This window comes from Cupressus sempervirens, chromosome 7 (genome assembly GCF_028749045.1).
Source record: "Cupressus sempervirens isolate cs-2001-9-10 chromosome 7, ASM2874904v1, whole genome shotgun sequence".
NCBI lineage: Eukaryota > Viridiplantae > Streptophyta > Pinopsida > Cupressales > Cupressaceae > Cupressus > Cupressus sempervirens.
The window spans coordinates 1,592,992-1,665,080 of record NC_143124.1 but is presented as its reverse complement, the minus strand read 5'-3'; the positions used below and the strand labels follow the sequence as shown (position 1 = coordinate 1,665,080).

The following is a 72,089-nucleotide window of genomic DNA, read 5'->3' as shown; positions in this document are numbered from 1 at the left end:
GCTGTTTGTTAGGAGGCTGAGAACTAGTATTCCCCTCTGTTTCTATTTGCTGGTTCTGCCCATTAGTTGGGTATGAACACTTTTCCTATTTTTGGGATGGGGGTTTGGGGTTTTGCCCCATTATACTAGTCATTTTTGCATACGATTTCTGAACCCAAATATTATTGGATTTCCAAGGGTTTTGTACCCAAAGGTCAAATGAGTTTCAATTTCAAAGTTTTTTCAAATTTTGGAGTTTTTAACTCATTTTGCGTGTCACCTTGTTTTCTTAGGTTTTCTTGGCATGAGTTTGATTGTGGACCTGGACAATCCGTTTGGATGTCAGTTGGATCTTTATTGTTTCTTTTATGTTGCATTGGGATGCGTGTCACATTCGTCATCCCAATTCTATTTTTGGTTGAGTGACTTCTTGCTTTGTGTTCTCATCTAGTCCTTGTTTTATGATCTTCGTGATGGTGGTGTGTCACACACAAGTATGTGCGCATACATTTGTCGGTGACTTGCGAGTCATGATCTTCTATGGTACTTCTGGAAGTTATGATCATTGGGGTTGGCTTGAGAATTTGCATGCCTACGGGCACTCATCGTTGGATGAGCATGGGTAGGGTAGGGTAGCATATGGAGGGGGCTTCTATCTCGCAGCTTGACGATCATGGCACCATGGGTTGGCAGAGGGAGCTTTATATAAGTGATAACTAAATAAAACACTGGGTGGTAATAAAACTTAAGATAATGAAAAATGTTCTACGCTTGAGCCTTCCATTAAGGGAGTTGTATTAGCACAATCCAAGCTTGGGCTTGTCAATGCCAAGCGACTCTCCATGATGTCAGCCCCTACTTAGCAGCCCATTGAGTGTTTGACTAGGACTTGTAGTTCATGCATTGTCCTTGTCTTAGTTTCAGTCATCATACTATCTAACAAGTATGTTAAGCCATGGACATTTGTGTTGTGTATTTGTGGTTGGATCATTATCTCCATTAGCATGGTGGGTGTGGACCTTCAGGTGCCACATGGTTGGGAGGCATAACTACCTACACCACTATTAGGGACCAGTGTACAGAGACGATCTATTGTCCTAGTGCGACCGTTGCTGGATGTTTTCACTTGATGCTTCGAGTTCCGGTGTATGCTTTCTTGTGATTTATGCTTTCATTGGGATGCTTGTATATCATTTTCAGATGATGTTAGTTACTGTCGCATTTCCTTATTATGATGATTAACATATGATAGGTGTTGTTATCTACTTTGTAGGATTATCTTATGCTTTACTTCTAGCATGTTAGATTTCCTTCTGCTATGTTGTAGCATGTTTTAGTAGTGACGTCCCTATTATGATAGTATCGATGATCTAATTGGTGGCTTGGGATGTTACACACAGGGGATGGCTAGGGCCCACGATGGTCTTATGATGCTATTGATGGTTGGTAGGAACCGCGTATTTAGTTTGTTTGTACTGCTTATTGTGATGTTAGTTCTGTTCATTGCGATGTTATTTCAATTTACTATGATGTTTCTTTCAGTACTCTGCGATGTTCCCTTCTGTTCTTTTCCTTCGTTGTATGATTAGATGGTTAGATGTTGTTTCCAATTTTTTGTCTTTCAGTATTGTATTCAAGTGTTATGCCTTGAAATGTGGATTCGGTACTCCCTGGTGTGGAGGAATTCATTTTCTAGTTTTCTTCCTTTATTATTTTCTGGCTAGCTGTTTTGGATTCTCACGTGAACTTGCAGTTTCTTGCACAAGAATGCAAGTCCTCATGTGGTGTGTTGGGTTTTTTTGCGCAACTTTGCCCTTCCTTGTGCGAAACCCAACACCAATTTGTGTTGTTGGTTAGGTACTTCCTTTACACTCAAAAGTGTCTCTCTCCAAACCCTTCTATCCTAGGGATTCCATCAAATTTAGAATGCTTGGATGCTGGCTTGGAGCTCCCTATCCATAGAGTGCAAGAGAGTGTGTTTCAATTAAAATAGCTCTTAGTTGAGCTTTATGAATATACTTCTTGCTAGTAAACCATGCAATGGGAGGTTCCAAAGATAAGATGCAAGGGTGAAAATTTTCACAAGGAATTCCACAATGATGCAATGCAAGATGAAGCTAAGCTAAAATGAAAATGCAAGATGCAACTACTCTAAACAATATGCAAGTGTTACAAGTCCAACTAATTACTATGTGAGCTAAGCTATTGTAAATAAACTACATTGACATGCAACTAGACTAGAATGCTATATGCTAAAAATGCCATGGATGAGACAATGTAGACAAGAAATAGAAGTTCTCCACAAAGAGCTCTCAAGAATTCGAATAGTAAACTTACAATATAACAATACTCAAGAGTGTGGATCCTTTGAGGGGGAAAGCTCTCTCCCTTTTAAAGTCATATGGATGGTAGAGATCAAGATGAAGATGGTGGATAATCAATGATGGAATTTGAAAAGAGGAGTGATCCATGTGCACACACAAGTCAACAAATAGAATATAAGTTGACTTGTCATATAAAACAAAAGTCACAAAGTCTTTTTTCTTTTAATTTAAAAATTAGAAAAGGGATTTGTGTGTGCACTTTAAGTGTGTTAGAAGAATGTAGTCCTTTATTTAATTAAAAGGGGACATGTTCTTTTAATTAAATAATGAACTTAGGATAGCATAGTCAAACTATAGGTTATAATCAAATTAATTGATTATTAGCAATTTGGTCTATGTAAATGATTAATTAAATTTAGCCATAATGCTAAGAAGGGGGCTAATAGTCTAAATGACCATTTTTAGGTGATTACATTTGCCCCTCTTTGGCTAATGTGTGATCGATCTAAGAACTCATTATGTAAAAAAAAATAGAAGCCAAGTAGGCAGCGATAGATATAGCTATCTGATTTCAAAGGACGAAACGCAAAAAGAGATAGCACATCCTAAATGTACAACCTAATAGCGGTAGTACTAAACATTAGGAGAAAGACAATGCCAGAATTTAAGAAGAATGCTAACACCTAGTAAAGCAGATATATCAAGATCAAATGCAAAAGATCAAACAAATGCTCCTAAGAAATAGATAATTATAGTGAGTGATAATAAAGTATCTCTGCCCCCTCGAGATCGAAATCGAAATGAGGTAAGGAGATGTAGAAACAAGTGTGATATGAGAAAATTGAGATATAACAGTGACTATTAAGGAATGACAGAATGCCCCTGTTTGACTAGATTTGACCACGAAGGATACAACATAAAAATGCGGTCAAATTGAGTAGAAAAATGATTTGACATGAGGGTGAATTTGAGAAGATACGAAGCATGGTAATGATGAATACATGAAGAAATGAAGATGCCTCAGTGATGATTCAGAGATTAGACCTCAAAAGGTTAGCTGACTGCTAAAAAAAATACAATTTTGACTATCAAGATGAACTCGAATTTTGATTTCGATCTCGAAAATGGATCCAAAATGTCGAAATTAACTAGGGGTGCAAATTTTGCAAAATTTTGAGAAATTCAAAAATTAGGTCAGAATGATGTTAGAGGCTATAAAAGGGGCCCAAGTGTCATTTTCAAAATCATTCATCTTTTGTGATTTTTGAGAGCTTTATGAGTGTTCGAGAGAACATTATGGCTTTGGCAAACATTCTGACTCACCAACACTGTTTCAAGCACAACCAATTGCACAACCTACCAGATCACTAAAGGGCATCAGTAACTAACTACTTTTTTCATTATTTTTGAGCTTTTTTGGGTCTTTTAAAACATGTTTTAAGGGTTTAAACGTAAAATATCATACAATATTTTAAAAGTATCGCATGAGTATTTTATAAAATATTGCACGATACATCGTGTTACCTAAATGTATCGCCCAACTGTGTTAAAGTGCGTCATGTGGGGCATACCCATTTGTCACTCGAATTGGTGTGAAATATCGCATGATAGAATTGTGTCGCATCGCTTCACAAAAAAGTATCGCACAATACTATGCTAGCATTTTGTATCCCCTGCATATAGGAAAAAGTATCGCATAACCTTTTTTTGAGTATTTTTTGTTGATTTTTTGTGTTGTGATCATGTACTAATGTTTACATGTTTTATGTTTCTAGGAGGTATTTCCAGTGCTTCTTATTAGAGCCCCCAAAGTGGTAGGGTTGCATGTTGTGGAGCACTTGATCAATGATGAGCTGGCAGTGATATCGACCATAAGATTGAGATGGGTTATTTAGATGCCCCATATACAGGTGAACCATGGGCTGCTCACTACGTTGGCTGAGCAGTGGCGCAGTGAGCATAACACCTTCCATCTACTGATCGGAGAGGCCTCAATTACATTCGGGGATGTATATCAAATTCTTTGAGTACCATGCTATGGTGACCCGATAAGTTGTGTTCTCGATTGCTCTTGTTACATTTTGCAAGTTTTGATATTGATGCGAGGTATGCTGATGCCAAGGTTGGTTGAATGTCATAGGTATACTATGATCAGACCCCGATAGAGTGGCGAGCAATCATGCAATAGATGTTCTAGGATGTTACCATCTTGGACCGTCATCTGAGTTGGAAGTGACTTATTGATGAGTATGGAGCAAATTACCCTCTTCCCAACTTGCTATGTTCTCTGGTAGCTCAGGTCTTGGTGACAGATAGCGGCCAGAAGGGCTTCCCACTAGGATGGGGTTGATTGGTGTGTTACATGATTGTAATTGATTCTCATCGAATGGTTGATTGATATGGTGATTTGTAAGCTCAGAATGACTTGTTAAGTGATTGTAGCTGATTCTCATCGAATGGTTGACCAATTCAATAATTTGTAAGCTCAAAATGACTTGTTACATAATTGTAGCTGATTCTCATCCAACAGTTGACCGATTCAATGATTTGTAAACTTAGAATGGCTTGCTATGTGATTGTAGATGATTCTCATTGAAAAGTTAACCGATTCGGTGATTTGTAAGGTCACAATGACTTGTTACGTGATTTTAACCTATTCTCATCGAACGGTTTATTAATTTGGTGATTTGTAAGCTCATAATGACTTGTTATGTGATTGTAATCAATTCTCATCAAACAGGTGATCGATTCGATGATTTGTAAGATCAGAATAGCTTCTTACATAATTGTAACTGATTTTCATCAAATGGTAAACTTATTACATGATTGTAATTGATTCTCATCGAACGATTTCTTGTTTCGGTGATTTGTAAGCTCATAATGACTTGTTTACAATGTAATTGTAGATATTTTTCATTGAACGGTTGACTGATCAATAATTTATAATCTAAGAATGGCTTGTTACATGATTATAATTGATTCTCATCGAACAGTTGACTGATTCGATAATTTTTAAGATCAGAATAGCTTGTTACGTGATTGTAATTGATTCTTATCGAACAATTGATCAATTTAGTAAATTTTAAGCTCAAAATAGCTTGTTACGTGATTGTAATTGATTTTCATCAAAGTGTTGACTGATTTAGTGATTTGTAATCTTAGAATGACTTGTTACATGATTATAATTGATTCTAATTGAATGGTTGGCCGATTCAGTGATTTGTAAGCTCATAATGGCTTCTTACGTGGTTGTAACTGATTCTCACCAAATGATTAACTGAGTCAGTGATTTGTAAGCTCAGAATGGCTTGTTACGTGATTGTAGCTGATTCTCATCAAATAGTTGATCGATTCAGTGATTTGTAAGCTCAGAATGACTTCTTACGTGATTGTAGCTAATTTTCATCGAACTGTTGATTGATTCGATAATTTGTAAACTCAAAATGACTTATTACACGATTGCAATTGATTCTCATCAAACGGTAAACTTATTACATGATTGTAATTGATTTTTATTGAATGGTTTACTATTTTGGTGATTTGTAAGCTCAAAATGACTTATTACGTGATTGTAGTTGATTCTCATCTAACGATTGAATGATTTAATAATTTGTAAGCTAAGAATGACTTGTTATATGATTGTAATTAATTCTCCTCAAATGGTTGATTGATTTAATGATTTGTAAGATTAGAATGGCTTGTTATGTGATTGTATTTGATTTTCATCGAATGGTTGACTGATTAAGTGATTTATAAGCTCATAATGGCTTGTTACGAGATTGTAGTTGATTCTCATAGAATGATTGACCGATTCGATGATTTGCAGGCTTAGAATGACTTGTTACATGAATGCAATTGATTCTCATCGAACGGTTGACTGATTCAATGATTTGTAAGCTCAGAATGGGTTGTCATGTGATTGTAGCTAATTCTCTTCGAACAGTTGACCGATTCGGTGATTTGTAAGTTCAAAATGGTTTCTTCGTGATTGTAACTAATTTTCATCAAATGATTGACTGATTCAGTGACTTGTAAGCTTAGAATGGCTTGTTAAATGATTGTAATTGATTCTCATTGAACGGTTGACCAATTCAATAATTTGTAAGCTCAGAATGGCTTGTTATATTATTTTAAATTGATTCTCAGTGAACAGTTATAAGCTTAGAATGATTTGTTATGTGATTGCAATTGATTCTCATCGAACGGTTGACTGTTTTTGTGATTTGTAAGCTCAGAATGACTTGTTATGTGATTGTATCTTATTCTCATCGAGAGGTTGATAAATTCAGTGATTCGTAAACTTAGAATGAGTTGTTACATGACTGTAGCTGATTCTCATTGAACAGTTGACTGATTCAGTAATTTGTAAGCTCAGAATGACTTGTTAATGATTGAAGTTGATTCTCATCAAATGGTTGATCGATTTAATGATTTGTAAGCTCAGAATGGCCATTTACATAATTGTAATTGATTCTCATCGAACGGTTGACCGATTAAGTAATTTGTAAGCTCAAAATAGCTTTTTACATGATTGTAATTGATTTTAATTGAATGATTGACCGATTCAGTGATTTGTAAGTTTGGAATGGCTTGTCATGTGATTGTAGCTGAGTCTCATTGAATGGTTGACCAATTGAGTTATTTGTAAGCTAAGAATGACTTGTTACGTGATTGTAATAATTTTCATCGAATGGTTGACTGATTCAGAGACTTGTAAGCTCAGAATGGCTTGTTATATGATTGTATGTTATTCTCATCGAATGGTTGACTAATTTGGTGATTTGTAAGCTTAGAATGACTTGTTACGTGATTATAGCTAATTTTTATCGAATAGTTTACCAATTCATTGATTTGTATGCTCTGAATCACACGTTACATGATTGTAGCTGATTCTTAGCGAACGGTCGACCGATTCGATGATTTGTAAGCTAAGAATGACTTGTTACAAGATTGTAATTGATTCTCATCAAGCGGTTGATAGATTCGGTAGTTTTAAAGCTCAGAATGAATTGTTACATGATTGTAGCTGATTCTCATTTAATGGTTGATTGATTAAGTGATTTGTAAGTTAAGAATGACTTGTTATATGATTGTAATTGATTCTCATCGAATGGTTAATTGATTTAGTGATTTGTAAGCTCAGAATGACTTGTTATATGATTGTAGCCGATTCTCCTCAAATAGTTGATCGATTCTGTAATTTGTAGGCTCAGAATGGTTTGTTACATGAATGTAGCTCATTCTCATCAAACGATTGATCGATGAAGTGATTTCTAAGCTTAGAATGACCTTTTATATGATTATAGATTATTCTCATCGAATAGTTGATCGATTTGATGATTTGTAAGCTTGAAATAACTTATTACATGATTGGAGATGTTTTTCATCAAACGATTGACTGATTCAGTAATTTGTAAGCTCAGAAAGTTTTGTTACATGATTGTAATTGATTCTCATCAAACGGTTGACTGATTTGATGATTTGTAAGCTCATAATAGCTTATTACATGATTGTAATTGATTTGTATTGAACAGTTGACCAATTTGGTTATTTGTAAGCTTAGAATGACTTGTTACGTGATTGTAGCTGATTCTCATTGAACAATTGACTAATTTTGTTATTTGTAAGCTTAGAATGACTTGTTAAGTGATTGTAGTTGATTTTCATCGAACTGTTGATTGATTCGGTGATTTGTAAGCTTAGAATGACTTATTACATGATTGTAGTCAATTTTCATCAAACAATTGACTAATTTGATGATTTTTAAGCTCAAAATAATTTGTTACATGATTGTAGTTAATTCTCATTGAACGGTTGATCGATTCTATTATTTGTAAGCTCATAATGGCTTGGTATATGATTGTAGTTTTTTTCAACAAATGGTTGATTGATTCAGTGATTTTTAAACTAAGAATAACTTATTATATGATTGTAATTGATTCTCATTGAACAGTTGATCAATTTGGTGATTTTTAAGCTAATAATAGCTTGTTACATGATTGTAATTTATTTTCATCGAATGTTTGATCGATTTGGTAATTTGTAAGTTCAAAATGACTTGTTATGTGATTGTAGCTGATTCTTCGAAAGGTTGACCGATTCAGTGATTTGTAAGCTTAGAAAGACTTAATACATGATTGTAGCCGATTCTTATCAAACGATTGACCGATTTGGTAATTTGTAAGCTTAGAATGACTTTTTATATAATTGTAAATGATTCTCATAAAATGGTGTGATGAACCGCCTTATAGAAATATCGTGAGAATGCTCGAAATAACAGAATACAAAGTGATAGCAGAACTCAGAATGAATCTATTGATCGCAGGCCACTTCGAGGGGGTAACCTCCTTTGAGCAAGCTCAATACAATAAATTCGTCCATGCCCATCAAGGGCCTCAACCTATTCTTATATACTGAGTACGATCTAGAAAAGTAATACTACCTATGCATGTGGGATAATAAAATATACTCACGGGACGACTTACAAAATACTCACGGGACGACTTACAAAGCATATGCGTCCAACAACACTACTCTAACAAAATAAACAGAAGGAACACACAGGTTCCTAACATCCCCTCTCCCTTAGAAAAAAGCTTTGTCCTCAAAGCTTAAGGTGTGGAAATTGTTGTTGAATCTGAAGAAGGGGTTCCCAGGTAGCATCCTCTGGTTGCATGCCATGCCACTGAATCAAGACCTCAGAGATGGAGCGAGAGCGAAGCTGGCGAGTGCGCTGGTCAATGATTGCCACCGGCTCCAGGATAATGGATCCTTCTGTATCCATTTCAGGGAGAGTAGTTTGTGCTCTGACAGTGGTACCCAGAACTTTCTTTAGACAAGAAACATGAAAGACTGGATGAATGCGGGAAGGAGGAAGTTCCAGTTTATAAGCAACTGAACCAATCTTCTGCAGAACCTTATAAGGCCCATAAAATTTTGGGGCCAGCTTATGACGCCCTTTCAGCTTTAGGGAGGATTGTTTGTATGGCTGTAGACGAAGAAAAACCATATCCCCTACTTGAAATGAGCGCTCAGAACGGTGTTGATCTGCTTGCTGTTTCATCCGATTACGGGCCATGTGAAGATTATCCTGTAAGGTACGAAGAATCTGATCCCTGCTGCGGAGAACTATGTCAACTGCTTGGACTGGTGAGCTGTTGGGAGTGTAGGGAAGGAGCACTGGAGGTGCCTGACCATAGACTGCTTCATATGGAGTCATTTTAGAGGCAGTGTGGTAAGAGGTATTGTACCACCATTCAGCTAAAGGGAGCCACTTGGCCCACTGATGTTGCTGTTCGGAAGTGAAGCAACGAAGATAAGTTTCCAAGCATTTATTGACAATTTCAGTTTGACCATCAGTTTGTGGGTGATAGCTCGAACTCATCTTCAGTTTGGTGCCAGTTTTCTGAAACAGTTCAGTCCAAAAATGACTGGTAAAAGTTGCATCACGATCAGAGACAATGGAAGAAGGGAGTCCATGAAGACGAAATATCTGGTCCATGAAGATTTGTGCAACAGAGGAGGCAGTATAGGGGTGGCTGAGGGCACAAAAATGACTATATTTCGAGAGACGATCAACCACAACCAAGATCACTGTCTTGCCACCGGATTTAGGAAGCCCTTCAATGAAATCCATAGAAATATCAGTCCAAATCCGTGTAGGGATGGGCAATGGTTCGAGCAAGCCAGGAAGGAGGGTCGTTTCACCCTTGTGGCGTTGGCAAGTATCACATTCAGCCACCATCTGTTGAATCGTCTGTTTCATCCCTTTCCAAAAGAAGTTTCTCCTTGCTCGCTCATAAGTTTTGAGGAAGCCTGAGTGCCCTGCTGAAGGAGAAGCATGGAGTTCATAAAAAATAGCCTGATGTAGAGCTGGGTTCTGAGGAAGCACTAGCCGACCCTTGTATCGAAGAGAAGCACCATCCCAAGAGTAATGTGGTATAGCAGAAGGATTATTGGCTAGCTGGTGAATGATTTGAGATAAAGAAGAGTCACTGTCATAGCCTTGCTGAACAGACGCTAACCAATTGGGAATGGGCATAGAAATAGCGGAAAGGGAAGCTTGATTATCAAATGTGCGAGAAAGAGCATCTGCCACAATATTCTCCTTACCCTTCTTGTAGGTGATCTCATAATCATACCCCATGAGTTTGCTGACCCATTTCTGTTGTGTAGGAGAGGATACCCGTTGTTCCAGGAAGTATTTCAGACTTTGGTGATCGGTTCTGATGCAAAAATGACTCCCTAAGAGGTATGGCCGCCACTTCTGTACAGCATGCAAAATAGCCATCATTTCTTTTTCATAAGTAGAGAGGGCTAGATTCTTACCAGAGAGGGCTTTGCTAGTGAACGCAATAGGATGGTCATCTTGCAGGAGAACAGCACCCAATCCATTGCCGCAAGCATCACTCTCAATAGTGAAGGGTTTGGAAAAATCTGGCATCGCGAGAACAGGTGTACTGCACATAGCCTGTTTCAGTTGTTCAAATGCAGTCTCAGCAACAGGGGTCCAGGAGAAGGCATCCTTTTTTAACAGAGCTGTCAATGGTGCTGCAATTTTCCCGTAATCTTTGACAAACTTGCAGTAGTAGCCAGTCAACCCCAAAAAACCCCGAAGGCTCTTGAGAGTTTTAGGATGCGGCCAAGTTTTCATGGCATCTATTTTGGTAGGATCCACCCGCACTCCATGGTGTGCAACAATATGCCCGAGATACTCCACTTCCTCCTGGCCAAACACACATTTAGATAGTTTTGCACAGAGTTGATGATCAGAGAGAAGTTGCAAGACAAGCTCCAGATGATGGAGATGCTCAGCCCAAGTTTTGCTATATATGAGGATATCATCAAAGAAGACCAGAATGAATTTCCGGAGGTATGGTCGAAATATGTTATTCATCACTGCCTGAAATGTTGAAGGAGCATTCGTGAGGCCAAAGGGCATGACTAAAAATTTATAGTGACCATCATGTGTGCGGAAGGCAGTTTTAGGTATATCCTCCTCATTAACCCGAATTTGATGATACCCAGAACGAAGATCTAACTTGGAGAAAAAATGAGCCCCATGAAGTTCATCAAGAAGTTCATCAACAACTGGAATGGGAAACTTGTCCTTTATAGTGAGATGATTAAGTGCTCGGAAATCAATGCAGAGTCGCCATGACCCATCTTTTTTGCGAACAAGCAGAACTGGAGAAGAAAAGGAACTGGTACTAGGGCGAATAATACCTTGCTTCAGTAAGTCACGGACAAGTATCTCGATGTCGGTCTTCTGATGAAATGGGTAGCGGTAGGGCCTGATGTTGGGCGGAACACTGCCAGGAAGGAGCTGAATACGGTGGTCCTCTGGACGAGAAGGAGGTAATCCCACAGGTTCAGCAAATACACCAGAATACTTGTCCAAAATGTGTTGGAGATCGACAGGAGTGCTAGAGACTGCTGATGGCTGCATCTGAATGGAATGGAGCTGAGCGATGACACCATGTGAATTCTTCTTAAGAAGTTTTTCCATACGGTGTGAACTGATGATGCTGAGAGACCCTGGTTGTAAGCCTTTCAAAGTGTGTTGGTGCCCCTCGGCTGAAAACTGCATCCAAAGTTCAGCAAAATCCCAGAGAATGGGGCCAAGAGTGCGTAACCATTGGGCACCCAAAACCACATCACAGCCACCTAAGGGTAAGGCAAACATGTCAGAGCGCATGTTATAATCTCCAATAGAGAGACGCACATTGCGACATTTCCCTTTACAAGGTAAAGTGCCCCCATTGGCAATCATGACTTCAAAGCTAGAGCAGGGATGGATAAAGCAATCAGCCTGTTTGGCTATTCGTGGATCAATGAAGTTATGAGTGCTACCAGAATCAATGAGTATAGTAAGAGGGATCTTCTTGAAGAAACCCTGGACCCGCATGGTTTGTGGAGTAGTGACTCCTGCCAAAGCATGGACAGATATCTCTGGTGGAGCTTCTGGTGAAGGAGGTTTAGGCTGGTGAGGCTCAACCTCATCATCCACTGTTTCCTGAGCATCTACATATTCTTCCAGTTCCGGTGGAGAATCCACATCCAAGAGATAGAGCTTTTGCTGAACACATCTATGGCCCCGAGACCATTTCTCATCACAATTATAACAAAGCCCTTTGTCTCGCCTGACTCGCATCTCTGTTTCAGACAAGGGCTTGATCGGAGTAGTTCTGGGAGCTGGTATGACTGGAGGGTTGTGAGAACCTGTATTTCTGAATGGAACAAAATTAGATCTGGAGCGTTGTAGAGCACTAATCTTGTCTTCCGCTAACTTAGCCAACCCAAGGGCTTCCATCATTGTAGTAGGTCGAAACATTTTGACTTCTAAGCGAAGTGCATCCTTCAGACCACTGACAAAACAACTACGGAAGAATTCATCAGACAAGCCCTCTGTGTAATTAGCTAATTTTTCAAACTCTATCTGGTATTCTCTTACAGTGCCTGTTTGACGCAGTTTAGTGAGTGCTCCTGTGAAATCATCAAAGGAACTAGGGCCAAAGCGCTCCAAAATGAGGGTGCACAATTCTCTCCACGTTGGGCCTACATTAGCCTTGATGTACCAACGGAACCATTGAAGAGCTTCATGTTCCAAATGAAAAGATGCAAGGGGGACTTTGTGGTTATCCAAAGTATTATGCAAGCTGAAATACTGCTCTGCCCTATAGATCCATCCAGTCGGATCAGAACCATCGAAGCGTGGAAAATCAAGCTTTGGTCCACGGAAATTGCCAGAAGAGGACCCAGTATCTCCTGAATGGTTTCGGCTCATGGCTGACTGCTGAAAGTTAAGACCCAGAATTTTGTCATCCAGATCTTGAAGTTTGGTTTTGAGGGATGCCATTTCCTCTTCCATGATTTTTGCTCCTTTACGCGTAACAACCATAAAGCAAGGTTTTTTTTTTTTTTTTTTTTTGATATGGGTAGAAGATGAGAAACAAAAACTTTTTTAGTTACGGCAAACTTGGATTTGGGTAAAACTTAGATAAGAAATGGGTGTTCGACGGGTGGTGGGAGACTATCTGGGGACAAGGGAAACAGAAAAATGAGGGTTTCAAGGGTAGGGAGGCGAAATGAGGCGAACAGTCCAAGAGGGATAAGGGAGCAAAATGAGGAATTGAATCTTGTGGCTCAGTTTGGTGGCGATTGGATGAGAGGTGAAAAAGATAGGGCAAACCCTAAAATTAGATAAATGAGGGATTTAGGGCTTTGATATGTAAAATTTAGGGTTGGGTCGCCAAGGAAGGAAGTATGCGAAATGATATTGCAGACGTTCTGCGGAAGTATGAGCAGAAACAGAAAGCAAACAAGGAAGCTACGACTAAAAAACAGAAAAATTTTTACTCTTTTTTTTTTTTTTTTTTTTTTTTTTTTTATGAACAGTCGACTTAGAAAAATTCACTCACAGACAGAACAACTGAAAAGAGTTATTGCAATAACAAGAGATATTAGAAGTGAGAGGAACCTGAAGGCCACGACAGAAAAAAAAATTTGATGTAATTTCCACCCAGCGAGCCCAAGAGAGTGCTCTGATACCAGATGTGATGAACCGCCTTATAACAATATCGTGAGAATGCTCGAAATAACAGAATACAAAGTGATAGCAGAACTCAGAATGAATCTATTGATCGCAGGCCACTTCGAGGGGGTAACCTCCTTTGAGCAAGCTCAATACAATAAATTCGTCCGTGCCCATCAAGGGCCTCAACCTATTCTTATATACTGAGTACAATCTAGAAAAGTAATACTACCTATGCATGTGGGATAATAAAATATACTCACGGGACGACTTACAAAATACTCACGGGACGACTTACAAAGCATATGCATCCAACAACACTACTCTAACAAAATAAACAGAAGGAACACACAGGTTCCTAACAAATGGTTGTCTGATTCGATGATTTGTAAGCTTAGAAAGACTTGTTATGTGAATGCAATAGATTCTCATTGAATGGTTGACATTTTTGATGACTTCTAAGCTTAAAATAGGTTGTTACATGATTGCAACTTATTATCATTGAACGATTGATAGATTCGATAATTTGTAAGCTCAAAATGACTTGTTACATGATTACTGTTGATTCTCATCAAACGGTTGACCAATTCGATGATTTACAAGCTGAGAATATCTTGTTACATGATTGTAATTAATTCACATCAAACAGTTGATCGATTTGGTAATTTGTAAGCTCAGAATGACTTGCTACATGATTGTACTTTATTCTCATCGAACGGTTGACCAACTTGGTGTTTTGTAAGCTCAAAATGACTTGTAAATGATTGTAGTTGATTCTTATCAAACAGTTAACCGATTCAGTGATTTATAAGCTTAGAATGACTTGTTACATGATTACAATTGATTCTTAACAAATGGTTGACCGATTTGGTGATTTGTTAGCTTAGAATTACTTGTTACGTGATTGTAATTGATTCTTATCGAATGGTTGATAGATTTGGTGATTTGTAAGCACATAATGACTTGCTACATGATTGAAGATGATTCTCGTTGAATGGTTGACCAATTCAATATTTTGTAACCTAAGAATGACTTGTTACGTGATTGTAATTGATTCTCATCAAATGGTTAATCGATTCGGTGGTTTGTTAGCTCACAATAGCTTGTTACATGATAGTAATTAATTCTCATCAAATAGTTGACCGATTCACTATTTTTTAGCTCAGAATGTCTTGTTACACGATTGTAGTTGATTCTCATCGAACGGTTGATGGATTTAGTGATTTGTAAACTCAGAATGACTTGTTACATGAGTGTAGCTAATTCTCATCGAACGATTGACCAATTTGGTGATTTGTAAGCTAAGAGTGACTTGTTACATGATTGTAATTGATTCTCATCAAATAGTTGACTGATTTGGTGATTTGTAAGCTCAAAATGACTTGTTACGTGATTGTAATTGATTCTCTTCAAACGATTGACCGATTCAGTGACTTGTAAGCTCAGATGACTTGTTACGTGATTGTAGCTGATTCTCATTGAATGGTTGCACGATTCAGTGATTTGTAAGCTCAAAATGGGTTGTTACGTGATTTTAATTAATTCTCATTGAACAGTTGATCGATTTGATGATTTGTAAGCTCAGAATATGTTGTTACGTGATTGTAATTAATTTTCATCAAATAGTTGACCAATTTGGTGATTTGTAAGCCTAGAATGACTTGTTATGTGATTGTAATTCATTCTCATTGAATGGTTGATCGAATCGATGATTTGTAAGCTCAGAATAGAATGTTACATGATTGTAGTTGATTCTCATCAAATAATTGACCGATTCAGTGAATTGTAAGTTGGCTTGTTTTATGATTACAATTGATTCTCATCAAACAGTTGATCAATTTAGTGATTTGTTAGCTCACAATGGCTTGTTACATGATTGTAATTGATTCTCATCGAATGGTTGATTGATTCAGTGATTTGTAAGCTCAGATTGGCCTATTACGTAACTGGAGATGATTCTCATCGAACAATTGTCCAATTCAATAATTTGTAAGCTCAGAATAATTTGTTACATGATTGTAATTGATACTCATCGAACGATTGATCGATTCGATGATTTGTAAGCTCAAAATAGCTTTTTACATGATTCTAAATTTATTTTCATCGAATGGTTGACCGATTTGATAATTTTTGAGCTCTAAATATTTTGTTACATGATCATAATTGATTATCATCGAATGGTTGATCGATTCGGTGATTCGTAAGCTCAAAATGATTTAATACGTGATTGTAATTGATTCTTATCGAACGGTTGACTAATTCGATGATTTGTAAGCTTAGAATGACTTGTTACGTGATTGTAGTTGATTCTCATCGAACAGTTGATCGATTTTATGATTTGTAAGCTTATAATGACTTGTTACGTGATTGTAGCAAATTCTCATTGAACGGTTGATTGATTCGGTGAGTTGTTAGCTCAGAATGGCTGGTTACGTAATTGTAGTTTATTCTCATCAAATGGTTGACCGATTTAATGATTTGTAAGCTTAGAATGACTTGTTACATGATTGTAGCTAATTCTCACCTAATAGTTGATCAGTTCAACAATTTGTAAGCTCAGAATAACTTTTTATGTGATTGTAAATGATTTTCATTAGACGGTTGATTGATTTGATGATTTGTAAGTTCAAAATGACTTGTTACGTGATTACAATAGATTCTTATCGAACGATTGACCTTTTCAGTAATTTTTAAACTTAGAATAGCTTGTTACGTGATTACAATAGATTTTCATTCAATGGTTGACCTTTTTGATAATTTGTAAACTTAGAATGGTTCTTTACGTGTTGTAGCTTATTCTCATCAAATAGTTGACCGATTCGGTGATTTGTAAGCTCAAAATATATTATTAAGTGATTGTAACTAATTTTTATCAAACAGTTTCGATTCAGTGATTTGTAAGCTCAAAATGACAATTCTCATTGAACGATTGATTTATTCAATAATTTGTCAACTCAAAATAAGTTGTTACATGATTGTAGTTGATTCTCATTGAACGGTTAACAGATTTGTTGATATGTAAGCTCAGAATGGCTTGTTACGTAATTGTTGTTAATTCTCATTAAATGGTTGATCAATTTAGTGATTTGTAAGCTTAGAATAGCTTGTTACGTGATTGTAGCTGATTTTCATCGAATGATTGATCAACTCGGTGATTTGTAAGTTCAAAATGATTTGTTATATGATTGTAGCTAATTCTCATCAAACAATTGACCGATTTAGTGATTTGTGAACTTATAATGACTTGTTACATGATTGTAATTGATTCTCATCAAAGGGTTGATCGATTTGATGATTTGTTAGCTCATAATAGCTTGTTACATGATTGTAATAAATTTTTATCGAATGGTTGATAAATTCTATCATTTGTAAGCTCAGAATGACTTGTTATGTGATTGGAGATGATTCTCATCGAATGGTTGACCGATTCGATAATTTGTAAGCTAAGAATGATTTGTTACGTGATTGTAATTGATTCTCATTCCATGGTTAATAGATTCAATGATTTGTAAATTCAGAATGACTTGTTACATGATTGGAGATGATTCTCATCGAATAGTTGACAGATTCGATGATTTGTAAGCTCATAATGATTGGTTACGTGATTGTAGTTGATTCTCATCAAATAGTTGACAAATTTAGTAATTTGTAAGCTTAGAATGGGTTGTTATGCGATTGCAATTGATTCTCATAAAACAGTTCACAAATTCAATGATTTATTAGTTCACAATGGCTTATTACGTGATTATAATTGATTTTTATCGAATGGTTGATCGATTCAATGATTTGTAAGCTCAGATTGATTTTTATGTGATTTGAGATGATTCTCATCAAAAAGTTGATCGATTTGGTGATTTGTAAGCTCAGAATGACTTGTTACATGATTGTAATTGAATGATTAATTGATTCTGTGATTTGTAAGCTTAGAATGACGTGTTACATGATTGTAATTAATTATCATCAAATGGTTGCCTAATTTGATGATTTTTAAGCTTAAAATAGCTTGTTACGTGATTGTAATTATTTTTCATCGAATAATTGACCAATTCGATAATTTGTAAGTCTAGAATGACTTGCTATATGATTGTAATTATTCTCATCGAACAGTTGATCGAATCAGTGATTTGTAAGCTCATAATGACTTGTTACATGATTATAGCTAATTTTCATCAAACATTTGACCTATTCGATGATTTGTAAGCTCAAAATGACTTGTTACATGATTACAGTTGATTCTCATCAAACGATTGACCGATTTAGTGATTTGTTAGCTCACAATGACTTATTACATGATTGTAATTGATTGTCATGGAATAGTTGATCAATTTGCTGATTTGTAAGCTCAGATTGACTTGTTATGTGGTTGGAGATAATTCTCATCAAATGGTTGATGAATTCGATGATTTTTAAGTTTAGAATGGCTTGTTATGTGATTATAACTGATTCTCATTGAACGGTTGATTGGTTTGGTGATTTGTAAACTCATAATGACTTGTTACATGATTGTAGCTAATTTTCATCAAATGGTTGATCGATTTGGTGATTTGTAAGCTTAGATTGACTTGTTACATGATTGTAGCTGATTCTCATTGAATGGTTGTGTAAGAATCTATGTTAGGGAAGAATTTTGCCAAGACCAAGGAACACAAAACACAAGCACAAATTAGACTAGAGTATGATCAGAATAACTGTATAGTATTCAATTCTATGTACAAGTACACTAGGAATGCCTCAATATAAAAGCCTCTGAGATGCATCTAGAATGCCTCAAAATCAGCACCATGATAAGTCCAATAACCAAGCACATGTCTACTAGATATGGGTTATCCTCCATTATACACGGGAGTAAGTGCGATGATGAGAGGATAAGCCTACAAAGGTGAAACACGCACATAAGTGTTGTAGACAACATGTGCTAAATTAGGAGTGCAAAAAATTGTGTTGTCTATATGATAACTTAGTAAATGATGCAAATTTCTGTGGTGTAGACACCATGTGCATAATTAGAGTTGCATACTTCTATGTTGTCTACATGACAACTGTAGAAGATGCACAAACTCCTAAATATCTCATAAAGAGAAATAATAAAATAATGCAAAATAATAAAATAATGCACTAACCTAAGTTAACTTAAATAAAGTGTAAATAGTAAATACCTATTTACACCAACACCCTCCCTTAAGTGCAACTTAGGGGAATGCACTTAAGCTCACTAATGCATAAAGTGTCCTAGCTACTAGGCCATGTTAGGTACCCATGTACAAAAGCAATGCTAAAATGATGCAATGCAATCTCTCATAAAATAGAGAAAGAGGGAAAATATCATGGGAAAAACCCTCCTCCAAAAGAGAGATAAGTACAATAGAGAAAGAGAGAGAAGAAGACCTCATAAGAGGAAAAAATCCCTCTCAGAAGAAGAAGAAGAGAGAAGTTAAGGGACTTCCCTATCTGCAACGTCCCGCACCCCCAAGAGATCTTTTAAATGAGTATACTTGACCTCGGTAAAGGGTTTGGTTCTTTCTTTTAGCTACACCATTCTGCTGTGGCATGTCACTGACGAGGCTTACAACTTTACGCTGACTGGGCAACGAGTTGCAGAGGTGGCCGTTAGCCTCTCACGATGTCCACGTGTTCTAATAATGCCGTGTGGCCAAAGCTATCTATGACGCATGTTTGCACTATGAAGAAGGTCTGCATAGCCGGAAAGGTCTTTGTCGCCGGCGGTTTAGAACACTGGCGGGGATTGTTTAATTAGTCCCACATTCCCTATGTGATGGAATATTGCGCTGTATATAAACAAAGTGCTACACAGTATAATGCAAATGGCGAGCTACCTTTGGTGCTGGGTCAGGTTTGGCCACCGGTGATCGGTGTAGTTGCCAGATCTCTGCTCGCTGGTTGAGGGAGGGTTGTTGTCGTCGATTGACTGTGATCGTCGGTGGTAGATTGGGTTGTCAGCGGTTAATGTTGAATTGCTGTGTAATAAAATACTATGTGTCTCGCAAACACCTGCTTAAAGAAAAGAGAATATTGCAAATATTCCTTGTAGAATATTCAGCAGGCTGCAAAAAAATATTTTCTTTGTCTTGCTCTGTATGCCCAACGGGGTAGAAAAAATAATTTCGAAAAAAATATTTCCGAACAATACAAAGAAATGAATGACAAAATTAAACTGAGATTGATCTAAAAAATAAATTGCAGATCCAAATAATCATACCCGTACTTGCAAATCAGGCTTTCAGGTTTCGATTTGCAAATTTTTTTTGCCCCTCGGTTGACTATGGCCTAAAATAGGCAAATTTATAGTCAATCTTCACCAAATCTTTGCTCCGAACGCAATGGCGAGGTCCACTTCAGCTCTAGACGCTCCCAATTGTAGCTGATGCTCTAGATCTGAATCGAGTCCCTTAAAGAGATGAAGCAATGAGGTCTCCAAAGGCTATGTGACAAGTATCTCCCTCAGCTCTGATACCATGTAAAAATCTGCATTAAGGCAAAATTTTCCCAAGACCAAGGAACTCAAAACACAAGCACAAATTAGACCAGAGTATGATCAGAATAATTGTATAGTATTCAATTCTATGTACAAGTACACTAGGAGTGCTTCAATATAAAGGCCTCTGAGATGCATCTAGAATGCCTCGAAATTAGCACCATGATAAGTCCAACAACTAGGCACATGTCCACCAGATATGGGTTATCTTCTATTATGCACGGAAGTAAGTGCGATGATGAGAGGATAAGCCTACAAAGGTGAAACACACACATAAGTGTTGTAGACAACATGTGCTAAATTAAGAGTGCAAAAAACTGTGTTGTCTATATGACAACTCAGTAAATGATGCAAACTCCTGTGATGTAGACACCATGTGCATAATTAGAGTTGCGTACTTCTATGTTGTCTACATGACAACTGTAGAAGATGCACAAACTCCTAAGTGTCTCATAAAGAGAAATAATAAAATAATGCAAAATAATAAAATAATGCACTAACCTAAGTTAACTTAAGTAAAGTGTAAATAGTAAATACCTATTTACACTAATAGGTTGACCGATTCGATGATTTGTAAGCTTAGAATGACTTGTTACATAATGGTAATTCATTATCATCAAAAGGTTGCCTGATTCGATGATTTGTAAACTCAGAATGAGTTGTTATGTGATTGCAATTGATTCTCATAAAACGGTTTACTGATTTAGTGATTTGTTAGCTCACAATGGCTTGTTATACGATTGTAAATAATTTTCAATGGGTAATCGATTCGGTGATTTATAAGCTCAAATTGGATTACTACGTGATTGAAGATGATTCTCATCAAATAGTTGACCGATTCAGTTATTTGTAAGCTCATAATAGCTTGTTACATGATTTTAATTAATTCTCATCCAACGATTGATCGATTCAGTGATTTTAACCTCAGAATAGCTTGTTACATAATTGTAATTGATTCTCATCGAATGGTTGATCGATTCAATGATTTGTAAGCTCAAAATGACTTGTTACACTATTGTAGTTGATTCTTATCGAATGGTTGACCGATTCAGTAATTGTAATTGATTCTCATCAAATAGTTGACTAATTCAGTGATTTGTAAGCTCAGAATGATTTGTTATATGATTGTAACTAATTCTCATCAAACAATTGATTGATTTAGTGATTTGTAAGCTCAGAATAGCTTATTGCGTGATTGTAGCTTATTTTCATTGAACAGTTGATAGGTTCAGTGATTTGTAAGCTCAGAGTGACTTCTTATATGATTGTAAATGATTCTCATCAAATAGTTGATCAATTCGATGATTTGTAAGCTTAGAATGACTTATTACATGATTGTAATTTATTCTTATCGAACGGTTGATAGATTTAGTGATTTGTAAGCTTAGAATAGATTGTTACATGATTGTAGCTTATTCTCATCAAACGGTAGATCGATTCAATAATTTATAAGCTTAGCATGGCTTGTTATGTGATTCAAGCTAATACTCATCGAACAGTTGATCAATTCCGTGATTTGTAAGCTTAGAATAACTTGTTACGTGATTGTAGCTGATTCTCATCAAATGGTTGATCAATTCAATAATTTGTAAGCTTAGAATGACTTGTTATGTGATTGTAATTAATTCTCATTGGATAGTTGACCAATACAATGATTTGTAAGCTTAGAATAACTTGTTATGTGATTGTAACTTATTCTCATCGAACGGTTGACTGATTTAGTTATTTGTAAGCTTAGAATAACTTGTTACGTGATTGTAGCTGATTCTCATTGAACGGTTTACCGATTTAGTGATCTGTAAGATCAAAATGAGTTGTTATGTGTGTGCAGCTAAATTTCAAAAAATGGTTGACCAATTTGATAATTTGTAAGCTCATAATGACTTGTTATGTGATTATAGCTCATTTTTATCGAATGATTGACCGATTCAATGATTTTAAAGCTTAGAACGACTTGTTACATGATTATAATTGACTCTTATCGAATGAATGATCGATTCGATAATTTGTAAGCTCAAAATGACTTGTTACGTGATTGTAGTTGATTTTCATATAACGGTTGACCGATTCAATGATTTGTAAACTTAGAATAGCTTGTTACGTGATTGTAGGTGATTCTCATTGAATGGTTAATTGATTCGGTGAATTATAAGCTCAAAATAGTTTGTTACATGATTGTAGTTGATTCTTATCGAACGATTGACTGATTCAAAGATTTGTAAGTTCAGAATAATTTTTTACATGATTGCAATTGATTCTCATCGAACAACTAACCATTTTGATGATTTGTAAGTTCAGAATGACATATTACGTGATTATAGTTGATTTCAAACGAATTGTTGACCGATTCAATGATTTGTAAGCTAAGAATACTTTGTTACATGATTGTAATTGATTCTCATCGAATGGTTGCTCGATTTAGTGATTTGTACGCTCAGAATGACTTATTATATGATTGTAATTGATTGTCATAGAATGGTTGATTGATTCGATGATTTGTAAGTTCAGAATTATTTTTTATGTGATTATAGCATATTCTCATCAAACGGTTGACTGATTTAGTGATTTGTAAGCTTAAAATGACTTGTTTTATGATTCTAGCTTATTCTCATCAAACAATTGATCAATTCAACAATTTGTAAGCTCAGAATGACTTGTTACCTAATTGTAGCTAATTCTTATCGAACGATGTGATTTAGTGATTTATAAACTTAGAATGTCTTGTTACGTGATTGTAATTGATTTTTATTGAATAGTTAATCGATTTGGTGATTTGTAAGTTCAAAATGACTTGTTATGTAACTGTAATTAATTTTTATTGAATGGTTGACCGATTTGATTATTTATAAGCTCATAATGACTTGTTATGCGATTGTAGCTGATTCTCATTGATCGATTGACCAATTTGATGATTTGTAAGTTCATAATGGCTTGTTACATGATTGCAATTGATTCTCAACGAACGGTTTACCGATTTGATAATTTATAAGCTTAGAATGACTTGTTACATGATTGTAATTGATATTGATTGAATGGTTGACCGATTCGATTATTTGTAAGCTCATAATGGCTTCTTACATGATTGTAATTGATTCTCATTGAATGGTTGACTGATTCGATGATTTGTAAGCTTAGAATGACATGTTACATGATTATAACTTATTTTTATCAAATGTTTGACCAATTCGATAATTTGTAAGCTCAGAATGGATACTTACATGATTGTAGCTTATTATCATGGAATAGTTGACAAAGTCAATAATTTTTAAGTTCATAATAGCATGTTACGAGATTTTAATTGATTCTTATCGAATGGTTGACCCATTCGATGATTTGTAACTTTAGAATGACTTGTTAAGTGATTGTAATTGATTCTTATCGAATGGTTGACCGATTTGATGATTTGTAAGTTCCAAATAGCTTGTTACGTGATTGTAATTGATTCTCATAGAACGACAGATCGATTCGGTGATTTGTAACCTCACAGTGATTTATTATATAATTGTAAGTGTTTTTCATTGAATGGTTGATTGATTTGATGATTTCTAAGCCTATAATAGCTTGTTACAATATTGTAATTGATTCTTATCAAACAGTTGATCGACTCGGTGATTTGTAAGCTCAAAATGACTTGTTATATAATTGTAGCTGATTTTCATGAAATATTTGATTGATTTAGTAATTTGTAAGCTTATAATGAATTGTTATGTGATTGTAATTAATTTTCATCAAATGATTGATCGATTTGATGATTTGTAAGGTCAAAATGACTTGTTATGTGATTGTAATTAATTCTTATCAAACAATTGATCGATTCAGTGATTTGTAAGTCCAGAATAACTTGCTATGTGATTATAATTAATTCTCATCGAATAGTTGACTGATTCGATGATTTGTAAGCTTAGCATGACTTGTTACATGATTGTAGCTGATTCTCATTGAACAGTTGACTGATTTAGTGATTGAAAGCTCAGAATGATTTGTTATGTGATTACAACTAATTCTCATTGAAGGGTTGATCGATTTGATAATTTGTAAGCTTAGAATGACTTGTTACATGATTGTAATTAATTCTCATTAAACGGTTCACTGTTACACTAATTTGTAAGCTCATAATGGCTTGTTACGTGATTGTAGCTTATTCTCATCAAACGATTAACTGATTCAATAATTTATAAGCTTCAAATGGCTTGTTAAATAATTGTAGCTGATTCTCATCGAACAATTGACTAATTTGATGATTTGTAATCTCAGAATGACTTATTACGCGATTGTAGCTAATTTTCATTGAATGGTTGACCAATTCGATGATTTGTAAAATCAGCATGACTTTTTATGTGATTGTAGTTTATTCTCAATGAACAGTTAACTAATTTGGTGATTTGTAAACTCAATAGTTTTTTGTGTGATTGTAATTAATTGTTATCAAATGGTTGACTGATTCGGTGATTTGTAAGTTCAGAATAATTTTTTATGTGATTGTAATTGATAATATTGAACGGTTGACTAATTCGGTGATTTGTACGCTAGAATCATGTAATGAGCTATTTTGAGCTTACAAATCACTAAATCAATCAATCATTCGATGAATCAATCATAATCATATAACAAGTCATTCCGAGCTTACAAATCACCAAATCAGTCAACTGTTTGACAAAAATCAGCTATAATTACGTAACAAACCATCTAAGCTTAGAAATCACCAAATTAGTCAACTATTTTATGATAATCAACTACAATCATGTAACAAGCCATTCTAAGCTTATAAATCACTGAATCGGTCAATCACTTGATGAGAATCAACTATAATAATGTAACGAGCCATTCTTAACTGATTCAGTGATTTGCAAGCTCAAAATGCTTTGTTACGTGATTGCAATTGATTTTCATCGAACGGTTGATCGTTTTGATGATTTGTAAGCTTAGAATGACTTGTTATGTGATTCTAGTTTATTGTCATCAAATGGTTGACCGATTCGATGATTTTTAAGCTCAAAATGACTTGTTACATAATGATAGTTAATTTTAATCGAATGATTAACTGATTCAATGATTTGTAAGCTCAAATTAGCTTGTTGTATGATTGTATATGATTCTCATCGAATGGTTGAATGATTCGGTGACTTGTAAGATTAGAATGACTTGTTACATGATTGTCACTGATTGTCATTGAATGATTGATCGACTTGATAATTTGTAATAAATCAGAATGTCTTGTTATGTGATTGTAATTGATTATCATCAAACGATTGACTGATTCGATGACTTGTAAGCTAAGAATGACTTAATTAATTTTCATTGAACGATTGACTGATTCGATAATTTGTAAGCTCATAATGGCTTGTTACGTGATTGTAGCTAATTCTCATCGAATGGTTGACCAATTAGGTGATTTGTAAGTTCACAATAATTCGTTACATGATTATAATTGATTTGCATCGAACACTTGACTGATTCGGTGATTTATAAGTTTAGAATCACTTATTACATGATTGTAATTGATTCTCATCGAACGATTGATCAATTCGATGATTTGTAGGCTCAAAATGATTTGTTACGTGATTATAACTAATTCTCATCGAATGGTTGATTGATTCAATTATTTGTATGCCTAAAATGACTTGTTACGTGATTGTAGTTGATTCTAATTGAACAGTTGACCAATTCGATGATTTGTAAGCTTAGAATGACTTGCTACGTGATTGTAACTTATTCTCCTCAAACCATTAACCGATTTAATAATTTGAGAGCTCAGAATGACTTGTTAGATGATTGCAATTGATTCTTATTGAATGGTTTAATGTTTCAATGATTTGTACACTCGTAATGACTTGTTACGTGATTGTAATTGATTCTTATCGAATAATTGATTGATTCAGTGATTGGTAAACTTAGAATGACTTGTTACATGATTGTAATTAATTCTTATCAAATGATTGACCGATTTGATTATTTGTAAGCTCATAATGACTTGTTACGTGATTATAATTGATTCTCATCAAATGGTTGATCGATTCAATTATTTGTAAGCTTAGAATGGTTTGTTATATAATTGTAATTGATTCTCATCAAATGGTTGACCGATTTGATGATTTGTAAGCTCAAAATAACTTTTTACATGAATGGAGATTATTCTTAATGAATGCTTGACCAATTCAATGATTTATAAGTTCAAAATGACTTGTTATGTGATTGTAATTGATTCTCATCAAACGGTTGACCGATTCGGTGATTTGTAAGCTCATAATCATTTATTACATGATTGTAGCCGATTCTCATCAAATGATTAACTAATTCAATAATTTGTAAACTCAGAATGACTTGTTACATAATTTTAATTGATTCTCATCAAATAGTTGATCGATTTGATAATTTGTAAGCTCATAATGACTTGTTACGTGGTTGTAATTAATTCTCATCGAACGGTAGTCAGATTTGATGATTTGTAAGCTCAGAATGAATTGTGACATGATTATAATTGATTCTGATTGAATGGTTGATCGATTCAGTAATTTTGAAAATTAGAATAGCTTGTTACATGATTGTAATTGATTCTCATCGGATGGTTGATCGATTCAGTGATTTGTAAGATCAAAATGCCTTGTTACGTTGTAGCTGATTCTCTTTGAATGGTTGACTGATTCTGTGATTTGTAAGCTCAACATGGTTTGACACATGATTGCAACTGATTCTCATGGAATGATTGATCGATTTGATGATTTGTAAACTTAGAATGACTTGTTACTTGATTATAGCTGATTCTCATCGAACAGTTGACCATTTCAATAAATTGCAAGCTTAGAATGACTTGTTATGTGATTGCAGTTAATTCTCATCATACGGTTGACCAATTCGGTGATTTGTAAGCTCACAATGGCTTGTTACATGATTGTAATTGATTCTCATCAAATAATTGACAGATTCAGTGATTTGTAACCTCGGAATGACTTGTTACATGATTGAAGATGATTCTCATCGAACAGTTGACTAGTTCAATGATTATTGAGTTATGAATGGCTTCCTATGTGATTATAGCTGATTCTCATCAAACAATTCATCGATTCGGTGATTTGTAAGTTTAGAATGACTTGTTACATGATTGTAGTTGATTCTCATAGAATGGGTGACTAATTTAGTGATTTGTAAGCTTAGAATGACTTGTTATAGAATTGTAGCTGATTCTCTTCGAATGCTTTACCAATTTAGTGATTTGTAAACTTAGAATGACTTGCTACATGATTGTAATTAATTCTCATCAAACGATTGACCAATTTGGTGATTTTTTGATCTCATAATGGCTTGTTATGTGATTGTAATCAATTCTCGTCGAACGGTTGACCGATTTAGTGATTTGTAAACTCAGAATAACTTGTTACATGATTGGAGATGATTCTCATTGAACAGTTGACCGATTCAATGATTTGTAAGCTCAGAATTGCTTGTTATATGATTGTAGTTGATTCTCATTGAACGATTGATGAGTTTTATAATTTATAAGCTTAGAATGTCTTGTTACATGATTGTAATTGATTCTCATCAAACGGTTGACCAATTGGAGGATTTGTAAGCTAAGAATGACTTGTTATGTAATTGTAATTGATTCTCAACAACTGATTGATCGATTTAGTGATTTTTAAGCTAGAATAGCTTATTATGTGATTGTAATTAATTCTAATTGAAAGATTAATCGATTCAACAATTTGTAAGCTTAGAATGACTTTTAACATGATTGTAATTGATTCTCATCAAACGATTGACTAATTCAATGATTTATAAGCTCAAAATAGCTTGTTACGTGATTGTAATTGATTCTCATCAAACAATTGACTGATTTGGTGATTTTTAAGCTCAGAAAGACTTGTTACTCGATTGTAATTGATTTTTATTAAATAGTTGATCAATTCGATAATTTATAAGCTCAGAATAGCTTTGTACATGATTGTAATTGATTCTCATCAAACAGTTAACTAATTCGATAATTTGTAAGCTCAGAATGGCTTGTTACGTGATTAGAGATGATCCTTATCAAATGGTTGACTAATTCAGTGATTTGTAAGCTCAGAATGACTTGTTATATGATTATAGCTAATTCTCATTGAATGGTTGACTGATTTGGTGATTTGTAAGCTAAAAATGACTTGTTACGTGATTGTAATTGATTCTCATCGAATGGTGACCGATTCAGTGATTTATAAGTCCAAAATGACTTGTTATGTTATTGTAGGTGATTCTCATCAAATGGTTGACTGATTCGATGATTTGTAAGCTTAGAAAGACTTGTTACAAGATTGTAACTGATTCTCATCAAACAGTTGATTGATTCAGAGATTTGTATGCTCATAATGACTTGTTACATGATTATAGTTGAGTCTCATTGAAAGGTGTCAATTCGCTAATTTGTAAGCTTATAATGACTTGCTACGTAATGGTCATTGATTATCATCGAACGGTTGATCGATTCAGTGATTTGTAAGCTTATAATGTCTTATTACATGATTGTAATTGATTCTCATCAAACTGTTGACTGATTTAAAAATTTGTAAGCTAAGAATGACTTGTTACATGATTGTAATTGATTCTTAATGAACGATTGACCGATTCGATAATTTTTAAGCTCAGAATGGCTTGTTACATGATTGTAATTAATTCTAATCGAATAGTTGACCGATTCGATGATTTGTGAGCTCAGAATGACTTGTTACATGATTGAAGACGATTCTCATCGAACTATTGACTAATTTGACGATTTGTAAATTCAGAATGACTTGTTACATGATAATAGCTGATTCTCATTGAACGATTGACCAATTTGGTGATTTGTAAGTTACAAATAGCTTGTTACATGATTGTAATTGATTCTCATCGAACTATTGACCGATTTGGTGATTTGTAAGTTTAGAATAGCTTATTATGTGATTGTAGTTGATTCTCATCAAATGGTTGACCAATTCAATGATTTATGAGCTCATAAAGACTTGTTACATGATTGTAGCTTATTCCTATCAAACAGTTGACTGATTCGATGATTTGTAAGTTCAAAATGGTTTGTTACATGATTGTAGCTGATTCTCATCACGGTTGACCGGTTCGATGATTTGTAAGCTCATAATAACTTGTTACGTAAATGGTAATTGATTATCATCGAATAGTTGACTGATTCAAAGATTTGTAAGCTTAAGATGGCTTATTTTGTGATTATAGTTGATTTTCATCGAATAGTTGATTGATTCAGTGATTTGTAAGTTCAGAATGACTTGTTACATGATTAAAGATGATTCTCATCGAACAGTTAACCAATTCGATGATTTTTAAGCTGACAGTGGCTTGTTACCTGATTGTAATTGATTCTCATTGAACGATTGACCGATTTAGATTTGTAAGCTTAGAATGAGTTGTTACATGATTATAATTGATTCTCATCGAATGATTGATCGATTTAGTGATTTGTAAGATAAGAATGACTTGTTACGTGATTGGAGCTGATTCTCATCGAACGACTAATCAATTCAATTATTTGTAAACTCAAAATGGCTTGTTATGTGATTATAGCTGATTCTCATAGAACAGTTGACTGATTTAGTGATTTGTAAGCTCATAATGGCTTGTTACATGATTGTAGCTGATTCCCATCAAATGATTGACCAATTTGATCATTTGTAAGTTCAAAATAGCTTTTTACGTGATTGTAATTGATTCTAATCGAATGGTTGACCAATTCGATGATTTGTAAGCTCATAATAGCCTATTAAATGATTGTAATTGATTCTCATCAAACGATTGATCGATTTAGTGATTTGTAAGCTAAGAATGACTTTTTACGTGATTGTAGCTAATTTCTCATCGAACGGTTGATTGATTCAGTGATTTGTAAGCTTAGAATGTCTTGTTACATGATTGTAGCTGATTCTCATAGAATAGTTGACCAATTTGGTGATTTCTAAGCTTAGAATGACATGTTACATGATTGTAGCTGATTCCCATCAAATAGTTGACCGATTCGATGATTTGTAATCTTAGAATGACTTGTTATATGATTGTAGCTGATTCTCATCGAATAATTGACTGATTCGATGATTTGTAAGCTCAAAATGACTTGTTACATAATTATAATTGATTCTCAGCGAATGGATGACCGATTCAATGATTTGTAAGATCAGAATGACTTGCTACATGATTGTAGTTGATTTTCAAATAATGGTTGACCAATTCAGTAATTTGTAAGCTCAAAATGACTTGTTACATGATTGCAAGTGATTCTCATTTAACGATTGATCATTTTCGTAATTTATAAGCTTGGAATGGCTTGTTACGTGATGGTAGCTGATTTATAAGCTTGGAATGGCTTGTTACGTGAATGGTTGACTGATTTAATGATTTTAAAGCTTAGAATGATATCTTATGTGATTGTACCTTATTCTCATCGAATGGTTAACTGATTCGATGAGTTGTAAGCTTAGAATGACTTGTTACATGATTGTAATTAATTTTTATCCAACGGTTGATCGATTCAATGATTTGTAAGCTCAAAAAGGCCTGTTACATGATTGTAGCTAATTCTAATCAAATGGTTGACCAATTCAATGATTTGTAAGCTCAAAATGACTTGTTACATGATTTTTGTAATTCTATTATAATTCTATATTTATCATTTGATAATCACAAAAGCTTAGTATTTTTGGAAATGCCACCTGAATTGTTAGCTAAGCAGGCTATAAGAACATGTTGTTAGCACCATCTGGACTTTATGCCACAAAAATTAAAAAAATTGTAGCACCGATCGAACAAATTATCACGTCATTTTTTTAAATAAATCCTTTGGAGAATTATCATAAATCTGTAATTATGTAGTTTCATGAATTTGCAGATGGGAGATGTACTACATTGACAGGAGCAATAGAAAAATAACAAATAGAGATGCTTGTCCCGTTCTAAAGAAGGTTGAGAAAGACATAGATGCTTAGATATCTTCTATTTGGGGCAATGTAGAAGAAAAGGATTCAAAATCAGGTTTTTCTATGAGTACTAGTAAAAATTTTGTTGTGAGAAATAACAATATGGTAATTTTGAAAGGTTGCAGGAAATTTCTGACATATATCTTAATATATAGATGAATTAAGAATTACCCTTCATGCAATGCTTTTTTGCTCAATGTATGATTGATTCATTAGACGACACTAGCTTAAGAAGGTATTTTTTTTAGGTGCAAGAAAAGATGCAAAGAAGTGAACAAAATCAAGGAATGTGCTTTGCAAATTTTTAGTTTCAACAAAACCCATTGAATAGAAAATTTTGGAAATTTTAATGGCCAGCCGTTGTTTTAATAAGGTCTCTTTTCATTGTAAAGTGAAAGATTTTTTTTGAAATGCATGAGAAGCTTTATATTTCATCGAATGACCATTTTAATCTTAGAATGGGTTAGAATTTCTTCATCGATACTCTGTTAGATCTTATTTTTTGGAATCACATTGAGTTAATTATTTTTATTTATTTATTTTTTAAAGTGTAATTCTTTTATGCATGTCACATGTCCTCATCAGTTCCCTAAATTATGGGTTAGGCCTGAGCCACATCAATCTAGCCATGTTATGTTAGAGGTTGAAGTTTAGTAAACCTTTTGATAGACATGCATAGAAAATGTGGAATCATAAGAACCTAAATTGTTTCTTCAGGAATGAAAATGGGCTACGTCATAATAAGAATCAAAAAACACATTTTCAAAATTTCTTAGTAGTTTTCCTCAAAGATACTATCTCATGGAATGCAATGATCACACATTTGATTGTAAGCATGCAAATATGGGGGATGAAGGGGGCTTGTCATCATTGAACATAAATTATTTAGAATTTCATTTTAATTGATAAAGGTAGAATCAAATATAAAGTTATTGTAAAAACATTGGGTTTGAAACCCTATCACTATTAAGCTTCAGGTCATTATTTATTTTTTATTAATCTCTAACAAATAAGCTCTGGTGACAAGGGTTTCATAAATTATTTGGAGAAAGGCATTAGAATTTTTATCTTAACAGATTTCTTTTAAACTTTTCTTTGTATAAGATCCTTCAGATTTCCACAATCCATTAGTATAGTACAAATGCTTCTGGAATTGATTGTGTATGAGTTTTTCCATCAATGTTTCAAATCACAAATGCTTCTGAAATTGATTGTGTACAATTTTTTCCATCAACATTTCAGATCACACTTAGTGATCCATCATCAGGATGCAAGAGAGTCCAGAGAGAAAAATAAATTTCTTGCTATTGTATATATTTTGTGTAGAAATATGATGTTTAATTTTTTTTTGTGAATTGGGATTTCAAAACTTATGTGTGAATGTAATAGCCTAAATGTTCCATGCACCTATTTCTGATAAAGAGCGAGATATTCATGTTGGGATTGTGGGATCTTCAGAGGCTATAATGTTGGCTAGCCTTGCATTTAAACACAAGTGGCAGAAAAGGAGAAAATTTTAGGAGAAGCCTTATGACAACCCTAATGTTGTGATTGGTGCCAATAACTAAGTTTCATCTTTTAAGCGATTCCTTTTTCTCTATTTTCCTAAAATCTGAAAATAATTAGTTGGGCTCTGCATTTTTTGTAATGGTAATTGATGTTATTAGTGACATTGTTTTGTAGGTCTGTTGGGAAAAGTTGTCCCTATTTTTTTAGGTGAAGCTAAAAGAGGTGAAACAAGGATAGGGATATTTAAACATATGGTTAGCTTCATTGTAGTCTTCACACATTTCCATAACTTTATTTTGGGGATTGAATAGAGTGGTAGGTTTTAGGATAGATATGAGTTGTGGGATGAATTGGTTTTGGGGTAGTTTGGTAAAATCAGGTCTTGCAAACGAGTAAAAGCATAGATCTGTGTCACCGTTTGTGATACAAAAACCTATTTTGGTCAAATCTCATTTCTCTATCAAAACTCAATTTTAAAAAAAAACTAAAAATACCCTTTTATAGATTTCAGATTCAATATCATCATTATATAAATTTTTGAGTGTTTTGATTAGTTATAATATGCTATAATCTAAAAATATTATAAGTCGATATTTCAACATTTCAGAAGATGCTCTCTCAAAAAATGAAAAAAAATAGTAAATCATATTAAAAAAAAAAAAAATATATACTTATCACTAGAGGAGAGAATCCTCTTCATGAATATGTAATTTTTTCTCAAGAAGGTATAGATTTGATAGGGAAGTTTTGACGGGAGGAAAAAACTGTTGGATTCTGACAAGGTTGAACTTGAGTACTTATAACAAATAAAATATACGTCAAAAATAATTATTTCTTTTTTTGTGCACTAGCTATACATGTCATCTATAAAATATTTTCAAATCATAACAAAAAAAGATGATTTGCACATACTTGTTTGACGAGAACTACATCCTATATTTTTTACAGTTAAAAAAAGGGACTTCAAAATAAAATAAAATCAATAAATTCTTAGTCAAAAAAATAATAAAAATTATAGGCATAAAATTCATACAATTCTACACATTTCATCAGTTTACATCATCTTCATATTTTAAACGCAAATACCATTTTTTTTGTCATTAATGTTGAACTGTCACATTCTGATATCACTTTTCTTTATAAAAAGGTGACACAGGTTTGTGCTTTTACCCAAACATAAGGTGACTTGGAAGGTTATGACTTGAAAATCAATTGTAAAATATAGATTGGTGGTTGTAGATGATGCTAAGATTGTGAAACTAGAGATTGTGATCATCACTAGCCTCTCTGACACCTTAATATTGTAGCACTTGAAGGCAGTCTTTGAGGAAGACGCACATGTGCATTTGTCCATGGAGCTTTGTGTTGGTGGGGAGCTCTTTGATTGGTTTCAAAAGAAAGATAGATATTCTAAGCCAAATGTAGCTCAATTATCTAAGCATTTGATATAAATGGTCAAGGATTGCAATGATAACGATGTAGCGCACATGGATTTGAAGTTGGAAAAAAATCTATTTGTCACCAAGTCTCATTTTTAAAAAATGGTTTGACTAGAAACCTCTCTTATATCTTTACAAGTCCAATATAGAAGAGATTATTTAATCTATAAAACAATAACACATTTTCTATTACATAACATGACCCTTTATTTTTAGTAATGCATGTAAGATCTCTTATGTACAAGATCCTGGAAGACAACTGACCTAGAGTAAACCCATAGATCTACAATTAGGTAAGAGAAGTTGCTTGCACTATGTTTGTTTTACAGAAGAAATAAGTGCACGTCATAGCATCCAAGGAGTACAACACTTGCAATAAACATTAGGTCAGTCACTGCCTGCCCACTTGCAAGCTTCTACAAGTTCCTAGAATAAACATCCCTACCCTCCCACTGAAACACATCAACAAAAAACACAATAGGACACTACTATAACATTAATTCATATAATATGGATGCTACTATGTGCAAGATTTCCTTCTACTATGTACAAGAATTCCTTCTACAATGAAACATGTTTGTAAAATGATACTTTAATACACTTCCTTTTATGTAAAGTTTCAATTATGCTATCACATCAAAAACCTAGTAGTGTATCCCTTGTACCTTCTTTTGGTGCAAGTGCTACTTAGCCAATAGGCTTCTCTTGCAAGATCGCTCATGTTCATACATAATGAAAACCTATCTCACACCCCTTAAACCAATTTCAAGATCCCAAAACCGTCAAACACTTGGTTACTATCAACCACCTAGTTTTCTATATTTGTCTAGCTATTGATGTTGTTTAGTAGGGCATACAGAGGATGTCTTATCTCAATCTCTTTCCTTTCTTAGTATTCCAAAATGTATGCCTTCAAAATTTCTTCACAAACACGACGAGAAGATGAAATGCAATCTAATTCATCAATGCCAATTTTTACAAGATTTGCCTCATTTATAGCAACATCGAAATATAATGGCAATGATCTTCAACTCTTCCTCCATTAACAACCAAAAGATCATAGGAAAGAAAACAAACATCCTTCCTGCACTGGTAGATCTGTGCACAAAACCTTGAGTGGTAATGAGATATAGTCTTGTTGCTCATCAATTTATCTATTTTAAAATACAAAGCTCTTAGAGATATAGAAATTGGCATTGTTCCATTTCTAGTGAAACTTCTGGGCAATGGTGAACAAGAATGGTTAGGGCTTTCAAACAATGCTACAATAGTTCTTATTGTTTTGGGTGGTAAAAGACACTGTCTCATTACAATCAACCAACCATTTGTAACACCCATTTTAGTAGGTCTTCTTCCAAAGAAAAGGAAAACTTCATCGCCTTTCTGCTCACCCTTTGCAAAAATAGAGGTAGCCTTGTTATAAACTATGGTCTCAAAATAACTTCATTAGTGCCCTCATTGTACATTCTCTCACCTCAAGTAGTCCTTTCACTATGAGAAAGAGACCTCATTTTTCAAGATGCTATAGAGATGGCCACTTCTGCTACATTATTTCACTTGCAAGGGTAGGTACTCTATCACTTTTCCTCTGCTTTCTTAATCCATTTATTTTATAACAACTCTTGGAATGCTTCACTATATAAAATCAATCTCCATATATAGTTGTTTTAATGTTTTTTTTTAAATCAAAATTTAATACCCATTGGGATACCTCCACACTTGCTTCTACTGGACTATTGTTAATAATGGTAACAAGTCTAATTGTACTGACAAGGCTGATAAGAAGCAATTCGTTTCCTGTTCATGTCATGAAGATCTCCAGGTTTCTTCTTATTTTTAGGGATCATTATAACTTTTAATTATATTTAGCTTTTTGGTTGAATCATGCATCAATAGCCTATCTATTGAGAAGATCGTATCTTACTTGTAAGGTCTTCCTTGATTGTTTGTGTGTCCTGAGCTCACATTTCTTTGAGGCATTTTGTCAATAGTTTTGGCACCTTGTGTATGAATCCAAATTTTGCATACTTGTCTATCACCACACTCATTTGACTAGAACCTACTTTCGAATAAGTATTGATGGATGTCTTTGAAGAATTTTGTTATAAAGCTTTTAAGGCTTCCTCAAGGTCAGCATTTTGTGTATACCCTACATTCAATTAATTACAATCCTTGGACCTTTTACGTAAATCTCTACTTGTGTTTACAACTCTAACATTTGAACCAAATCAATGACTTCCATGAAGCCATATTTTTGTGAGACATTCTGTCAAACAATTGACCCACCTAGTGAGCTCTTGAACCTTTTACATACATGTCTACTAGTGCAACATCTCAAGAAAATGCATTTTCCATTATGCTTCAATTGATATCTATGCCCTATTTCAAACCCAAAAATACTTAAGTTACATATATGAACACATCTAAAAAGCCTACTCTACCATTAGCCAGTTGCTCTTGAACAATTGCAGAATGGCCTCTTAGACTATTGAGAGTTTCCATGATGGTAGTCATTTCTTTTCTTGGCTTTAGATATAGTCTGTCCAACATATGCAACATCAATTTGAAGTTTTCCACTGTACTGTTGCAGACAGGTTCATGTTGGGCACCCTCTGGCTTTTGTAGATGCATTTTTTAGGTTCCCTAAATTGGTAATTTATGCATATTACATGTTTGATACTTAAAAGGTAAAACATATGTTAATAGGTTTGTGGGTATCTTGGGCCATGCCTACTTGCAGGTATTTTTTCAGTATGCTTAAGGAAATTTTACAAAGCTTAAGAAGGTCAGAACACTTGCAAGCATGCAAAATTTGGAATCATAGATAGAGCACCTGAATTGTTTGACACAATGCCTCAAAGAGATGTCATGTCAAGGAATAAATGAAATAATTGTAGAATGTACACGTTAGTCTCTAAATCTTCTTTATGATGCTTCCTATGTCCTTCACAAATGAAAGGGCTATATCTCCCTAGTTTGGTTGAAACATCCACATATGCCCACATTTTATCTGAAAAAAAAATAGTAAATAACAAATGCCTTTATTAGGAAAAGTAAATATAAAACTCTTATTTAGTGATAGAGAAGTTCAGCTTCTAGATTGCTCTTGTTGTTTCAAATCTAACAGTTTTCAGTTTCCATTCTCTACCTTGTATATAGAGCTCTGAAAATGTATAACTATTTGCATTCATCACATGATAATACATATAAATTTTTACATCTTTCAAGGGTCCCTAATTCTACTAATTTTGAACTTGGATAAAACATTTAAGTGGAGATGTGAATTTTGAGCATACTTTTCTTTATAATAAGTTGTTTTGTAAATTTTGTACGAATATACAAGAGAAATGGTTAATTAAAGTTATTTTGTGATGGGGGCTTGAGTCAAATGCATTCTTGTTTGACTCAATTCCTTTCACCTTTAACAAAAACTTTTCATTATTGCTAAAATACTATAAAGGTACTTTTTTCTTAGAAATCTTATTCCTTAAGCATCATATTCGTATTCAATATTTTTTCTCTAGAAAAACATAAATTTTTCTTTTCATGATGTCTGGTAACATGAATGGAGTCTTCTTGGAAGATCTGTGACATGGTTACAATAGCAAAGATCTTGAATTTGAGATCTGCTCAGGTGGTCCATTATTTTGTAGGGCTTCTTGAATTGCTATCTTAGTCTTTCGATATTAGTGATTTATTTCTCATTTGTAAAATTACAAACATGAGGATTCAGAAGAAGATGTTGACAACCCTGTGTCCCCAATTATTCAAAGAATGGGTAAAGATGAAAGCAAGAAAGAAGCAGAGAAGGATTTTGTTTGTATGGTTCCCTCCATTACTATAGACCTTCAAAAATTGAGCACCAACTGCATTGTTAATGGTCAATGTAATCTAGTTCTAAAGCTCTCGAAGATAGTCATGCATTCTGAAAGGCAAAACTTCCTCACCAAAAAGGTTCCCACTATCTCATTTCATATTTTATTTAGTTTTTTAAATCGAGTAATTTGGGGTTTTCTAATTTATTTATCTAGGGTTTTGGTGTTCCAAACTTTGGCATTATTGCTTAAAAAGCTCACGAAAAGATATTTCATTAAAAGCGTCATCATAAGAAAGTTGTAGGGTTTCAACCAGTGTAATCATGTCTAGAAGGTTTGTCAGTGTAATTCATACACCGTGGGGAGAAAAAAAATAAAAAAATGTATTCTTCATTTCTTAACCACCTTTGAGGCTTAACAGAGGAAGATGAAGGGCTTGTAAGGTACTATGGGGAGGCTTTGAGAAAAAACTTACTTTTTTATGATGCTGAGAGATCTGGAAAGATTCCCAATACCCAGAGAGCTACCTGGAGAGCTGATTTTGGACTTGATATGGATTGGCTAATGGGGTTAGTAATTTCACCTAGCCTTAGTTTCACATTGCTTCACTTTCTAAACTAGTGATTGTGGCCTAAAGTATTTTATTATTTTTATGTATCAATTTTAATGCTAGTGAGCTAATTGGGAAATCAATATGACTTATACAAATTTTTCATTTAAATGCATTATGAACTATACAGGTTTATTAATTTAAATGCATGCAATGTGGATAGGTTGATTTGGTTGGAGGATACTATAATGCAGGTAACAATGTGAAATTCAGACTTCCAATGGAACACACTATCACCATGCTCTCATTGAGTGTGATAAGAGTATGTAAATTCATTTTCTAAAAGTGTAGTGTTGGTGTATTCCATGGAGGCCATCCAGTGGGCCACTAATTATCTCATAAAAGCTCATCCCTAGCCAAATTTACTATATGGACAAGTGAGTATTCTATTTCTTTGTAGTTTTGTGAGATATGGATGAGGTAGAGGAAGATTGTTGGTATCAATCTTGTATCCTAGACATGTATACAAAATTGATGCCAACAATCCTGGATCAGATCCCGCAAGAGAAATAATTGTTTTTATGGCTTCTGCCTCTATGATTTTCAAGGACTCCAATCCTACTTACTCCAATGTGCTTCTCAATCATGCGAAATAGGCTGGTTTTTATTCAAACAAATGCAGACTCTTCACCTTGATTATATTAAAATTATCCCTTTTCATGCTGAAATCTAATGTTTTGTTCAATTATTGTGACTATCTTGTAGCTCTTTGACTTTGCTGACAAATACAGGGGAAAGTAAGACAGTAGCATTACTAATGTATGAAAGTTTTATGGATCAATTAGTAGATATACTGTAAGTTCTCATCTATGTTACCTTCTCTACACAAATGTAAATTCTTGTGAATGTCGTGCTTAAATAGTTACAAGTTTTCTTTAGATGCACCATATATTTTTTGTAGGATGAATTACTTTGGGTAGCTGCATGGCTTCATAGAGCAATTAGGGATAAGAACTACTTCAATTACCTGACTGATAATGCAAATTCCTTTGGTAGAATAGTGCAGAGCATGAAAAAGTTCTCTTGGGATGTTAAATATATAGGGGTCTAAGTGCTTACGTCCATGGTCAGTAAGGGTGCAAGACATTCAAATTGTTCAATATTTTGCTATTATTAGAGGATTATACTTGCCTAAGATTTTGTGCATGAAGATAAATGGTTTAACATGGTTGCTTCACTTTTTAGTAGTCAACCATACATTTATCAATAGTTTAACATGGTTCCTTTTCTTTTTAGTAGTCAACATTACATTTATCTTGCAACTAATATCATAATTTTTTTTGGGTTGTGGCCTCTTGCAAGGTAATGGTGGGGAAAAAGAGGTTGTGCTGCAAAAATACCAAGAAAAAGTTGAGTTTTTCATGTGTTCTTTCCTTCACAATATACAAAAAGTACTCAGTATGGGATACATTTATCAATGCCTTTAGAAAATACATTTTTTCTATTCATATTTAGAAAAGAGGGTGGTGAACAAAGTCAATTTTTTTTTTCCTTTTATCAAGTGGGCTACTATATTGGCAGAAATAGAACAACATGCATCATTTCTCCTTGCGGTCTACTCTGATTACTTGCCTGTTGCTAGAAAGGAATTGCAATGCACAAATGGACAAGTGGATCCATATGAATTCTTAGCCTTGGCTAAATCCATTTCTTAAAATATTTGAATAAGATTTCTAATCACTATTATACCTAGTTTATTTCTTAGGGTTTTCAATCACAGGTCTAGTAAATCCATTCTTTAAAACCATTTCCATTGAGGTGTGTAATTTGAAGTACAATAAACCTAAACTCTTTTTCCAAATCTTTCAATTAAGGTTTGGTTTAGAAATGATAGTGTAATTGATGTGTTCTGATCCCCAAATTCTAATGAAACATTAGTGACATTGGGACTGCATTCTAAAGCCTCACTCTTGTAGGTTGATTACCTACTTGGAGACAACCCAAGAGCTACAAGCTACATGATAGGATATGGATCAAACTATCCTATCCAAGTTCACCACAAGGATTTCTCCATTATATCTTACAAAGACAATCCATCATTTTTTAGTTGCAAAGGAGGTTATACCGCTTGGTTCAAACAATGCTTTTATGACATTTCTTGTTCTTTTATTTCTTAAATTTTGATCAACAAATAACCTTTTTGGTCTATAAACCCTACTTACATCGGTTTTAATGGAAATGTGAGTCTTGATCTCATATGAATGTTGGACATAACATTGTTCTTTTATAGGACATAACATTATTTATTTAGAAAACCATTTCAAAAACCATAATTTTGCTTTGGATATCGTGAATTCATTTTCTGTTTAGAAAACCATTTCAAAACATGCATGGAACATGAGGAATCAAATTTGAAAAAAACCAATGAAGAAAATATTAAAAACAATATTACTTTGTGATTATATTAAGATTTTCTACCCAAATGATAGACATGAAAACACCTTTATTGCTATGCCAAGGGACAATTTATTTGATTAAATGACAAATAATTTCATTGTTTAATCTTTTCCTTTGCATTCTTTTGAATTTGTATTGTGTTTGACATTTGAACATATGTTGTACATTTAATTGGGTATATTTTGAAGCACATATTCTTAGATGAATTTTGATGTTTGATATTTTTGTGAAGGTAATGGCTTCAATAGCTTATCTTATGGAGTAGAAGGGGAATTATGGTTTGCATTTGATAATTGTTCCCAATGCAATCATGGTCAACTAGAAGGTAGTAGATTCAATTGATTCATTTGGGCAATTCATTTTTATTCTTAGTAGCCTTGATGTAGGATTTATAACATTTTACAGAGTAAACTGCACAATTGGCTTCCTACATTGTCTTGCATTTATTATGTGGGTCAAAAAGATCAACAAGGGTGACTCTATTCTAAGGTATACATTGGAGAAATTAATGCCCATTTTTTTTGAATAATAGTCACTGATTTGTACTATTGTCACAATTAATTAAATTTGTGTAAGAAAAACCTATCTTGTGTGTGTGGTTGCTAAGCATACTCCTTGTCACCATATTCAAGGTGTTTTATTTTTTTCTGATTCACTTTGGCCTTTGGTCTAGGATTTAAACTCTCACACCCATCACAAGATTAGGCCTCTATGTGTTATATATTCAATTTGGCACCATCCCATCAAAATTACTAAATTATGTATAAATCTTTCAACAACTTATTCTTAGTAGTCCTCTCAACACACTATGATCTCATTGCTTTAGAAATATAATTGCTCATGAGGCATTGCAAGCATCATCCAAGGCAAAATATACATTGTTGTTCTTTCTACGTCCCTGCATGAAATCAAGGATTAAGCTTCAAGAAGTAAGGACAGATACATCTTAGGTCACCTACATAATTCTATACCATCTTAATGGAGTTATAAACTGTGAGTAAAGACAAGCCATCATAATGGTTATGACTAATAGTCAAAATTGAAGTTCTCTTACACATTGGTTATGGGTATCTTAGAATTCATTGTTCATCATTCTCTTTAATCATCTAAAAGAAAATCTCAAGGAATAAGTCCAAAAGCCTAAAAAACACAAAGTAGGAGGTGTTATCCATCCTTCTTACCTAGCCCATAGTTGTTCGTCCTAATCATAAGTTGCACACTATCTACCCTAAGTTGCCACTTAAAAATTTGGCATGCCACATTTTTAAGAGCTAACACTACCACTATCTATTCAAATCTTAGTATGACCTAAGAAGAATTCAACCATTTTTATTTGGAGAGTTATGCTAGATGGATTAAAATATCCAATAACCTTAGGAAATTTTTTACAAAGGCAATAACTATGGGAAAAATAAAAGTAAGGGCCATATCTTCAACTTATCTCTTGTAATGAGACTAGAATAGAGAACATACACCATGCCAAATAAAAAAAGAAAAATACTATATCAAGCAAAAGTATTTATCAGAAACAAAATAAGAAAACTTTGGAGGCAAACTGACAATTAATGGATCATCAATTTGAAAACAAATATAGCTGATGTCAATACTTAATAAATAATTTATTCTAAAGTATGGATAGGAGACATATTTCCAGACCAAATGGACAAAAGAAACCTAGAGAAAACTAAGATCTACATATTGAAACAACAATAGAAGAAGAAAAATGGCTTACAATTGTATGGCAATTTTAAACGAAGAATCACAATAGCTAATGCAATTAACTGATAGGTTTTAGTAAACCATCTACTTCAGTTAAAAATAGTTGTTGGTGAAATTTTTAATGTAGTTACTCTAAAAAATAAAGAATACTGAATATAGAGGGAAGATTGTACATGAGAGATTAATGAAGGGTACTAGCTCAATGGAAGAGCACCTACTTTAGAAGTATGAGGATGGTGGTTCGATTCCATCATGTCCTAATATGATTAAATATGTTACCAATTGATGACAATTGATAATTACGACTAAATAAATGACTACCATGATTAAATAAATGACCAATTATTAACAACACATGACTAAATTAATGATTACAATACCAAATATACTACTAATGGATGAAAATTAGTTGATACAAATGACTAATCATTGAATAAGAAAGATTAAATATACTACCAATTGATACAAATTAGTGATTATAAAGATTAAATAAATGACTATCATGACTAAATGAAGAACCAATTAACAACACTAATCGACTAAATTAATGAGTAAAAATACTACCAAATTGATTATTCAAAACAATCAATATAAATGACTAAAATTTGTTTAGTAACAGATTTGGTTGTGTTATAAATGACTAGAAACCATCTACAATTGCATGACAAGTCATTCTAAGTTTTTAGAATGTCGAATCGGTCAAGTGTTCAATGAGAATCAACTATAGTGCCACAACAAGTCATTTTGAGGTTCTAGATCATCGAATTGGTCAACCGTTCGATGAGAATTAGCTAGAATCACATAACAAGTTATTTTCAGGTTTTACATCACCAAATTAGTTAACCATTCTATGGGAGTTAGCTAAAATCACATAGCAAGACATTCTAAGTTTTTAGATCACTAAATCTGTTAACCGTTGGATGAGAATCAAATACAATCACATAACAAGCTATTTTGAGTTTCTAGATCGCGAAATCAGTCAACCATTCAATGGGAATTAACTACAATCACATAACAAGCTATTCCAAGTTTCTAAATCATTAAATTGATCAACCATTAGATGAGAATCTACTACAATTGCATACCAATCTATTTTGAGTTTCTAGATTGTCGAATTGGTCAATCATTTGATGAGAATGAGCTAGAATTGCATAATAAGTAATTTTGAGGTTTTATATTGCTGAATTGGTCAATTGTTTGATGAGAATAGGTTAGTTTGATGAGAATAGGTTACAATCACATAACAAGTCATTTTGAGGTTCTAGATTGTTGAATCGGTCATCTATTTGATGAGAATAATCTATAATCACATAACAAGTCATTCTGAGGTTCTTGATAGTCAAATCGATCAATTGTTTGATTAGAATCAATTACAATTGCATAATAAGCTATTGTGAAGTTCTAGATCACCGAATCAGTCAACCATTCAATGAGAATTAGTTACAATAGCATAACAAGCCATTCTAAGTTTCTATATCACTAAATCGGTCAATTGTTCGATCATAATCAACTACAATTGCATAATAAGTTGTTTTAAGTTTCTCACTCACTGAATCGATCAATCGTTCAATGAGAATTAGCTACAATCACACAATAAGTCATTGTGAGGTTCTAGATCATCGAATTGATCGATTGTTCAATGATAATCAACTAGAATTGCATAACAAGTCATTTTGAGGTTCTAGATTGCCGAATTAGTCAACTGTTTGATGAAAATCATCTACAATCATAAAACAAGTCATTCTGAGGTTCTAGATTGCTGAATCAGTCAACCATTCGATGAAAATAAGCTAAAATTGCATTATAAGTCATTTTGAGGTTCTAGATAATCGATTCGGTCAAACTTTCGATTAGAATAACTTACAATCACATAATAAGCCATTCTAGCTTTATAGATCACTAAATCGGTCAACCGTTCAATGAGAATCGACTGTAATGACATAACAACTTGTTTTAAGTTTCTAGATCGCCAAATTGATCAATCATTTGATGAGAATAAGTTAGAATCACATAACAAGCCATTCTAAGATTCTAGATAGCCAAATCCATCAACCATTCGATGAGAATTAGCTACAATCATAGAACAAGTCATTTTGACATTCTAGATTGCCGAATCGGTCAACCATTTAATGATAATCTATTATGATTGTACAAGTCATTCTGAGGTTCTACATTGCTAAATCTATCAACTATTTGATGAGAATCGACTATAATTGCATAACAATCTAGTTTTAGTTTCTAGATTGCCGAATCGGTCCACAGTTCGATTAGAATTATCTACAATTTCATAATAAACTATTCTAATTTTCTATATCGCTGAATTGGTCAGTAGGATGAGAATCAACTACAATCACATAACAAGCTATTTTGAGCTTCTAAATCAAAAAATTGGTCAATCGTTTGATGAGAATCAATTACAATCGCATAATCAGTCATTCAAAGTTTCTAGAAAGTTAAATTAGTCAATTGTTCAATGAGAATCAACAACAATTGGACAAGTCATTCCGAGGTTTTAGATCATCGAATCGAACAACCATTTGATTAGAATCAACTAGAATTGCATAACAAGTCATTTTGAGGCTCTAGATCACTGAATCATTCAACCGTTCAATGAGAATCATCTACAATTGCATAATACGTCATTCTAAGTTTCTAGATTGTCGAATATGTCTACTGGTTGATGAGAATTGACTACAATTGTATAACAAGTTGTTTTGAGTTGCTAGATTGTTAAATTAGTTAATGATTCAATGAGAATCTACTACAATCGCACAACAAGACATTCTGAGGTTCTAGATTGCCGAATTGGTCAACCATTCAATGATAATTAGCTACACACACAACAAGTCATTTTGAGGTTCTAGATCATTGAATCGGTCAACTAGTCGATGAGAATCAACTAGAATTGCATAATAAGTGATTCTAAGGTTCTTGATTTTTGAATTTGTCAACTGTTTGGTGAGAATCATCTACAATCGCATAACAAGCCATTCTAAGTTTCTAGATGGTTGAATCAGTCAACTATTCAATGAGAATCAACTATAATCACAATACAAGTTATTTTTAGTTTCTAGATCGCAAAATCGATCAATTGTTCGATAAAAATCAACTATATTCGCATAACAAGTTGTTTTGACTTTCTAGATTGTCGAATTGGTCAACCGTTCGATGAGATTCAAATACAATCACAAAATAACTCATTCTAAGGTTCTAGATTACTGAATTGGTAAACGAGAGCAAGAAAGAGGCTATAGATTTAGTGCTGAAAATAGAAGGAGGAGGGAGGCTATTATAGTAAAGGGTGAGTCTACTCATATTCTAATTGATCATATGCCAATGATTACTTTTAGGACACATGTATGTGTCTGCATTTAAATTAATTGTTAATATCAAACTATTGAAAGAAAATATGACTCATGGAATTCCATGCAAGTCCAGGTATATTTCTAAATTCAAATTATATACTATAATCACAAAGCATCATCTATATACATCATAATTTATATAAATTTACAAATGGTACTAATTGTATGAAAAGTATGTTGAGTGTCCTAGGTTTACATAAAGCCAAAAAAAATTATACAAAATACTTTGACTGTCCTTGTTGATAAAGGCTATCTATTCCTATCTATAATTTCTAAGTACTATCAGTCTTAAACCTATCTAGACTGCTTCTTACTTCATCTATTTGAACACTATCAGTGCTTCCTCATTTGTGTCATGACTTTTCCATCTACGAGAATTATGCTTAACAGTTAGTGGAATGAAGCATATCCTATGTGCTTCATCTTCATGATAGTCCTCTAGAATTTTGTATCCTTCTGCTCTCCAATTATCTTTCAACCATTCTGTAGTCATAGGCTTTCCTAGCATGGATTTCATAAAAAATAATTCATATTCCTTTTCATAGCAGGCCAAAACATTTCAAAGATAGGTGCCTCTCTGTGAACCAAAATTGGACATTTTTGAGAAATTGGGATTATGAGAATTTGGTCTTCTTCAGTTCTCATGTAAATTTTTGGCAATGTGATGTGATTTTTTGATTCTATATAATGTAAAGAAACCTCTAGTCGATCCAATATATCCTTGTTGAAAATATTTTTGGCAATGTTGAGAATTTCCTCTTTTGGATATCCGTCCTGTATTGCCAGTGATATGAATAAACCAATGATGTGGCCATTTGCCTGTATTGTGAATGCATTATCAAAGTAGAATTCCCCAAGGCTCTTCTTAAGGGCCCTTCTGCACTCATTGGGGATATCCAGTAAGATATTATTTCATCTTTCTAGTAGAATTGGCCCTTGAAATGCCATCTAATGCTTCCCATAAGATAAAGTTACCACATTAGTCTTCATTCCAATACCTTACTTGTAGAGAGACATTTTGTTTTAGGTATAAATGCTAGGTTCATGGTTAAATGCTATTGTGAAGGGTCTGGAGAAATTCATGTGAGTGTTAAATGAGATGAGTTGTCCTAAAAATCATAACAATTTGGGGCACTTCAAGAAATGAACTCAAGAAAGTATGAAGGTATTGTGATGTCATTCCAATTGTTGATGAAAGTCAGGTACTTCTACCTAGGAATTTGGATTAGGGTATGAAAATTTCAATAGATCATTGGCTCAAAATTTAATGATTAAAGTTCTAAGGTAAGGGAAAATAGCTATTCTCAATATTAACTAAAGTGATTAGAAGCGATAGACTAGTGTATTAATGCTATTAATACTAGTCATACTTTGTTGAAATTCTGTCGATATAGTGATTAAACAAAAGCAACTATAATTAAAGTTACTTCTATTTGATTGCATCTGTAATTTACTAGCAATAGACTAGGGCTAAACTACTAATTTTTAGATACTGGTATAATGATACAATGTGATATTGCCCGTGAATATCCTCATAGTGAGTAGAGATCAATGAATAACTTGAAGAGGATTTAAAAATATTAGATTGACTACTAGGGGAAATAATAAAAATTGTACTTAGGATTTAACGTGATTGAGGTATATAGACTTAAGGGATAATTATGTGATGGCTGAGGACATAAGTTTCAATTTAATTCCTAAGTTGGGAAGAGTGAAAACTATTTCAATATTATTGGTAGGCTACTAGTATTTTATACTTACATAAAGGAGATTTATATCTTAAATAATGAGTCCTCCTATTAATTTATAAGGATGACTTCTTCATTAATCCCTTCTACACCTTTGTTAGCTAATGCATCAACAACCTGATTACCTTCCCTATAAGTATGATTGATAATGAAATGATTAAAAGCCATAAGAAGATTTATCCCTCTAGTTTCCAATTAGTTTCCAATTTGTACTTGCTCTAAGAGCATTAATAATAATTGTTGAGTCTCCTTCTATATTTATGTAATCTAAATCAAGTTTTCTACATAATAATAATCCTTTGATAATGGCAGTACCTATTGTTATATTATTTGAGGTGATCCCTAAATCACCACATCTATATGCTATCATTTGACCTACCTCATTGTGAATACAACATCCAAATCCTTTCCTTCCAGGATTTCCTTTAGAAGCACCATCAAAATTGAGTTTATACCATCCTTCAGAGGCTGGTATCCAAACACAATTACTTCTAAGTTTTTGTTTATCAATGCCTTGCTGGCCCATGAATGGGGGTATCTTCAACCCAAACCACAACTTTCTTAATCTTTCATCTTCTAGGGATAACTGCATATCACTTCTACCATTAAAGTTATGGTTGTTTACAACTTCCACTTTGCATGCTTCTAACTTATTTAAGAATTGTTCATGATCTAGATTCTTATCCTTGAATATTCTTTTGTTTCTTTCCTTCCACACTTCCCAGATTAACATTGAGGGGGCTATAAGCCAAATCTTCCTGAACATACCATGATATTTCTTTCTAGGCTAGAATTTAAGCATATCCTTTAAGTTATTAGGAAGCCAATTTAATTCTTGGGCTAGCCATGTCTAGCACTGTTGTGTGAACTGACATTCTAAAAAGAGATGATCTATGGTTTCTACAGATTTTTTACAAAGCACACATCTAGATGGTCCCTGATATCCCATTTTTTGGAACCATTCTGTAGTCAAAATTATGTGCTGGGTATTAGCCCAAATGAACATACCTACCTTTGGAAGATAGTTTTTGTTTCAACAAAGATCAGTTGGGAGCAAAGTGTGGTTAGAGGGAAGATTGGATTGAGAGGCATACCCATCCTTGGTATTGTACTCCTCGTTCTTGGCAATTGCCCAGATAATTCTATCTGCATTAGTTGGTGGGTTAGTTTTCCTCTTGTTTAAAAGTTCTTTTAGAGAAGGTTTGAAGGTATCTAGGACTCTTAAGTGGCCCAACTATTTTTGAGTCCAACCTAAAGTCGGATTGTTTTCTAATATATTTATATAATCTTTAACATAGATGCCCATTGAATTTTTGATAAGATCAATGATAGGTTTGTTGTAAAAAATTGACTTAAGTAAAGGGAGGCCACCCCAGGAGTCTTCCCAAAATAATGCATTTCCCCCATTCCTGATATCCCATGAGATATAATATGATATGATCTTCCTACACTCCATACTCTAGACTCTTTGGGTGGCTGAGGGTGTCTAAAAATACTTAGTTCATCATTACTATCTAGGTATTTGTGTCTGAGAATCTTAACCCATTTAGCTATAGGCTCTTTATACATTCTCCACACTAGTTTAGCACCTAATGCTAGGTTTTTTTGTTTAGAATTTTTGATGTTCAATCCTTCTTCCCTGGGTTTACAAATCTTATTCTAGGCAATCAATGCTAGCTTATTTTTTTCACTTGTAACTTGCCACAAGAAGTCCCTAAGTTTTTTGTTTATATTGCTTTCTATTCCTTTGGGTAGGCTCATACACATCATTTGAAAGGTTGGAATTATAGATAGAATAGATTTTATCATTATTTCTTTACCAGCATTGGAGAGCCACTTTCCTTTCCAAGAATCAACTTATTTGTCTATATTTTTCAAAGTTCTACCCCAAAGATTTGTAGATCTATTCCCTTTGTCTAGTGGGGTCCTAAATATTTACAGGCCATCTGTCCTCTATTGAATTCGAGAATGCCTCACATGTTTCTCTAGATACTTTTTGTAGTGTAGAAGAAGTAATATTTTTACTTACCATTGTTAATGTTCTACCCTGATGCTCTGGAATAAAGATCTAGAATATTTTTAATAGCCTTTGCTTCTAAAATTGTGGCATTACCAAAAAGAAGATTATCATCCACAAATTTTTGGTGAGTGCAAACATTTATTCCTTCAGCGATTTTGATACCTAATATCTTATTCTCATTTTAAGCTAGATTTAGAGTACTACCTAGAGCTTTAGCCATTATAATGAAAAGAAAGGGGGATAAGGGATCACCTTGTCTTATTCCCTGAGAGATATTAAAAAAACCAATAGGGGAGCCATTTAATAAAATTGACATTTTAGGGCTAGAGATGAATTCAAAAATTAAGTTGATCCATTGTTTTGAAAAGCCAAAGGCTTCTAGGCATTTACATAGAAATCTCTAGTCCACCTTATCATATGCTTTCTTGATATCTAATTTAATAAGCATACTCAGAAAGTGGTTATGTTGAATAGTGTGAATGGTCTCTTGTGCTATGATAATTACCCAATCGAGAATTGATCTACCTGGAACAAAACTAGATTGTTCTTCTGAGATAATGAATGGGAGAATCTTTTTCAACCTATTTTCTATAATTTTGGTCAAAATTTTATATATTGTATTACAAAGGGATATCGGTCTATAATCCTCAAAGCTCTTAGGATTGGATTTTTTAGGGATTAAAACTAGAAAGGTGTTGCTAATTTCTTGAAGAATTGTGCCTGAGTTCCTTGTGCCTTCCAGAGCTACAACCACTTCATCTTTGATAAAGTTCTAGCAACGAAGAAAAAAGAAAGTTGGGAATCCATCTGAACCCAGAGATTTGTTAGGATGAAGGTTTTTCAAAATGGTTTTTGCTTCATCTTTAGTTATTTTTGCATTGAAAATATAATTTTGTTCTTTGGTTATAATTTTGGGAATATTTTTGCAACTTCATCCTAAGATAGTCTATTAGCTCCATTAAGGTTGTTAAGAAGAGAATCAAAATAGGCTATAGCCTCTACTGCAATGGCCTCGAGATTTGTTACTAGGGATCCATCTACTTTCTTGATTTTAGTGATTTGATTAAAATTTTGTTTGGCCTTTGAATTGTTATGGCAAAATTTGGTATTCATGTCTCCTTTAGCTAGCCATGTATCTCAATATCTCTATTTCCTAAATGATTCTTCTTTGGCTAGAATATCTTCATAACTACACAATAATTGTTTCTTTCATATAAGTTTCTGAGTTCATACCTTTACTAATAATTTCCTCATTGAGCATTGTAATTTTTGTCTCAATCTATTTTTTGGTACTAAAGATGTTTCCAAAATGAACCTTATTCCATTCGATAAGCTGGAGTTTGACATGCTTAAGTTTTGAATTTAAAATAAATGTCTTTGAACCTTTGAAACTCTTTTCCTTCCACCACTCCTCAATCTTAAGCAGACATTGCTCATCTTTTAACCACATCTTTTCAAATTTGAATGGATTCTTTTTAGGAGCCAGATCCTCTTTTAGATTATGACTAATTGGGAAATGGTCTGATCCTGAGAGGGAAACAATATTGGATCTAAAGTTCCTATTGAAATTGGTTGGATTACCTATGTAAAATAATCTATCCAGTTTTTCTAAAATACATTCAGTGTCTAATCTTTTGTTGGACCAAGTAAACTTACCAATGTCTAATGGGATATACATACCATTAATAGATTGAATCCATTCTTTAAATTTAGTAGTTTTTTGTGTTAATTTTGTAGAACCTCCTTGTTTCTCCTTAATGTCTAGGATTGCATTGAAATCTCCTCCAATAAAAATATTTTGAATAGGCTGAGAGTTGATAAAATTCTTGATTTTTCTCCACAAAGTTCTTTTTCATGAAGGAAAGTTGGTCCATAAAATTTTATAATAGTAAACTCTAGATTTTTATTAAGGTTTTTAATGTTTTCTACCAACCAATGTGATTTGGAAGCCAAGAGTTCAAGATAGATAAACCTAGGATTTCGGATAAAGGCTAAACCCCATGAAGCTCCTTTCGAATCCACCCCTCTAACTTCCCAACTACCTAATTTGTTACTCAAGTTTTCATAACCATCTAGGCCTAATTTGGTTTCCAAAATTAAATACAAAGGTGCCTCTAAAGAGGATAAACTTCTCTTTAGAAGATGTTTTTTGTTAGGGGCATTCAAACCCCTAACATTCCATGAAATGCTTTTCATTGTGCCTTGGGAAGGTCCTTCTCCTTCCCTAAATTTAGAATAGATGTGATTTTCATTTGTCCTAAAGCCAAACCATCTATCATTCTTAGTTTAGAGAGGGATTTCCTACCTCTTTTGATTGAATTTTTAGGGAAGTTTGGAGATGTTTTCCCACTATCATATGAGGCTAGAACCAGTTTCCCTTTTTGTATTGCTTCTAATTCCAAGGGAATAGGATTGAGTTCTTTCATTGCATCTTGACTGATTGAATCTATGTATTTTAGTAATAAAATGATCTCAATTTCTTCATTAAGTCCTAATAATTCATTGATATCTTCTAATTCCATATCTTTAGATTTATCAAAATTTAAATTATCAGGCCCTTCTTTATTACTAAGACTAGGATTTTGTGAGGGGATCATTGTCTCCTCTAGCCAAGATTCCTCCCAAGAATATTGATTTACTGTATCTAGATTAGATATGCTATACCGAGGAAAGGATTTAGATATAGGTGATGCTTTAACATGGGATTCCACTACAAATTTAGAGATATCAGACATAGATATCGCGTTATCCTTCATTAATTCATTAATAAGTATTTCCTTCCTTATGTTTGTTTCTTTTAAATCGTTGGTTTCATCATCAGAAAGTAGTGAGAAGTCAACAGGGTCAAATTCCTTGTCAATTATTGATAATGACTCCAAATTTTAAGTTGAGATCTTAGCCTTACCAGAGCCTGAGTTATGCTTTATCCCTAGTTTAGAGATAGAATGCTCCTTTGGTGTAGTTACCTTCCCAGACACATTCACCTTAAAAATATTTTGGGATATTGGTAATGATAATTTATTGTTGAGATCATTCTTATTGAGGGATATTAAGTTAGTCTTTGATGAGACACCTTTACTCTCACACCTCTCCTTAGACCTATCTAACACAGGGGTCACTTCTAAAAAACAAAAGCCTCTTGAAGCCTTGTTGAAGGAGATTTTAGGTGTAGGTTTGGAGGAGGGAGGAACACAAGGAAGTGCACTAATTTCCCCTTCTTCAAGAGCCAAGGGAGGGATAATTGAATTGTATTTATTCTAATTTTTAACTGATGTGCATTTCCCATTAGCATTCTCATTATTTCTATTATTGGTGTTGTTATTAGAAAATCCTCCCTCTAAGCAAAACAGATCTTCGTCGTTGTTGTTAAAATCTACTTCTATTATTTTAAGATAAATGTGAGCTACCCATGTGTCACAGTGAACTTGTAAAGAATAATTTAGGGCATCATTTAGTTTCATTCTGACTATAATAATTTTCTCTATACAGTTATTGTCTAAATCTATAAACCCTACAAATTTCCCTAAACCATTACCGATTGCTCTAAGCGAATCATTATCTAAAAGTTCAACAGGTAGGTTAATAAGTTTTATAGGTTTGTCAACCATGCAATTATATAATTTTAGAGGATCAAAAAAGGAGTCTAATCTAGGGTATGAAAGTTAATATTTCTGAATTTTGGAAGGCCATCTGAGAGAATTTTCTCTTTCAAAGATTTACTAGAGCAATCTATATACAGAAATTTGTGTTGAAGGATAGTTATATATACCTTATTTTCTAATTGAGTTTTTAGCCAAGTTATTACTGATGAAGAGTGCTCCCCTTAGTACCACAAACACATAACAAAAACAGAGAAACAACAACAACTTGCAAGAATAAAAAATAGGATTCTTATTATCTCCACAAGTGTGGAATTCCAAATTTTAGAATTACAATATGCAAAGCCACTTGGGTATTCCCTTTACAATATTTTGTAAGAAAAAGCCTTGAATTATTACCCAAAACTACTTTGAACTACCTAAGAAAACACTATGGGCCTTCTTTATATAGGCAATTTCCATCACCCAAGAAGGTTCTAGAAATTTAGCCCATAGGGCCGACCAAATTAGAATTATTTTATTTTACAATTTATTACATCAAAGTCAGCTCAAAATAACTTTTGAAACCCAAACATAAATTTTGAAGGAAAATAATTTTCCACCATTTCAGGTGACCCAACTTCCGAAGACCATAAGTCATCGCCATTTGACCTAATTGACTATTATGACCCCATTTTGAAAAGGCCACAAAGTGCTCTACAGGTTTGACTCATGCAAGCACTTGTCACCCAAATTTTTTCCCTCATCCGAGGCCTCTAAATCCTTCAAAACTAAATTCAAAGTTTCTATACCCTACTGCTAATACCAAAAATCTTCAATATCTCCAAAGCTAGACTTAATCTGTCAATGAAACTTTACTAGCAAGCTAATAGGACTGAGATGAACCTCCACATGTGAAATTAGAACATTTCGAGATCATATGACCAACTTACTAAAAATAGAAAGTTTCCATAAATAGCAACTCTACACAAGATAGCCCTTATTGAATATAAAATCAAAAATATTTTTCGGGTGATGCAAGATTGCTCTTACACCCAGGATGCTCTTGCATCAAACACCTGGGGTAATTTGAGAAGTGACCCCATCATGTCTCAAGTGTGAAGAGGAAAACCAAGACGGTTAACCTCCTTCCTTGTCAGCCATGATGAATCTTCAACAGGTCATCCTTTCCACTTGACCAAATATTCTTCATATGTCCTGTTCCTTGTGCGTCTACCAACACGACTGTCTAGTATGTCTTCAATCTCTTCAGTATCTAAACCACTTGCTAGAATACTCCACTATGCTGCTATGATCTCATCTTTAACCTAAAATTCCTTATGCATCCTTTTCTGATTTGCCTTAGCTTTATATTGTGCATTCACCTTGGAAATATGCTTCCTCACCTCTGTTGTCATAGAGGTTTGCACCCTTGTCCAAAGTTTTTACCTGACGACAACCTTGTGAAACATGGAAACAACCTCCAAGCTGTGGGACTTGAACTATGAGGTTTAGTCTCCAGAGAAGGTCGGCTTCCTTTACTATTAGGGTGCACCTAACTACTCTTGGAGAGGAAAAGGAAGAAGAAATGCATGAAAGCAAATCTACCTACTCTAGCCTAAGGGGGTGATGCACCAAAATATAGTGTTCAAACCAATATCTATCCATACATGCACTAGTGAACCATCATGGCACCAAAGATATACACATCTAGACTTGCTTTAATCTAACAATCACATGCAGATCAGAAAACCTAAATGAATGACACAAGGAAAGAGAAGATTCACTTATATACCATTCATAGGCCAAAAGAGATACAGTCATGCAAGATTGCAGATCTCTACAACACAAGAATGAAAGGCAAATAGTTCTTGCACTTTACATCAATGGCTAAAGGAGATAAGGTAGAATGTCATGCAATTTAGAGGCAAAGGGAATTTACACATGAAATTGCAGAGCAATATCAGAGAAGTCAGAGAAGAGTTGACCTTTTCAAAATCTACAAAATTTTCCTTTATAGCTCAAGCATAACTGAAATATTTTCCAACGGAAATTACTCTACAACCACTACCATTAAGCCCTACAGAGAATAATCATGGAGATATGAAGAAAATTTGATTTGAGCACAGATCCAGATGCAATGATATGTGATCTTTGTTGGAATAGGGCCCTGAGAAGATAGAAATGACACCATTAAACTATTCTGACCGAGTAGATGGATCAACTAGGGGAATTGGGTGTTTTACCACATTCACCGAGTTCAACATTCATCCAAGAGTGGTTAGCATTGATCACAAGGATTAGATCATGCAACAAAACTCGATTTCCCTTGTTTCTAGCTCGTGAATCGATAAGGATGTCAAATAGTCAACTAAGTCTTGCAACCAGAATAGACCACATGGGCCAATGATTTTCTTTTGTTTTTCCACCCAAAAAAGTCTCTATGTGGTTGACCATATCTTCTCAACTAACTGTGCCACCTCCTAGCTTAACTGCAATTGTGATGTAACTACCAGCCCCAACTATGCTGCCTTAACTATGAATACGTTTGCTGGGCCTGCAAGGACATGCATCCTTCAAGAACTTACCCACATTGTTTAAAGTCTTCACATCTCCATAATGCAAGAAAGTGCTAATCGTTGATCTCCACGAGATCAATGATTGTGAAAGATCCTTATAATACCGCTCTTGCTCCTCAAAATTTTGGGCCCACGAAACACTTAGCATCTGACTCAGCTTGACCTGGCTCCATCTAGCATCACCTTGGCATACAACTGGCACCACCTTCGTGACCCACATAAGAAATAGGTCCCAAAAAGACACGTAGCAGCGAGGTGCTCGCCCGTATTCCTTAATCTCCTTGCAACTTCATAATGCGAGAAAGTGCCAACCCTTGATCCCATTTGAATCTACGATGATCAGAATCTTACGTGATGATATACCTAGTCAGCTGGATGAACCAATAAGATGCCTTCATTGTACTCTAACTCACCGAAAAATTGCCACGGAGGATGAGTTGTTATCACCCTCTAAAAAAGGTGGGCCCAGGGTGTCACATTAGCCACGTGTCATAAGGGTGCATACCTGCATTACTTAATATCCTTGCAACTTCACATTGCGGGCATGCACCAACCATTGATCTCTGGAGATCTGACGGCACGAAAAGTGTTGAGAAAGAAGAAGGTTTGATCGTTTTATTTATTTTTTTGTATTTCTCAAGCATTTTAAAGACTATTAAAAATGGAAGGTGACCGTTGAGTGGGGTTTACATTCAAAGTTCAAATTTTGGCAAGAGGCAAAATGGGTAACATTTCTGGTGACTTAGAGGGGATGCAAGCCAGCTATGTGTACGACAAGTGGCCTTATGCATCCATTGGGCTACAGAGTTGTAAAAAATTCAGATCAGTGCATAAAACCCTAACCCTACCTCTATGGGAGAAGAACACTAAAAGGTCTGTCTCTGCAACCTTTGCAAACTCAGCAAAACACATGTGCTTGTGCACTTCTTAGAAAGTAGGAAAATAACAGGAAGAAACTAAGCTACTTATGTACACAAAACTTCAACCCCTGTCAGAAACATGGTTTGAGATAGATCCCATTGACTAGGATTGGAAAAATTTCACTACCAAGCTTGCTTAATTGGAAAGCATTGGCTTGGTTGCATTCAACAATCACATAGGGACCACTCCACAATGCATCAAATTTTGAGTGTCTTTCTAGCTTTGCTCTATCTGCATCCCATTTCAAAACTAAATCACCCTCCTTGAAGGTTCTGACCCTAGCCTTCTTATCAAAACTCCCTTTCCCCTGTTGTTGATGTGTCTCTAGGGTCTGCATGCCCTGATTTCTTTTCTCCTCCAATTCCATCAGCTCTGTCATTCTTACTATCATGGCATCATCTTCAATTAGCTCTAGCTAATGAGCTAGTTCTAGGAATGGGAATTCTAATAAAATTGAAAGCCTTGCCTCTTTGCCATATACCAACATAAATGGTGAATTTCTTATTGACCTCTTAGGGGTTATTGTGTCAGCCCACAATGCAGTCCTCAACTTTTGATGCCAACATCTTTGGTTATCCTCTATAGTTCTTTTTATAATCCCAATCAAGTTCTTGTTGGATGACTCAGCCAAACCATTGCCTTGAGGATAGTAGTTTGAGAATGTGCTCAAGTAGATATTATGATCAACCACCCATGCACAAATCTGAGCTCCAATAAAAGATTTTGCATGATCTAAAATAATGGTTGAAGGGGCACCAAACCTGGTCACAATTCCATCAAGGAACTCAACAACTAAAGATTTTGTGGCATCCTTCAATGCAACTGCCTCTATCCATCTAGTGAAGTAGTCTGTAGCAATTAAAATCCATTTGTGACCAAAACTAGAAGGAGGATTGATAGGGCCTATGAAATCCAATCCCCATTGAGAAAAAGGTTGGTCCACCTAAATGGGATGAAGAGGAAGAGCTGTAAGCTTCTGATTACCAGAGAAGAAGGCACATTTTTCACACTTCCTCACATACTTATGACAATTATAGAACAGGGATGGCCAATAGTAACCAGCTCTCATGATCTTCATTGTAGTTGTTCTTGCTAAGAAATGACCATCATGAAGCTCTTTGATCATTCTTTCAGCTTGATCTATGATAATGCATCTTAATAGGGCTCCATTAAAATCTTTCTTGAAAAGGATACCATCAACTATAACATATAGAATTGACTATAATCTATATTGTCTCCTTTTAGTTCTATCTAATCCTTGAGGGTATCCATTGCCTAATAAGAAATTATTCATATCATTCATCCATTTCCTTGGGCCATCATTTCTTGTCTCTTGTTGTTCTTTTAGTATCAAAGCGATTTCCTCATCAGGTTCCTGATATGATATCATCTATTTACATAACCCCTTCCCTCTTACCAACTTGGTGATCTAGATGTCAACATCATATTCCATCACTTTAGTAATCCAACTAGCTCTCTTCTCACTAATATCTTTGCTCAAAAGGAAATCCTTCACACTTGCATGAGGTACTAAAAAATGGATCTTATTACGAGTCAGGAGGTGTCTAAATTTCTTTAAAGCTCTGATGACTGCAAGGGTTTGCTTTTCTACATAGTTGTATTTTTCTTCATACTCTTTAAGCCCTTCACTAAAGAAGGCTATGGGTTTCTCTTCATCTTTATCATTTGTTTGAGTCAAGACAATGAAAATTCTTGACTCACCACCTAGGGTATAAAGGATGAATACCTTTTCAAAAATTGGATTAATGAGAGTGGGGTCCGAGGCCATGGCTACCTTAATCTCTTCAAAACTTTCCTTCCATTCCTTGGTCCATGCAAATACTATACTTTTCTTGATCATAGCCATAAGGGGTTTTACCATGGTGTCAAGATTAGGGATAAATCTTTTCACAAAATTTATTCTACCAAGGAAACCTTGCAACCCTTTCTTATGTTTAGGAAGAGGGTGAGCAAGTATTGCTTTTGTTCTTTCTGGATCAATAGTTAAACCATCCTTAGATACAATGTGTCCCAATAGTTTTCCTTGATTGGTAGCAAAGACACACTTGCTCGGGTTAAGGGATACCCCAAACTCTCTACACCTTGAGAACACTTGTCTTAAATGATCAAAATGATCTTCTACATTCTTTGAATACATTGTGATATCATCAAGGTAAACTAATACAAACTTTCCATTCACATTTTTGAAGGCCATCTCCATTTCCTTTTGAAATGTAGCACCTGCATTGGTTAGCCCAAATGACATCTTACAATAAGCATAGGTACCCCACTTGGTGGCAAATGCAGTCTTGTATCTATTAGACTCTTTGACCAGTACTTGATTGTAGCCAAAAAATCCATCAAGAAATGAAAACCTCTTTGAACCACTGACCTTGGACAAAATCTGCTCCATGGAAGGGAGGGGATGGTGATCTTTAAGGGAAGCTTAGTTAAGGTCCCTAAAGTCCACATATAGTCTAATTTCTCCATTCTTCTTCCTAACAGGGACAAGGTTTGCTACCCATGACTAGTGCTTGATGGGGAAAATTATATTGGCCTCAATCAATTTGGATAACTCTTTTCTCATTAAGGGTTCAATCTTGGGATTCACTGGCCTCTATTTTTGTCTTATTGGTTTGACATTATCAATTAAATCTATGGTATGCTGAAACAACCTTGGGTCAAAACCCTTTAAATCATCATATGTGCAGAAAAATATATCATTAAATTCTTGACATAGATGAATAAAACTTTCTTGCTCAATCTCAGAACATACCTTCCCCATGTTTAAGGATTTTCCATCAGCAACCATGATTGGGGTGTGATCATCTTTGTCAGCAGCTAGGTTCATGACTCTGCCTCTCGCTTGGTCACTATAGGATCAGCAGCTTGTTGAAAATGAGGTTAATGATTTGATCACCATACTAATCCTATAGTCTTGACTAGTTGTTATCTGAAAATTCAGCTTCATTCTGCAAGAAACTTACAATTTTTCATCAGATTCAAACACTAGCCAATGGATGTTGTTGTTAGGGATGGTAGGCCTTACTAACATTTTGATTTGTTACTTCCTCTTCTCCTCAAGATTCCCTATCACATCATGAGATGCGCCTATTGTTGCAAGTCTATCAGCATGTCTATTTTCTTTTCTAGGGATGTTTTGAATATTAAATGCATTGAAACCTTCAAGCAAATCCCATACTCTATGTTTATAAGACTTGAGCAAACTGTTCTTGGTGATATTCTAATTTCTCACTTGATTAACCACCAACTCACTATCTCCATATACGCTTAAGGCTTGAATTCCTCTTTCTAAGCAAGTACGAGACCTTGAATCAAGGATTCATACTTGGCCACATTGTTGGTGCAACTGAACTAGAGCCTAAAGGAGAAGTAGTGCCTTACTTGTGTAGGAGAAATCAACATCACACTAGCCCCCGATCCATTCTTATTCCTTGAGCCATCAAAGCACATACTTCATATCCCACTCACATCTTCTTTAGCCTTCACAAGGTTGGGAACTAGAGCATCTTTCTCTAATATACAATATGTACTAAGGCCTATGTCAAGGGTTTCTGATATAGGATCAAATTGATATGCATTAGCCCATTCATCTAAAAAAAAATCAAGTATCTCTGCTACGGAAGTAGTGGGCTCATTCATTATGTCATTCTCATCCATTTCTAGGATAGTGCAGTTCATGTTGATGAGATTAGGAATGTAGGGTTTGATATGATGGAGGGCTTGAGGCTCTACTCTGATCAAAGATTTGGCCCCATATCTTGTTCTAAAAGACATATATGACCAATCAAAAGATATGTAACCACCAATTTGGGTAGTGAAGTCTCTTGACAAACAGATGTCAAAATGTGGCTTGACTTTAGCAACGGATATATCTTGAGTTATAGTACAACCAGGGCATGCATGTAGGGCTATTTCCACATTCCTAAGGATCCCTATAGTCTTGACAGTGCTACCATCCAACTACAATACATCGTTAACAATGGGCTCATATTTCATCTCCAAAGCATCAACAACACACCTAGGCATCACTAAACTACTAGCCCTTGAATCAATCATTCAATTGTGGACTAGTTTATCCCCTATAATTAGAGAAACATAAAATTGAGGGGGTCTAACCTTTTTACTTGTTTCTTACTCTCTTGATGGTTGTACTAGGCTTGTGGCACTTTCCATGCTGAGTAGCTAATTCTTTGGTTCAATACTTTCCAATTCTTGTTGCAACAACCTCTTTTGCATGGGTATAGTAGCAATAGCATCCCACATGTAAATATTCACATTTTTTTTCTTCATTTGTTCTACCACACTAAATGGCATAGTAGATGCTTTGGTAGAAGCCTTGGGGGCTACATTTGTAGGAGGTTGAGATGGGACAACCTGAGAATCACTTACATCTTTTTTGCCATTATTTTGCCTTTGCTTCTAAAGGGTATTTGATTGATCATTTACTGCTTGCTCATGAGGTATTACATTTGAAGTTGAGGCCTGATTGGGAAGAGGAGGGGTAGCATCTTTAATAGCTCTTCGTTTGCTCCTAGTGTTGTGAGAAATGGAATCCTAGTTTACATTACAATGCTCCTCCACATGATGATTCATGAAGGAGCAATCAACTTGTCCTTGCATATACGAGGCATCTTTAAATTGGTCTCCTTTGTATGATTTTCCTACTACAGGCTCTTGAATGGTCAAAGCCAAATAAGATTCAGCCTTCTGACACATGCAACATGCATAGGAGTAGTTACAAGAGGGACAAAAATCTTGATCTTGGGCCATGTTGTTTTGAGGAACTATGACCCTACTTTGGTTTACATTTGAGGTTGAAGCATGACTACTCTGCCTATTCTGATCAAAAGAATTGTTCCAATAATTCTGATTTGGAGGCCTACCACTATTCATAGTTTGATGCTACAATTGATGAGCCTTACTACCTTGAGCTTGTTGTCTTTCTAAAGTCACCACCTTATTGCTCACTTTCTGCATCATAGAGAAGTTATCTTCCAGCCTCTTCTTGTGGCTTTGCAATCTTTTATCCATGTTACCTATGTTTAGCATCATAGATTGCATCATCTCCTTGATTTCATATATTCCATTTGAAGATGTGGAAGCTTAAGAGATTATAGTGAGGGATTGTGATGTGGAAGTTGTGGGAAGATGAGCCATGGCCGATTGGTGGTTTGGAATATCAGGGAAGAAGGGCATAGGAGGCCTTGACGCTAGCTTACTTCCCTATATTAGGATGTTTTCTGACTTTATTGCTATATCATAAGCATTAGGTAAGGTATCTCCTCCCATAGTTTGGATTGTAGTGGCAATTTCACTGTTAAGAGCTTTGAGGTAATGCAAGAAGGCATTACCAAGGGTAGGTTTTACTGAAGTAGGTATTATATCCCATGTCTTTTGAAATCTATAGTTGAAATCAGTCATACATTCATGGGGGGCTCTTTTTATAGTAGTCAACTATTCTAAAAGTGACAACTAGTCACTTTTGTCCTCAAAGTGTTTGCATAATCCTACTCCTAATCCATCCCAATGTATTATAGAACCATGAGCCAAACCTCTATACCATTGTAGTGCTTTTCCTTTCAAGGATGAGGCTAGAAGTCTAATTGCAACATCATCCTCTATAATACCATGGATATTATAGACATTTGTAACCTCTTGAATGTGTTCTAAGGGAGACATAGAAGTTTCACTAGTAAAATCTGGTATACTTTCAGTGCAACTATTGGTATGTCATGTCTTTGGGCCAATAAAAGTGGACTTCCACCATTAAAGGTGGCAAAAGCATGAGCTCTAGGGTGCACCATATAGACAAGTGATCTATTGATACGTGTTGATGGCAATCTAGGCTGAGATCTGGCAGCAGGAGGAGTAGAGATAGATCTTGCAGGTGTATTTGTTACTATTGCACTCCTAACTGGTGATAAAGATACTCTAGTCCTCATTCTTCTGGGATTTGAAAATGAAAGCTCTTGGTACTAAAATTTACCTCTAGAAGATATCCTTGTTTCAACTTTGGGCATGAATTACTACAACTTTGGTCTAGAACCGGATGTATTTGAAGCTTAGAGTCGCCAAGTACTCGAAGAATTAACCTCTTGAAGGTTTGAACACTGAAGCCAGTACTATCTCCTCGGTATTAATCTTGAAATCTTTCTTTTGACACCAATAGACTTGAAATTTTTTGAATAGTGTCCCACCGAGCGTGCCAAAAACTATTGTCACAGAGGTTTGCACCCTTGTGCAAAGTTTTTACCTTGTGAAACATGGAAACAACCTCCAAGCTGTGGGACTTGAATTGTGAGGTTGAGTCTCCAGAGAAGGCCGACTTCCTTTACTATCAGGGTGCACCTAACTACTCTTGGAGAGGAAAAGGGAGAAGGAATGCATGAAAGAAAATCTACCTACTCTAGCCTAAGGGGGTGATGCACCAAAATATAGTGTTCAAACCAATCTCTGTCCATACATGCACTATTGAACCATCATGACACCAAAGATATACACATCCAAACTTGCTTTAATCTAACAATCACATGCAGATCAGAAAACCCAAATGAATGACACAAGAAAAGAGAGGATTCACTTATATACCATTCATAGGCCAAAAGAGATAAAGTCATGCAAGATTGCAGATCTCTACAACACACCAATGAGAGGCAAATAGTTCTTGCACTTTACATCAATGGCTAAAGGAGATAAGGTAGAATGTCATGTAGTTCAGAGGCAAAGGGAATTTACACATGAAATTGCAGAGCAATATTAGAGAAGTCAGAGAAGAGTTGACCTTTTCAAAATCTACAGAGAATAATCATGGAGATCTAAAGAAAATTTGATCTGAGCACAGATCCAGATGCAATGATATGTGATCTTTGTTGGAACAGGGCCTTGAGAAGACATAAATGATGCCATTAAACTATTCTGACCGGGTAGAAGGATCAACTAGGGGAATGGGGTGTTTTCTCGCATTCACTAAGTTCAACATTCATCCAAGAGTGGTTGGCATTGATCACAAGGATTAGATCGCACAACAAAACTCAATTTCCCCTGTTTCTAGCTCGTGAATCAGCAAGGTCAAACAATCAACTAAGTCCTACAACCAGAATAGACCACATGGGCCAATGACTTCCCTATGTTTTGCCACCTTGCAAAGTCTCTACACGGTTGACCATATCTTCTCAACTAACTGTGTGACCTCCTACCTTAACCATGACTGCGATGTAATGGCCAACCCCAACTGTGTTGCCTTAACTGTTAATACCTTGGTTGGGCCCGCAAGGACATATGATCATGCCGCATACCATCTAAGAAATTTCCTCTATCAACAAAAGTTATTCTTGCATTACCACATACCTTTTCTTCAGTCTCCTTCAATGGCTTTAGCTTATGTCGCACTCCATCCTTTGTTAAGGAATAGGTATTCGCACAACCATCATGTACAACACATGTATCAAACTACCACGGTCTACCCAACAGCATATGACATGCATCCATAGATATGATATCACCTAGTACCTCATCTTGGTACCCGTTGATCTTGAAATTCACTAGGCATTATTCATTGACCATGACCTTGTGGTCATCTTGCACCCAGGTAACCCAATATGGATGTGGATGTTTTCGTCTCTTGAGCTTCAACTTTGTCACCATCTCTTCTGACACCAAATTATCAGTGTTTCCACTATCAATAATCACATCACAACATTTACCTTCACACTTGTATCTAGTGTGAAACAGGCTCCTCCTTTGCTCAGGTTCATTCTCGCCACTCAACAGGACTCTTTTGTTAATTAGTGTCTGTCCTCTTTCAGCGTATTCAGAATATGATGATCCGACATCTTTGTCTATATATGCAACTCTGGCCTGGCCTTCATTTCTCCTGTCTATTCTTCCTTTGCATTGAGGACATTCAAATGCCCTATGACCTTCTTCTCCATAGTGGAAACATGTTCCACGGAAGCCTCCTCTTCCATATCCTTTTCCTCTTCCTCTTCCTCTCCGATCTCTATTATTCTAATCATGGAAATGATTGAAATTATCTCCTCTCTGATTTTGACTATTACTAGCCTCATCCTAATTTTTTGGATCTTCATTTCAATCTTCATATGACCATCCACTAGATCTGCTATCATGACCTCTTCCACTTTGTCTGCTCTCAAATCTCTTGTTTAGCTTTTCCTCTACTTTTAGGGAAAATTGGTATGCCTCTTCAATACTATTTATTCAAACTAGATTCAATTCTTCTTGAATGCTCGACCTCAACCCATCAATGTGACAGGCAACTTTCTTCTTATCAGCTTCTGCATGGCCTATTCTGATGAGGATCCGATAGAACTCCTCTGTATACTCCTGAACAGATCTTCCTACTTGCTTCAAACTTTGCATCTTCTTCAGTAGGTCAAGCTCATAATCGACAGGAATGAACTACAAAGATTTTTGGTTGATGGCGAAACACAGAGTAAAAAGGGAGAGCCATTTTTTTATATCATATTAATTTAATTCACTTAATTTATTTTGAATTTTTATTATGTTAAGATTTCCATCTTTAATTGCTTCAATAACTAGGTCTATTTTTTGGCAAAAACATATGTATAGTATTTCGAGCATAGATTTTGGCTCATTCATCAAATTTTGAAACAAATTACCTTTTTAGAAACTAGACTCCATCCTACACACCTTAAAAGAAGTTTTTTTCATTTTTTATTAGTTTTCAACAATTTCTAGGGGTTCAACCATGCTCAAATTTCATATTTTTAGGATGTGTCCACTTTGAAAATTTGTGTAAAATAATATGTTCATTGAATAATTAGCCACAAAAATTAGGATAAAATACATAGTGTTAGCTAACTTCTCAGTAGAGCGATTAAAAAAAATCAAAACAAAAATTTCACATTTTAGGGAGCACACCAGATGTTATGTTTAAAAAAATAAATAGAACCAGTTTGCATTCTCCCCTTTTCGAGGTCCGTATTCTGAACCAATTTTTTTTTAAAATAATATATAGAAGAAAAAAAAGGAGATAGTGAGAGAGGGATAAACAGGGTGAGGGTTTATGGTTTATCAGTCAAGATTTGGGGTTTTGAGAAAGAGGGTAGATAAAGAGGTGGGGAAGATGGAGATAAGTGAAAGAGGGAAAGAATGAGAGATGGATAGAGGGACAAAGGAGATAAGGTTTAGGGTAAGTTTGATTTAAGCTTTTGATTTTGTATAACAAGAGAGAGGATTAGAGGGGGAAAGAGAGATGTAAAAAGAGAGGGGAGAGATGGAGTGAGTAAGAAAGGAGGAGAAAGGCATAGGAAAGGGGAGACAAGGTTTATGGCTTGGGGCTTATAGTTTAGGAAATAGGTCATTAATCTTAGAGAGAGGAGTATAGTGAGAGAGGGGAAGAGAGAGGGAGAGAGAGGAAGAGAGATAGGAAAGATAGAGAAGAGGAAAAGGGAGACGATGAGAGATGGATAAAAGGAAGAGAGGGATTAGGGATTATCATTTAGGGTTTGGGGTTTGCAGGGATAGAGATGGGGGAGAGGTGGGGAAGAGAAAGAGAAAGGAGACAAGGTTTAAGGCTTAGAGTTTAGGCTTCAAGGATTAAAGTTTGGGATTTTGGATTTGGATAAAGAGAGATAGGGATAAAGGGGGGAAGAGAGAGGGGAAATATCAGGAAGGGGAACACACTGGGAAAAAGAGAAATAGGGGAGAGTTTTTGTAAAGAGGGGGAGAGAAGGTACTAAAGAGAGAAAGAGAGGGAAGGGATAGAGTGGGAAACACAAAGACTTAGGATTTTATTTTCCTTGGGCATCTAGTCCAAAGGCTTAGATGTTTATAATAGGTTTGAGATGTGTCGATAAAAAAATTCAAAAAAATCTGATATTTTTATTTGTGCTCCCCATTAGGTTTGTATGTGGCTCAACATAGACAAAATCAAACATTGTGATATTATTAAACTCTATGTTAGCTATCTAAACATATAATTTATTTTGAATTTTTATTATGTTAAGATTTTCGGGTATGTGTAGGATCATGGTGTACCAAACTATGGCCTTAAGCGGCAGTGAAAAATCAGCAAATCAGGTTTATGTCAACTTGACACATAATTTTGAAGTGGTTATGGACTTTATATCAAAAAGTTGTAAGAAAATATTTTTTAGAAAATTTAATGTATTTTCTAAACTACTAGGCCTTATCAAGAGAAAAAAATAATTGATTGGTCAAAAGTTTGAATTTTAATGCAGTACTAAGAAAATTTCATGGCGAAAATAAAAAGTAGGTGTATGTCTGACCACCTTAATCAAAATTAAATCATAATATTTTTTAAATATAATTATAGATATGAAAACTAGACTCATGCCCGGATGTGACGCATATTTTTTTGATATTTTTATTCCAAATAAATAATTAAATATGAATTTTCTACCAAAACTTTTTCGGATTAAAAAAAGTCCCGTGTCTGACCACCCTAACTAATAGAAAATTTGACCAAATTTAATTTAATTTTTTTTTTCTTGTACTAGGCAAAGTATAGAATGTGACACAACCTTTAGATTTAAAAAATGTTATACCATTTGAAAGCTATAGCTATTTTTCATTCAGTATGTCAATCAACACTTTACAATAATCTTCATTGATAATTAACTAATAAATACTTATTGAACTCAAAATTTGACAAAAATTATATTGATGGAATCTAGAGAGCGATATTAAAAAATCTATTTCGTTTCATTCAATTTTGATCAAAATAACATTGTCAGACGGCTACTCGAAGTCTGAGTATCACTAAAACTCTCTATAAACACATCTTTGGGGTTGATCGAGCAGGCTTGGTAAATACCAAGCTTGATCGAATATCCGATTCCAAATCGGATATCCGATATGGCTCATAAGTCAAATTCTAAAAAATTTCAAATTTTGGAAGGAAATTCGATTTAAACGTTCTAGTTTTTTATTTTTAAATTATTTCACTTATATTAATATGTAAAGGCATATTTTAATATATTATATATATATATAATAACGTAATGTAAACATACAAGATATAATCTAGTAATATATAATAATATCTTATGTTAATCTTATTACAATCTATAAATATAATTTATATTATTATTATCTTTACTAAATATAATAACATAATTTATATATATATATATATATATATATATATATATATATATATATAAAATACGTATTATATATTATTATATTAATATGTATGTTATTAATATATCTATATAATAACGTAATATTTTCATTAAATATAATAATGTAATATATATATATTATTATATTAATATGTATATTATTAATATATATGCACATTATTAATGTATAAGAGTCAAAGGGGGTTATAGGGTGACCTATGACCCTCTTTGACCCATTAAACGACGATATATGTCTCTAGGGGTCCTAGGACCCCTAGGGACATATTCAAATGGGTAATATGGGTCAAAGGGGCTCATAGGGTGACCTCTAACCCTCTTTGACCTATTAAATGACGACATATGTCCCTAGGGGTCCTAGGACCCCTAGGGACATATTTGAATCGTTCATATGGGTCAAAGGGGGTCATAGGGTGACCTATGACCCCCTTTGACACATTAAACGATGACATATTTCCCTTGTGGTCCTAGGACCCCTAGGGACATACTCGAATCGTTCATATGGGTCAAAGGGGGTCATAGGCTGACCTATGACCCCCTTTGACCCATTAAACGATGACATATGTCTAAGACCCCTAGGGACATAGTCGAATCGTTCATATGGGTCAAAGGGGGTCATAGGTCACCCTATGACCTTCTTTGACCCATTAAACGATGATATATGCCTCTAGGGGTCCTAGGACCCCTAACGACATATTCGAATGGGTACTATGGGTCAAAGGGGGTCCTCTTTGACAAATTAAACGATGACATATGTCCCTAGGGGTCTTAGGACCCCTAGGGACATATTCGAATCGTTCATATGGGTCAAAGGGGGTCATAGGGTGACCTATGACCCCCTTTGACACATTAAACGATGACATATGTCCCTAGGGGTCGTAGGACCCCTAGGGACATAGTCGAATGGTTCATATGGGTCAAAGGGGGTCATAGGGTGACCTATGACCCCCTTTGACCCATTAAACGACGACATATGTCCCTAGGGGTCCTAGGAACCCTAGGGACATATTCGAATGGGTAATATGGGTCAAAGGGGCTCATAGGGTGACCTATGACCCTCTTTGACCCATTAAACGATGACATATACTCCTAGGGACATATTCAAATCGTTCATATGGGTTAAAGGGGGTCATAGGGTGACCTATAACCCCCTTTGACCCATTAAACGACAACATATGTCCCTACGGGTCCTACGACCCCTAGGGACATAGTCGAATCGTTCAAATGGGTCAAAGGGGGTCATCGGGTGACCTATGACCCTCTTTGACTCATTAAATGACGATATATGTCTCTAGGGGTCCTAGGACCCCTAGGGACATATTCGAGTGGGTAATATGGCTCAAAGGGGGTCATAGGGTGACCTATGACCCTCTTTGATGCATTAAACGACGACATATGTCCCTAGGGGTCCTAGAACCCCTAGGGAAATATTCGAATCATTCATATGGGTCAAAGGGGGTCATAGGGTGACCTATGACCCCCTTTGACCCATTAAACGATGACATATGTCCCTAGGGGTCCTAGGACCCCTAGAGACATATTCGAATGGGTAATTTACCCTATGACCCTCTTTGATCCATTAAATGACGACATATGTTCCTAGAGGTCCTAGGACCCCTAAGGACATATTGGAATCGTTCATATGGGTCAAAGGGGGTCATAGGGTGACCTATGACCCTCTTTGACCCAGTAACTGACGATATATGTCTCTAGGGGTCCTAGGACCCCTAGGGACATATTTAAATGGGTATTATGTATCAAAGGGGGTCATAGGTCAAGCCTCTTTGACCCATTAAATGATGACATATGTCCCTAGGGATCCTAGAACCCCTAGGGACATAGTCAAATCGTTCATATGGGTCAAAGGAGGTCATAGGGTGACCTATGACCCCCTTTGACCCATTAAACGATGACATATGTCCCTAGGGGTCCTAGGACCCCTAGGGACATAGTCGAATCGTTCATATGGGTCAAAGGGGGTCATCGGGTGACCTATGACCCTCTTTGACCCATTAAACGATGATATATGTCTTTAAGGGACCTAGGACTGTGATGAACCTCCTTATAGCAATATCGTGAGAATGCTCGAAATAACAGAATACAAAGTGATAGCAGAACTCAGAATGAATCTACTGATCGCAGGCCACTTCGAGGGGGTAACCTCCTTTGAGCAAGCTCAATACAATAAATTCGTCCGTGCCCATCAAGGGCCTCAACCTATTCTTATATACTGAGTACGATCTAGAAAAGTAATACTACCTATGCATGTGGGATAATAAAATATACTCACGGGACGACTTACAAAGCATATGCGTCCAACAACACTACTCTAACAAAATAAACAGAAGGAACACACAGGTTCCTAACATCCCCTCTCCCTTAGAAAAAGGCTTTGTCCTCAAAGCTTAAGGTGTGGAAATTGTTGTTGAATCTGAAGAAGGGGTTCCCAGGTAGCATCCTCTGGTTGCATGCCATGCCACTGAATCAAGACCTCAGAGATGGAGCGAGAGCGAAGCTGGCGAGTGCGCTGGTCAATGATTGCCACCGGCTCCAGGATAATGGATCCTTCCGTATCCATTTCAGGGAGAGTAGTTTGTGCTCTGACAGTGGTACCCAGAACTTTCTTTAGACAAGAAACATGAAAGACTGGATGAATGCGGGAAGAAGGAGGAAGTTCCAGTTTATAAGCAACTGAACCAATCTTCTGCAGAACCTTATAAGGCCCATAAAATTTTGGGGCCAGCTTATGACGCCCTTTCAGCTTTAGGGAGGATTGTTTGTATGGCTGTAGACGAAGAAAAACCATATCCCCAACTTGAAATGAGCGCTCAGAACGGTGTTGATCTGCTTGCTGTTTCATCCGATTACGGGCCATGTGAAGATTATCCTGTAAGGTACGAAGAATCTGATCCCTGCTGCGGAGAACTATGTCAACTGCCTGGACTGGTGAGCTGTTGGGAGTGTAGGGAAGGAGCACTGGAGGTGCCTGACCATAGACTGCTTCATATGGAGTCATTTTAGAGGCAGTGTGGTAAGAGGTATTGTACCACCATTCAGCTAAAGGGAGCCACTTGGCCCACTGATGTTGCTGTTCGGAAGTGAAGCAACGAAGATAAGTTTCCAAGCATTTATTGACAATTTCAGTTTGACCATCAGTTTGTGGGTGATAGCCCGAACTCATCTTCAGTTTGGTGCCAGTTTTCTGAAACAGTTCAGTCCAAAAATGACTGGTAAAAGTTGCATCACGATCAGAGACAATGGAAGAAGGGAGTCCATGAAGACGAAATATCTGGTCCATGAAGATTTGTGCAACAGAGGAGGCAGTATAGGGGTGGCTGAGAGCACAAAAATGACTATATTTCGAGAGACGATCAACCACAACCAAGATCACTGTCTTGCCACCGAATTTAGGAAGCCCTTCAATGAAATCCATAGAAATATCAGTCCAAATCCGTGTAGGGATGGGCAATGGTTCGAGCAAGCCAGGAAGGAGGGTCGTTTCACCCTTGTGGCGTTGGCAAGTATCACATTCAGCCACCATCTGTTGAATCGTTTGTTTCATCCCTTTCCAAAAGAAGTTTCTCCTTGCTCGCTCATAAGTTTTGAGGAAGCCTGAGTGCCCTGCTGAAGGAGAAGCATGGAGTTCATAAAAAATAGCCTGATGTAGAGCTGGGTTCTGAGGAAGCACTAGCCGACCCTTGTATCGAAGAGAAGCACCATCCCAAGAGTAATGTGGTATAGCAGAAGGATTATTGGCTAGCTGGTGAATGATTTGAGATAAAGAAGAGTCACTGTCATAGCCCTGCTGAACAGACGCTAACCAATTGGGAATGGGCATAGAAATAGCGGAAAGGGAAGCTTGATTATCAAATGTGCGAGAAAGAGCATCTGCCACAATATTCTCCTTACCCTTCTTGTAGGTGATCTCATAATCATA

The 72,089-nt window shown here is 35.1% G+C and overlaps 1 pseudogene; it reads left to right on the top strand.

Annotated features, from left to right (window-relative positions):
* The first annotated feature begins 19,609 nt into the window (after nt 1-19,609).
* LOC149545106 (endoglucanase 6-like) lies at nt 19,610-40,771 on the top strand (annotated as a pseudogene).
* Nucleotides 40,772-72,089: the final 31,318 nt, after the last annotated feature.